Source organism: Aulonocara sp. 'chitande type north' Nkhata Bay, linkage group LG7 (genome assembly GCF_057382095.1).
Source record: "Aulonocara sp. 'chitande type north' Nkhata Bay isolate Kocher_YH1m ecotype deep benthic linkage group LG7, A_spYH_male_GT1.1, whole genome shotgun sequence".
Classification (NCBI taxonomy): Eukaryota; Metazoa; Chordata; class Actinopteri; order Cichliformes; family Cichlidae; genus Aulonocara; species Aulonocara sp. 'chitande type north' Nkhata Bay.
The window spans coordinates 58,513,161-58,585,249 of record NC_141350.1 but is presented as its reverse complement, the minus strand read 5'-3'; the positions used below and the strand labels follow the sequence as shown (position 1 = coordinate 58,585,249).

The 72,089-nt window shown below is 39.4% G+C and overlaps 2 protein-coding genes across 4 annotated transcripts in view; both read left to right on the top strand.

Moving 5' to 3' along the window:
* fbxw2 (F-box and WD repeat domain containing 2) overlaps window positions 1-6,347 on the top strand; it is a 15,402-nt gene extending 9,055 nt beyond the window's left edge. The window contains exons 5-8 of one of the 2 annotated variants that reach the window (XM_086301638.1): window positions 1,271-1,404; window positions 1,551-1,637; window positions 1,754-1,923; window positions 4,235-6,347. In XM_086301638.1, coding sequence (XP_086157764.1) covers window positions 1,271-1,404; window positions 1,551-1,637; window positions 1,754-1,923; window positions 4,235-4,523 — 680 coding nt within the window. In that variant the 3' untranslated portion in view covers window positions 4,524-6,347. The remainder of the gene's footprint in view (window positions 1-1,270; window positions 1,405-1,550; window positions 1,638-1,753; window positions 1,924-4,234) is intronic. The other variant, XM_086301639.1, reaches the window with a different exon arrangement.
* Window positions 6,348-20,121: 13,774 nt separating this feature from the next.
* Window positions 20,122-69,070, top strand: crb2a (crumbs cell polarity complex component 2a). Of its 2 annotated transcripts, XM_086301636.1 has the most exons (13): window positions 20,122-20,366; window positions 40,006-40,698; window positions 42,695-42,890; window positions 45,562-45,701; window positions 46,001-46,171; window positions 46,305-46,418; window positions 47,061-48,014; window positions 54,025-54,587; window positions 59,377-59,542; window positions 61,656-62,526; window positions 63,276-63,392; window positions 63,590-63,716; window positions 63,970-69,070. In XM_086301636.1, exons 1-13 carry the CDS (start codon window positions 20,300-20,302, stop codon window positions 64,189-64,191), a joined length of 4,401 nt encoding a protein of 1,466 aa, XP_086157762.1. In that variant the 5' UTR covers window positions 20,122-20,299; the 3' UTR covers window positions 64,192-69,070. The 2 variants fall into 2 exon arrangements, with proteins under 2 accessions (XP_086157762.1, XP_086157763.1); XM_086301637.1 differs by lacking the exon at window positions 20,122-20,366 and having other exon boundaries at window positions 40,617-40,674.
* Window positions 69,071-72,089: the final 3,019 nt, after the last annotated feature.

Here is a 72,089-nt window from a genome sequence, read left to right as displayed (position 1 = left end):
ACATTTCTGCACGGTTAGGAATCTAGCGCCACCTGCTGCTTTGGCATGTTCATAGCAGCGTTTTCCTTCATTTCTGCCTTTATGTGTGGACGGGATTATTTTTTAAAACGAAAACGGAAAATCTCCGTTTTCAAAAATACCCGTGTACGTGTGGACGTAGCCTCAGTCTCTGACTGGAAGCGCTAATTCGTCATTCGGCTTTTGTCAGACTAAAGTAACTGTTAAAACTGTTTGAAAAGCTAAGCTATACAACAAGGAGAGATTGAGAATTTCCTTTTAGTTCTCAGTTTATTTGATATTGACAAAAGTTAGTCAGTTTTGTCTGTTCTTCTGTAAAACAAACTAAGATTTATTTTTAGAATTAATATTTTGTTTCTAAGTGGAATTGACAATTTAGTCTGTTTCGTTTGTTCTATTTTGAAACTTAAACGCTTTAGCGGCTGCCTTTTGTGTAGTTTGCAATATTTGCCTTTATTTATCTGAAAAAGTCTCATGTTCCTTAAGTACATCTACCCTGTTGAACTTATTATGAGAAATAAATATTTAAATCAAAACAAGCTGCTGATTATTTCACATTTTACTTGTGAGCAACGGCACATTTAAATCTTACAAATATAGTTATTTGGCTTATATCGTGATAGATATCGTTATCGACTGAAATGAAAAAAACATATCGTGATATGAAAAAATCTCATATCGCCCAGCTCTATTAGAGACCTTAGTTTTCACTGGAGCTACAGTATCCAGAGTCGTACGTAGTGAGGAGGTGAAATTATTAACAAGATAATCGACCTCTGATGGGGTAGCGTTCAGATAGCTGCTCTGCTCTGTGTTGGTACAGGGCATTGAAGATGATAACAGTGGGTGGATTATATTCTTAAACTTAGTTACAGCGCTTTCAGAAAAACATCTACTTTGATAAAGTCTACTCTCCACTGCTGTGTAATCAATTATTGTAAATGTAAATGTTATCAGGAAATGATCAGACAGGAGAGGGTTTTCAGGAAACACTGTTAAATGTTCAGTTTCTATGCCATATGCCAGAGTAGAGAGATGGAGTACACTGAAACAGTCACTGGTGGATTCAAGAGCTTTTGTAAAGATGAGGGTTATCAAGAATGGGACAGTTCCATTTTTGTTATACTAGTGGAACTTCTCCTAGGCAAAGCTTGGTATTATCTGCCAACAAGAATAGCTACATGTTTAATGTGTGCGACAGCTCCTAACTGTGTGTGTGTGTGCGCGCGCATGTGTATGTGCACGTGTGCAGTTTTCAGTGTCGACTACAATGATGAGCTGGATGTACTTGTCAGCGGCTCTGCAGACTTCTCAGTGAAGGTCTGGGCTTTATCTGCTGGTGCCTGTCTCAACACGCTGACTGGACACACTGAGTGGGTAACAAAGGTCAGAATTTTATGGGTTTTTTTGTCTGAGTTTGTGTGAAACTTATTTCCATTACTTCAATTACTGGCAGGAAATAACCAATCTTAATGTTTTTTGTTTGTTGTTGTTTTAAAGATGTGAAACTTTTGTTGATTTTCTGTTATCAGGTGATACTACAGAAGAGTGAAGTGGAATCAATGGTGCACAGTCCTGGTGATTACATTCTCCTCAGTGCTGACAAGTATGAGATTAAGGTAATGTTCCCTTTCATAGTTAATGTGTTTTAAAGGAAAACGACTTGTTCATCATACATGACCTGCTATATCTAAAGAGTCCATAAGATGGAGCCAGTCCTGTGTTTTGTGTACAGGTATGGCCTTTAGGCCGAGAGATCAACTGCAAGTGTTTAAAGACACTGTCGGTGTCAGAGGACCGCAGCATCAGCCTCCAACCTCGCCTGCAGTTTGATGGACGCTACATCATATGCAGCTCTGACCTCGGAGTCTATCAGTGGGATTTTGCCAGTTTTGAGATTCTCAGGTAAAATAGGTTGCATAATTTTAGAAAACATGCAGGTGCCTAGTATGAAGTAGGAACAGAAAATGCAGTGGTTCGTACTGTTGAGTTTCACTCCCCCATCAGACCGGGCCCTTTTTGTGTGGAGTTTGCATGTTCTCCCTGTGTTTGCGTTTTGTTTTCTCCAGGTAATCCGGTTTCCTCCTGCAGTTCCTCCGTGAGTGGTTGTCTATCTCTCTGTGTTAGCCCTGTGACAAACTGGCAATCTGTCCAGGGTGTACCTTGCATCTCGCCCTGTGATAGCTGGGATAGGCTCCAGCTCTTCTGCAACCCTCATAAGGATAAGCACAAGAGGATGGATGGATAGAGAAAATCAAATAAAACTACAGCATACAAAAAGCTAGTTAAAAACTGAAGTAACCAAGGAAAGTGTCCGTCGATCACCTTGTTCACATTTCCTTCCCAAGATGTCCATATGACATTCTTTTGGGATTTTAAAGTTGTAAGATCATGAGGGTTGTACTAAAGTGGAGGAAATAATTATTTGATCACCTGTTCAATTTGTATTGATGACAAGGCTGTAACCCTGAAATTCAGATTATAATTCCATTCATCCATTCTCTTCAGTTTAACATTTTCAGGGTCGCGGGGGGACTGGAGTCCATCCCTGCTGTCTTATGGCGAGAGGCAGGGTACACTCTGGAAAGGTCGCTAGTTTGTCACAGGGCTAACACATAGAGACTGGTTAGGAAAAGCTTTGTGTCATAAGCACAACATCAGAAAAAATGCAACATGTAAAACCGACCCAAATTGACCACTGACATATTTTAGTGTGGTTTATCCATCAGTTTGCTTTTGTTCTAGATTTAACTGCCAGTTCTCTATCAGCAATTATGGCGTGTAAGGGGAAATTTGATAACATACCGAATTCTAGTTCCAAATTTGTTATTGATATTTGTTTTGTTGGCACCCCTCTGAAATTCCTGAACCTCTAAAAAATCCTGTTTGATTGAAAAGTAGCCTGATTAGAGTAGGATGAATCAGCATCCCCAAGTCATACTGTTAGAATCCTCGAAGCATAAGCCGAAGAGTGGCAGCAGTCTTTGACTCCAGTTAAATAATCAACCAAAGACCCAAGCAGAGTTGTAATTAACTTGAAAGGCTAAATCTTAGCCTTGTACATTGTAACTGGAAAACTCACAACGTTATTTGTTGTATATCATTCTCCTGGCCTTTACTCAGTTTCCATCTGAATTCTCAGACTTTTATCTTATTTAGTACTCAGGTCAGGTAAAGTGATTAATATGGGTGATTTTAATATTCATGTATATCAGGGGTGTCCAACTCCAGGCCTCAAGGGCCAGTGTCCTGCAGGTTTTGGATGTGTCCTTGATCCAACACTGCTGATTTAAATGGCTAAATGACCTCCTCAACATGTCTTGAAGTTCTCCAGAGGCCTGGTAATGAACTAATCATTTGATTCAGTTGTGTTGACCCAGGGTGATGTCTAAAACCTGCAGGACACCAGCCCTTGAAGCCTGGAGTTGGGCACCCCTGTTGTAGATGCTGAGCACACTACACAACACTATATTTAATCTGTTATTAGACTCAGGTGACTTCCATCAAAATGCATATGAGACCACCCACCACTTAAATCATACTCAAGAAATCCCTTTTTAATAAAATTTCGATTTACTATAATTGATTGCACAACAGTGGGGAATATGTTTCATTACAGTAGATGTGTTTCTGAAAGTGGTGTAACTAAGTTCAAATGTAATTCCTCCACTGTTAACATTTTCAATGCTGTGTGCCAACACAATGCAGAACAGCTACCTAAACTGTACTCGCACAGAGGTTGATTATCTTGCCAATAGTGTTACATCCTCACTGTGTACGACGATGGATACTGTGGCTCTTCTGAAAAAGCCTTAAATCAGAAGTGCTCGACTCCCTGGTGTGACTCACAAATGTACAGTAATAAGGTCCCATCTTAAACACCTCATATCACCACCCCTTTAATCTTAGATTCCTGACTTAGTTGTAGTTCCAAGAGTATTTAAAAGTAGCATGGGAGGTAGAGCCTTTAGCTTTCAGGCCCCTTTTCTGTGGATTCAGTTCCAATTTGGATTTGGGTAACATAATTTTATGATTATACTTAAAACAAATGTGTAGACCATTATGCTATAGAGCATCTATAGAGCATCTATAGAGCATCTAGCATCTAGTTGTTGTTGTTGTTTTTTAAACTCTTTGCATGTACAATCAGAGCAAACTCATGAGTAACCGATTATATTTTGGCAACTTTAAATGCAGCTTATCTTTATTTTCCCAGGGTGATAAAAATGCAAGATCCAGCCAACCTGTCCCTGCTCAGCTTTGGTGAAGTGTTTGCGCTTCTTTTTGACAACCACTTCTTGTATGTGATGGACCTGAGGACAGAGGCTATCTCAGGCCGTTGGCCTCTACCAGCGTATAGAAAATCCAAGCGAGGATCCAGCTTTCTGGCCGGCGTGACCTCTTGGCTTAACGGTTTGGATGGGGGCAATGACTCTGGACTGGTGTTTGCCACCAGCATGCCAGACCATAGCATTCACTTAGTACTGTGGAAGGAGAACGGATAAACACAGACAGGGTCAGTGTACCTGAGACTGCTAGAATATGAGCTGCGTCATGCATGCTCTGGAATATATCAACCCTAACTGCCAAGATAGATCATACATGGACCAAAGCATTTTCTTTTTAGCCATTTTTTCTTCAGCATACAGTCATCCTCTAGAAACCCACATGAGCACTCACAGTTGGAAATGGAAGATGAAGAAATCATTTTTCTGACCTTGTACAATCGTTCCTGATTTCTAAAGAAGCCTGAAAACCTTTCACTGGTTTTCTTATCTTGGACAAAGAAGAAAAACAGACTTAGTGTGAAGACCAGTAATTGCTAATAGTTGGCCCCCAGAATAAATACCATCATAGAAATTCTCCTGTGATGGCCTCAGCTGTGAAAGAGGAAATGTGTTAGGCAGTTTTGCAGTGTGTGATTGGGTGTTATTTCTGGGTGAACTTTTATAAACACTATTAGGTCATGTTGCATGCACCAAGAGCACATCCATTGTCAAGCCAGTCTCCACACTGACCTGCTTAAATATTGGTCTCCATCAGGAAAAGCAGGGTTGCCTTAAACCAGTGGTTTTTGAACTTCCTCTGGTATTCCTCCTTTCAGAATTTGCAGAAAGTTGACACTCAAGTCTGTCTCACCCTGCAAGAAAATAAACTAAAGTCTGACACATATATATATATATGTATATATGTGTATATATATGTATATATGTGTATATATGTGTCAGACTTTAGTTTATTTTCTTTGCATAAATTTTGTCATTTAACTTGGTTTGACACCATATTTTCCGCTGGTTGTCCACACCTCGAATTACGAGAGCCACTGCAGTAAACACAGCAACTGTTTTGAAATAAGATGGGAATATAAAGATTAACACCACTTAACTGCGTGTTTAAGTGACATTTTTGCTGAATTGGTGTATATGTATACAATGTACAATATTGGGCGTTTTCACTAAATTCCACTGAAGATTATATGATAAGAGGTTTCAGTGTCAGCTTGAGTGAGTTGGGGTGCCTTTTCAGTTCATTTGATGTTAAAAACTAGAAGTCCTGGTAACTTTGGCACATTGCAGTGTTGTTACATTGTTCTTTTCTTTTGATATTTTTGTACTTGATATACTCTCAGTCTCAGATGTCTGGATTTTTATTGCTACTGCCTGGCATAAATTTCTTGGGGAACAAATGAGAAATTGACTATTCAACATCAATTTTATTTTTGTGAAAGGTCTCAATATTTCACACAGCTGAGATAGTGACTTCTGCCAAACTGACTATTTTAAATTTCAAAAGGAGTTTTGACCAGTTTTTCCATAATGTAAATTCTGTTAAACGTGCCTCATTCTATGTCACCTTTTTATTATCCCCCACTTTTCATTGTCTTTTTTTGGCACTGGCAGGCCTTATATGACCATGGATCAGAGTGCATTCACCAGACTTGATTTATGAGATTTAATTCATTATTAATGATCTTTTTCTTGTATCCTCACATGGATGAATGTACACAGCACACTTACAGACTGCTTTTAGATTAACACTTCCAGTCCAATTAAAACAATACCGCTATACTGTATTCTGACTGTTGTCTTGACCGTTACAACACATTTAAAACCCAGTAACATGACTTGTAAATAAAGTGAAAAATGTGAAATAAGAAAATTTCTATGTTCATGTACCTTTCAGAGTTGGTTTCATTGCATTTAAGCACTTAGATCACAAATTATTTTGCTCATCTGTAATCATTCTTTGGTTACTTGCACCTATCTATAATCTGCTTCAGTTCTGCAGTCCTTCAAATAAATAATGTAGCAGATGCATCTGTTTGTGTTTTATCATGCCAAAAATGGTGTATCCAGGCTTTTTTCCTGAAAGCTGAGTTTGTTAACCCAGAAAGAGCGCTAACCTAACCTGTATTTGACTCACTAATTCTGCACATCTAACCTGCTTGCAGGCAAGTTTTCTTCAGCAAGCTCTGACTCCTCCCCTTCTTCTGCACCTGAACTAATTGACTCTGGGTTTAACTTTTGCGTTCATACAGATATCAAAGGAAATGGCGGTTTACAATTAATTTGCCAAAGTTTACAACTTTGTAAACTTGTAGTCCTATTTAGATATTAGAGTTGCGTTATGTGTTTACCATGAGGTAATTTATAATTAGTTATTGAATTGAAAGGCTGACATCACTCAGTGGACATGGATTTTTTTTTAAAGGCACAGGAGATCTATAAAATCTATAGGTTACATCTTCCTAACACTGGGCGAAAGGGTTCCCTGGAAATATTAAAATAAAACTGATTGCAAACTGCAACATTTAGATTCAGTTCCAACTTTTAGATAAATTAGTTTTTTCACTGTTTGCCAGTTTAAATGTTAAATTAGCTTTACTGACATCAACATAACATTGTGAAGTTTGTTTGTTTTTTCAGGTTTTCTGTCCCAAAAAGGCAGATGCAAGTTGGTTCAATCAACATCATCATCATGGTTGCTAAACCTGCTTTCTAGAACTAGAAAGAAAAAACATATTTCTCATATACTGGCTTTTCTTCGTTGGCTCCTTGTTAAATCCAGAACTGAATTTTAAAGCCTTCTCATTAAATATGAGGTCCTGAATATCCAGGCCCTTATCTTACCTCAAAGACCTCATAGTACGGTATTACCCCAATAGAGCACTAAGCTCTCAGATTGCAGGTTTGTGGTTCCTAGGGTATTTAAACATAGAATGGGAGGCAGAGCCTTCAGATTTCTTCTGTGGAACCAGCTCCCAGTTTTAATTTGGGTGACAGAAACCCTCTCTACTTTTAATATTAGTTTTAAAACTAAAAAATAAAGAAAAAAACATATCGTTGGGGCTGGATAAGTTGACCCTGAATCCTCGCTTAGGCTGTTGGAGACTTCCTTTGAGTCTTCACTCGCCTTTTTTACTCATTGTATTTATATACCACTGTATTTAATCATTAGTTATTATTAATATCTGGCTCTCAGCTCTGGTATCTCCAGCTCCACCTCCTGTCATTTTGCTGATGTCCCCACCTCCAAATTATGCATCATAGCAGGTCTTAATGTCTTCCTTTCACTCTTGCTGCTATCCACCTGTCACAAATCACTCCTGAAACTCATCTCTGCCTGCTTGACCCTGTCCGTACTCTCTTCTTCACCTCTCTTGTGCACTGTCCATTGCTTTGTATTATTGACCCCATCTGTTTAAACTTGTCTACCTTCTCTACTGCTGTTCCTTGCAACTTCACTGTTTTACCTGCCTCTTTCTCATTCACAAATGTGTATTCCATCTTGCTTCTACAGACTCTCGATTCTGTCTTTGCACTTGCTCCTTACACTCATAACAGATCACAATGTCTGTTAACATGGACACCTTCCTGATCTCATCTGTCAAACTATCTATCACCATGTCAAACATGATCGGGCTTGGCACCAATCAATGATGTAATCCTAGCCCCACTTTGTACCCATCTGTCTCTTCAACTGCACACCTCACTACTGTTTAGCTCTCCTCATAGACATGATGCATCATCCTCACTTACACTACCAGTGGGAACAAAACGAATATGACTGCACATTTACGCCGACATCACCCTAGTGCAAAGACAAGTGGAAGCAGACAAAAACAACAAGCATGCATGCTACAAACTTTACCCGAGTCATTTAGACAGCCGTTAGCACGTGATTCTCCTTATGGGGACCTGATATGTTTAATATGCTGCTGAGAGTATACCCCAGAAGAAGCGTATAGTATAGCTTTTATTTTGGAAAGAGCCATTTCTCTGTAATAAACTCTCTTCTCCAAAGATGAGTGATTTCTCAATCAGATTTTTTTTTCCATTATTTTGTTGTTTCAGCAACATTAAATTTAAAAACTGTACTTCTGAGTTAAAATATATATTTATAATTTTAATAAATGACAAATTAAAAAGGCATGAACATTTTTTTGTATCGAAAAAATATCGAACCGTGACACCAAAGTATTGAACCGAACCATGAATTTTGTGTATCATTGCACCCCTACTAAATACACAAAAGGATAACGAGGGAATGAGGAATGAGGAAACAGCTGGGACTAATCACGCACATGAGACAGGGAGGAAGCAAAACAGAATACTCTAACACAGGACACGGGACTGTCAAAGTAAAACAGGAACTACAGGAACATAGAGTAAGGAATGACGAAGGAACACAGGGGAGGTAGTAACAAAACCTAAAGACTAGAAATCACAAAATACGAAAGAATAACTAAGGGAGCTAGAAATACAAAAGAATAAACCACTAGAAAAACCACTAAATCACAGAATATCATTAATCAAAACATAAGCACTGGGTTACCAGACCCAGGACCATGACAGCAACACAAAATAGGTTAACAATTTAAAGCTATTCTGCAGCAATGGAGGTTGGTCGAGTCCTGAAAGCTGGTGCTACTAATCCCTACAGGTGTTCTAACTTTTCTGGATTACTTACAACCCCCTCTGTGTGCATAAAAGCAGTACTGGAACACACTGCTAGTACCATACCCTCATGAGCATCAGTTGAACAGTATTGTACTGCAGAAAGTAGTTTGTTGCTACAAAAATGGCAAGAAAAAGGCAATTAAAAATGGAAGAGACAGATCATCATAACACTTGAAAGTGTAGGTCTTTCCTACAGAAAAATTGGAAAGAAAGTCAAGGTGTCAGCGAGTACAGTTTCCTTCACCATCAAAAGGCACTCAGAAACTGGAGCAAACTCAGGAAGAGGTCTGGAAGACCCAAAGCCACAACTGAATCAGAAGACAAGTTTCTGAAAGTTATCAGCTTGTGTGATAGGCAGCTCACAGAACAACAGCTTCAAGCACAGCTTAATAGTGGTTGTAGTAAGCAAGTCTGAGTTTCAACTATGAAGAGAAGACTTCGAGCTGCAGGTTTGACAGGACGAGTTGCAGCAAGAAAGTCAGATGTCTGAATTAGAGATGGACCGATCCGATATTACGTATCGGTATCGGTCCGATACTGACCTAAATTACTGGATCGGATATCGGAGAAAAATAAAAAATGTAATCCGATCCATTAAATATCACGAAAGCACCTCACAAAACTTGCAACACGCCGTAACTCACCTCAGAACGTTAGCAGTCGGAGCAGTATGCGTCACGTGATAGAGCGGCTGTGGCATGCGGGACCTGTCGGTGGTCTGGATAGCATTTGGAGCTTCGCTAGCAACCTGGCATTTCATCTCCGACAAAGTTATCCCCGAGAGAAGTAAAGCACGTGTGTAAGTCCATCTCTGAATGTTTGTAAAGCATTCCCACGTTAAGCTTAATGAGCGACTGCCTCTCGCTCTCCGGCTGCTACTTCAATCATGAAACTGCTTAAATGATCAGCTGATCGGCTTTTCTGTCGCGAGTCTGTCTCTTGTTTGTTTTTGGTCCACTTTGCACCAGAAAGAGGAAACCAGCGGCTGAACAACAGCAGCACGTTTAAGCTTGATAAGCTGTTGTTACAATTTATTTAATATTACTTTCTACTCCAGGATCTTTTTCTACGTAGCTGACGGCTGGTAACTGTGCAGGGGCGGATCTAGCAAAGTTTAGCCAGGGGGGCCGATAGGGCATTAACTGGGAAAAGGGGGCACAAAGACATACTTTTCTTTCTTATTCTCATTTAAAATGTCGAGCTTTTAATAAATAATTATCTGACACCCAAAGTTTTAATTTGATGTAAAATGAATAGAAGTCAATTACTGTATATAGTAACTATTAAGTCTAATATATATACCCTAGTAAGCTATAGTACTTTTTACTTTGGGAAGGTACCATCTGTGCAGTCTGCAATTTTGTTGAAGAAAGATGTTGAATCTATTTAATATTTCTTGAAAAAGAATTGATTTCTGTGCATTTTTTTTTCACACTGCATCAAATTAAGGTTGATTACGTCGATTAAGCATCATGAGGTGGAGCGTGAGGGGTGGTTCCCTATTTTTTATTTATTTATTTTTGTTGTTGCTGGGAGTTGGAACCCTATTAGTTAGGTTGCTTAATATTTACGCTAAGTACTCTTTAAAATACCAGAATAGGGAGGATGGTGTAGGTCTAAGTTTATTAGATTGATCAGTATTGCTGAACTATGAAATATTTTTTTTGTATACAGGTATAACAGAATAGCTTTAGTGTAGTTGTTGTTTTAAACTTGAGTATGAACTTGCAGACTTGCAAAATGCAGCAAGATATTTTAAAAAACAGTTTTGTTGATTAAAAAACACTATATCGGATTCATATCGGTATCGGCAGATATCCAAATTTATGATATCGGTATCGGTATCGGACATAAAAAAGTGGTATCGTGCCATCTCTAGTCTGAATAAGACAAAGAGGCTTGCCTGGGCCATGTAAAACCACAATTGGACTACTGAAGACTTGAAGAAGGTATTATGGACTGATGAATCAAAATTTCAGATCTTCGGCTCATCACATAGGATCTTTGTATGCCGTCAAGTAGACGAAAGGATGGTTCCACACTGTGTGGCATCAACTGCCAAACATGGAGGAGGAATTGTGATGGTCTTTTTTTTTTTTTTTTTTTTTTTTTTTTGGCCTGTCCCGTTTGGCTCTTTTGCCCTCAGAATTGTTGTCTAAAGGCAAAGAAAGATGCCCAACGGATTTACTTTACCAAACTGACCATCCCAGCCTTGCCGTAATGGTCCATTTGATTCACTTTTTATTGTTTATTTTATTTTCACTTACTGAATACGGGACAGACTTGACTGGGGGAAAGAAGGGGAGAAAGAAAGAGGGAAAGAGAAACAGCTGAGAAGAGGGACGGGGGAGAAGGGCAAAAGACAAAAACCAACAGAACGGGCAGAGAAAAAAAATGCATATATCAATCACCTGGATCACCTGCTGAGAAAGAAAAAAGAAAGCAAGCAGAAGAGAACAAGAGTAATAGAATAAACAACATCACAATGATATATGGGAATATGACAGTAAATACTAAATGTTAAACATTATTGTGCAGCACATAAGATCAACAGAACACAGTGTACTTTGAGGTAGGAGCCAAAAAGGGTGTAGTTTGTGGGTGTGATCACCCGTGTGTACACCTGTGAGCATGGACGCGCTTGTTTTTTGTTTTTTAAAAGGTTCCTTCATGTAATAATCTGCTAGAGGGTGTGGGGGGGCCACAGCCCCGTCCTCCAGGGCATGAAGCAGGTGTGGAGGAGATCAAAACTCCAGACATCCAGAGGCCCCCAGAACACAAGAGACCAAGGAAGACCAACAGAGGGGCAGCTGCGCCACTGTCCCGGAAAGAGCTGAGGAGAGTCCCAGATGAGGGCTCACTCAGCAGCCGCGGAGCAGAAGCCAGGGGGAGTTGCAGTGACGCGCCCGTGAGCTCCGCCGGCAGCCAGCTGCACCTGAGTGACCGAGCCCCAGGCCGAGAGGCCGGGGGCACCCCACCTCCGAAGTGGCCCGAGCGAGCCCCAGGCTCCAGGCCCCGATAAGCGGCCGCCAAGGAGTGAGCCGGTGTGTACCTGGACGCCCACCCCCGGACACAAAGAACCACCAACGCACCGATGTCTGAGGGAGTCCGCCACTGGCAGGGGAAGTGGTGGTAGGGGGAGATAGGCCTCCAAACCTTGGAGGGCCTGAGATGTCCCCAGAGAGGTGGCGCCTGACACCCAACCTCACATATAGACACAGACATACAGGCACACACAGATGCAAACATCCATTCCCACCTTCATGCTCTCATATGCACTTACTACACACTCAACCAACGTGGAGACAGACATAAAAAGACGTTGTACACACGATCACACTCCCCAAGCGTACTCTACAAACCGGGTCTAGGTGCCCCCGCCCCTGGAGGGGGGAACTGCACCCAGACCCAGGTGGTGTTTCCCTTTTCCCTGCGGTGGGGGGAGGCAGACCGCCCCGACTCCACAGCAGCAGGAAGGCTCCACACTCCAGACCGCAGTCGGACGGCCAACTCCTCCTCCTAGCCCCCCTGCTCCAGCAGGTCGCAGAGAATGGGGGTGAGAGAAGACTCCAAACCTCCCTCCACCCGCTCATTGTAGTGTTGATGCATGTGTGTTTTAAGGTGCATTTAAAACCCAGGAGGGCTTGGAGCTACCTGCCAGAGAGCAGCAGGTAAGCGCATGGTCCCTCCTGCTAGCCCTCAATGTCTATGTGTATTTAAAATTGAGAGGTGGGCAACGATGCCAGGGGTGGGGTGTACACCCTGATGGTACTTTGGACTCCGTGTATCGTGCCCACCCCCAAGATCCTATATGTATGTGTAATGAGAGTGTGAGTAATGTGAATGTCTAAGTTGTGGGATAAAATTGAGGCAGAGGCAGCCAGAAGGGGACAGAGGGGGGGGGGGTAGCCTCCTCTGCACCCTGGTGACATACCCCTACTCCAAGGCCCTGCATGTGTGGGTGGTTGTGGTGGAGCGGGAAGAGGGAGGCAGCTGGAGATGGGGAGGGAAGGAAGGGAGGGGCAAGTGACCCCTCCCTGGGGCCAGCTCCCCCGCTGACCCCAGTAGGCACCCCCACACTCCGCGACCCGCCAGGGAAAGGGGGCCCAGGCCCATCCAGACCGGGGCCCAGTGCAGCAGCGCCGCCCGGCCCCACAGAGCCCGGGACAGTCCACCCAACCCCACCACAGAGAAAACTGCACCCACCCCACCATCCACTCATCTTCCAGACTACATAAGACAATAAACACCCAGGCTGAGATCTTCCTCCACCTCTCCTGTATCTCCCCCTCCTGCAGAGGGAGCTCCTGAGGAGAGGAAAGCTCCTGCAAGATGTGACAATCTCCCCCACCAGTTGAAGAGCCCCCCAGGTGGCTCGATGCACCGGCGGCACCCTGCTCCAGGGCCGGGCCCCCATGCACCCACCCGCCCACAACCCCGGCAACACACCAACCAGGACCCAAGCCCCCGAGGCCCGGTCCGGGTCCCAGCCCAGAGACGGAGCGCCCCCAGAACCTCACGCCCATCCCGGACCCACCCAGGGGCAGCCAGGCTACCAGGTCAGTAACCCACGTCCGTCAGCACAGACCCTCCCCTAGCCCCGCTGCACGCAGCCGCGAGGAAACAGTCACCTGAGAGCCAACAGAGCCCCTAACCGGACATGACCGCTACCCCGGGTTGAGCCCCCCAAGGAAGATGCCTCCGGAGAACCCCCCGACGCCCTAAGCCTGTCCCTACCCCCACACCAATCACAACAGTGAAGGCGGGACCAAACTATGACCCCCCACCCCCACTAGGTGATGGAGCTGATCAAAGGAGCCCAGAGCAATTGATCTGATGTGGTGGCAGAGGCTGTATCAAGACTAATGTAGTCTAATAGATAATTTCTATATTGGTTAGAATTAAGATTATTTTTATTTTTCCAGTTCATGAGGACTGTTTTCTTGGCTATGCATAGGGCAGTGAAAACCATATGGGCGATATTCTTTTCTGAAGTGACATTATCTAAGCTGCCCAACAAACACACTAAGGGGGAAGTTGGAATGTTACATTTCAGACACTTCGATAAGTCTTCACATATCTCGCGCCAAAACTTCTGAACTGGTGGACAGAACCAAAGAGCGTGGATATAATTGTCCGGTGAATTGGTTTGGCAGTGTGAGCAGTTGTTGGTAGACGTAAAGCCCATCTTGAACATCCGATGACCTGTATAGTGCACTCTATGTAATATTTTGTATTGAATTAATTGAAGACTGGGATTTCTAATTAGATGAAAGGTTTTTAAGCAAATCTGAGACCAGAAGTTTAGGTCTAAGTTAACTGATAAATCCGCTTCCCATTTTGCAATAGGAAGTGATATTGATTCATCTGTTTTAGAAAGCATTCTGTATATTTTGGATAGTAATTTGGGGGGTTTAAGACTAAGAAATTGAACCACACTTGGTGGTGTTTGTAGTTCAACTTGACCCGGTTTAAATTTCTTTTTTACTATGGATTTAATTTGTTGATATTCTAAAAATCTTTTCTTGTTGATCCCATATTGTGTAACTAGTCCGTCAAATGAAATAAATTCTGTTCCTTCTAGTATATGTTCTAAATATTTGATTCCTTTATCACTCCAATCTGAAAAGTTTATCATATTATTGTTTTGTAATATGTCAGGGTTGTTCCAGATAGGTGTACGTTTGCATGGGATTAATGAAGACACCGTCAATTTTAGCAACTCCCACCATGCTGTCAGAGAAGAGCTGATGTTGATGCTTTTAAAGCATTCATGTCGTTGGATGTTTGAGCTGATAAATGGTAGGTCTGAGATCTCTAGATTATTGCAGAGTGCTTGTTCTACATCTAGCCAAGGTTCATCTAAGAGGGTGTGTTTTAGCCATCCTGAGATAAACTGAAGCCTGTTGGCTAAGAAGTAGTGCTGAAAGTTAGGTAGTTCTAATCCTCCTTTATCCTTGGTCTTTTGTAGTGTTTTTAAGCTTATACGTGGGGGTTTATTTTTCCAAAGGAATTTGGACATACATGAATCTAGAGATCTGAACCAATCTTGTGGCGGTTTAGTTGGGATCATTGAGAATAAATAATTTATTTTTGGTAAGACCATCATTTTTATAGCGGCAACCCTTCCCATGAGTGATATGGGTAGACATTTCCATCTAGCCAGATCATCTTCTACCTTCTTTAAAAGTGGGATATGGTTTAATTTAGTTAGATCTGCAAGCTTGGGAGAAACATTAATACCTAAATATTTTATATTTCCCGATTGCAGTGGTGTAGAAGAGGAATTATGGAAGGAGCAATTAATCGGTAGGACTGTAGATTTTGACCAGTTAATTGAGTAATCTGATATTCTTGCAAAAGAGTTTATCAATTCAATCACCCCAGAGATATTGGTTTGTGAATTTTGGAGAAAGAGTAACACATCATCCGCATAAAGGCTGATTTTATGTTCCACGTTCTTGCATTTTATGCCCTTAATTACTGAATTCTGTCTAATTGCTGCTGCTAGTGGTTCAATAAAAATTGCAAATAGTGAAGGGGAGAGTGGGCATCCCTGCCTGGTGCCCCTCAAGAGACAGAAGCTGGAGGATGTCTGGTCATTTGTTCTAACACAAGCTGTTGGGGAATTATATAATATTTTTAACCAGTTTATGAAAGAGGATCCAAAACCAAATTTGTGTAAAGTTGCAAATAGAAATTTCCAGTTAACTCTGTCAAATGCTTTTTCTGCGTCTAAAGAGAATATTGTAGTTTCTAGGTTTTTACTGTATGAGTAGTCTATCAAATTAAGTAATCTACGTGTATTTGTTGATGAGTGCCTGCCTTTTATGAAACCAGTTTGGTCAGGATGAATTAAGAGGGGGGTTATTTTCTCCAGTCTCTTTGAGAGAGCTTTGCAGATTATTTTAAGGTCTACATTTATAAGGGATATTGGACGATAGCTTGAGGGATATACAGGGTCTTTGCCTGGTTTTAGCAGGAGATTAATGTTTGCAGAATTCATATTTGATGGAAGTCTGCCCTTTTCTTTAATTTCCAACAACGTTCTGTAGAAAACTGGTGCTAGAATCGACCAGAATTCTTTGTAGAATTCTGCAGGAAAGCCATCTGGACCTGGAGCCTTATTATTGTGCATACTTATCAGGGCTTCCTGGAGTTCACCTGGTGTCAGTGGTGAATCCAGTGCCATTGCTTGAGTGTCCAATAATTTTGGAAGAGTTATATTGTCCAAAAACTGATCAATTTCTTTTTTAGATGGGTTTATTTGTGGTGAATACAACGTTTTATAGAAATCCCTGAAAATGTTGTTTATTTGTATCGGTTCATATAATGTGTTCCCAGATGAATCTTGAACAGCACATATAGTTGTTTTTTCTTTATTTATTTTTAGCTGGTTTGCTAGAAATTGACCAGATTTATTACCATGTTCGTAATTTTGTAGGCGTAGTCTTTGTACTAAGAATTTTGTTTTTTTTATCAATTATCTCATTTAATTCTAGTTTTGTTTTGCGTATTTTGTTCAATGTTTCCTGATCTTGGTGGGACGCGTAGGCTTCTTCTAGTGATTTGATGTTTTTTTCTAATTCCTGAATATTTTTGTTTTCTTTTTTCTTTTTATGTGATGAGAAAGAAATTATTTTACCTCTCATCACAGCTTTCCCTGCTTCCCATAGAACAGAAGCTGATGTTTCGGGAGTGTCATTATAGTCCAAATATGAAGTCCACTCTTTTTTAAAATATTTAATAAAGTCTTCATCTTTAAGTAGTGATATATTAAATCTCCAGTTTTTTCTTGGCGTAGTATTATTCTTGTGCATTAGTGTTAAAGATACAGGACCATGATCGCTGACAGCTATAGGGTGAATCTCAGTGTCTGAAATGTCGTTCAGCAGTGAGCTGCTGACCAAAAAATAATCCAGACGAGAGTAGGAGTGATGGACATGTGAGAAAAAAGTATATTCCTTACTGGTGGGGGAATTGTGATGGTCTAGGGCTGTTTTGCTGGATCCAGGGTCGGTGACTTGTACAGAGTTGAGAGGTCCCCTGAACGGCTACCGCAGCATTCTGCAGCACCATGCAATACCCTCTGACATGTCCCTAGTTGGTCAATGGTTCATCCTACAGCAAGATTATGACCCAAAACACAAGTCAAAGCTATACCAGAACTACCTCAGGAAAAAAGCTTGAAAACAGTGGCCAGCACAGTCTCTAAACCCCATTGAGCTGGTTTGGGATGAACTAGACAGAAGAGTGAAAGCAAAGCAACCTGCAAGTACCACACATTTATAGGAACTTCTGCAACAGATATGGGAAGAACTTTCTGGAGAATATTTGATTTCTATTGTAGAAAGATTACCATTCAGCTTTTATACAGTGGCTTGCAAAAGTATTTGGCCCCCTTTAACTTTTCCACATTTCCACATTACAGCCACAAACATGAATCAATTTTAATTGGAATTCCACGTGAAAGACCAACACAAAGTGGTGTACACGTGAGAAGTGGAACGAAAATCATACATGATTCCAAACATTTTTTACAAATAAATAACTGAAAAGTGGGGTGTCCGTAATTATTCAGACCCCTCAGTCAATACTTTGTAGAACCACCTTTTGCTGCAATTACAGCTGCCAGTCTTTTAGGGTCTGTCTCTACCAGCTTTGCACATCTAGAGACTGAAATCTTTGCCCATTCTTCTTTGCAAAACAGCTCCAGCTCAGTCAGATTAGATGGACAGCGTTTGTGAACAGCAGTTTTCAGATCTTGCCACAGATTCTCGATTGGATTTAGTTCTGGACTTTGACTGGGCCATTCTAACACATGGATATGTTTTGTTTTAAACCATTCCATTGTTGCCCTGGCTTTATGTTTAGGGTCGTTGTCCTGCTGGAAGGTGAACCTCCAACCCAGTCTCAAGTCTTTTGCAGACTCCAAGAGGTTTTCTTCCAAGATTGCCCTGTATTTGGCTCCATCCATCTTCCCATCAACTCTGACCAGCTTCCCTGTCCCTGCTGAAGAGAAGCACCCCCAGAGCATGATGCTGCCACACCATATTTGATTTTGAAAAGTCTCAACAGGATCTTGAGCTTTATTGTGAAAGGTTTATGTGGAACATAAACAAGCGGACACGCGATGCTGTTACCGTCGTTGTTGCTAACCACAATGCATAAAAACAGGCGCTTGTCCGTCTGTAGTGTGGTTATATAAAATATAAGAGAAAGAGAGAACTTTAAGAAATTGATATAGCCACTAAAGTGACCATCAAAACGATGAAAAAATATTGCCGTAAACAGTTTATTTTGCGACAGCACGAAACAAACGATAGCGTAAAATGAAACGATAGACGTTTTTATATCGTCATCCGATATATATCGTTATATCGAACAGCCCTAATAGGTATTACAACAAAAACATGAAGTCTGCTGAGTATCCTTGAAACCAAGGAGTCTTCATTTACAGTATTACAAATATTGCTTTAAAAATCTGTACGAATCTTCTCAGCAGTGCATGTAAACAACGCATACGCTTGAATTTTTAATTATTTTTTTTTAAACAAAGTTTTGTTTTCAGGCAAGTCTGTTGTTTAAATCCTGATCTTATTCATTCCTCCAGTGCACTCATTGTTACAGTACACAATATCTAGATCACGTGCTAGTGACATAAAGTTCACTGATCCAAATCTGTCCATTAGAGGGTAAGGTATTGGGGGCAGCCAATGTTTAAGGTGGAGTGTGGCATTAAGGCTGTAACAAGTGAAGTGACAAGTTTCTAACTGGCTAATTGGTGGATGTCTGACTGCTAAGCTCCACACTACAAAGGAGCCACTAAAGCTGATAACGACATTAATCGACCAGGGACTAAACCCTGGCCTGGATTCACTGGACTGTACAAGTTAACACAATGCAGCAGGCTGAATGGTTTACATCATTCAGGCTACACATACAGACCAACATGACCTCGCCTGAAAGTCATTGAGTGCTAATTTGTCAATGTGTTTTTGCAACCAAGGCTCAGGCAGTGGTTTATTTGTTTTGTTTTGTTTTTTTGAAAAAAAAAAACCCCCACATTTATTTATTTATTTTTACAAGTTTTACATAATACACAGTTAGTTTATTTCTTTAAGGTGTAAATGTAACTGGTAGATGTTGGAACTGATGTAAATTAGAAAATCCATCCATATAATGCACCCACTGTCAAAACCAAACAAGTATATATATATCTCTTTTTTATTTATTGTGGGTGCATTTTTGCCTTTAGTTTAGAGTTGAGTGTAGATACAAATGTATTGAAAAAACCCCGGGTATTGTGGTGTCTCATGCAGAAAAAGGGCTACATTCAAAGAGATGTACCTTTGAGAGATGTACTATTACAAAACAATACCGAAACTCTGTTTTTGAAGCTTCTACATTCAGTTTTTGCTGATTTCAGAGTAATAATTTTACCTTATTTGTTATGTTATTGAACTTGTCATAGACCTTGCACAAGAATGCTTTTCCACTTGGCAGCCATCTTGAAATAACTGTAGACTCCTATTTGTGCTGTTATTTTTGAAGAGTTTGACTTTTATTTCAATAGTCACCAAGGATAAAAGCTGCATAAACTAGAATCATTAGTCAAATGGGACTACAAAATTTAAGAAAAATAGATAAATGTTTAAGAACTTTCCGAATTATCTTTGCTGTGGTGGATTTCTCTCATATATTTCTTCTGTCTGTCAGTTGGGTGGACTGTCACCTCACCTCAAATGGTTGAAGCTGATGGCCAGCCTTCCTTATTTTTCTTCAAACTGTTTCCAAGTTCTGCTGAATGGGAATGGTTGGCTTTTCCACTTTAGTATTTGAAGTTCTTTATCTTTATCTGAAGTGAATTGAACAGGTTTTACACATTTTTCACAAAAAGTTGCAGAATTCAAAGATTTGCCCTAAAGCGCTTCTAAGAACCATTCCATTTACCATTTGCTTTTGTTGAAGGAAAAATTATTTACAGATGATAATATTTTCTTACTTTTTTCTGTTTCTAGGTGGGACAGTTAAACGGTTTGAGGGCCTCTGAATGAAAAACAGTATTAGCAGGTGCTAATCCAGTTCATGTTTTCCTGTTTTCTTTCACGTGGCTGATTATGCTCCAGTCTAAAGCAGGGAGGGCTTTCAGTCTGTATCCAAGCATGAGTATTGGGGCAACCGCAACACAGCGAGGAGCCTTTACATTGCACAGCAACATGCCATTACTGTAGGACTTCTTCACTTGTTTTTTTTTTTTCTACTGAAAAACAAATTGATATTTCCTTGTGGTTTTACATACCCCGGTCTGTGATTGTGCTATGGAGTTGGGGAAAGTTCATGTGAATTTAAAGACGGTGCTGCTGACAATGATGATGTTCAAATGGGGTGAGTACAAACACACTTAACACTTTTGTTTTAGAGAAGGTAACAGATTACATTGCAAGAGTAATCACAGGGATATAAAAAAAATGGAGAACTATTTTAAAAATACATATATTTAAAATATTCTTTAAGATATTTCTTTTTCTCAACATTTATTTGTTTATTTATTTGATGGTCCTGAGGAGTCCTGAGGATTCTCACTTTTACAAACCAATAAGAGGAGCAGGTCCTAGAAATGCCATGAGTGAAAAGAAGTTTCAGGGAGGTGCTATATTGTGTTCTCAACAGTGACAGGACTGAAAACAATAAGTGAGAATATTGAGAAAACATAGACATGTCCATAACCATTACTTTAATTACTAGGCTGTTGTCAGACAAATATATTTAGCAGATTTTTAAATATTAGTAGTTAATATGTGGCTAGATCATTCAATAGAGAAGTTGATTTGTTAGAGACAGAATTCCTCATTTGCTTCTAGTTTTTGTAAGCTCTATCTGTCAGATTTTACACATGATTGGATCTGAATGAGAGATTGTGCTCCTTAGTCATGCATTCCTAATCAGTGCAACCAGTTGACTGGAGAGAAGCTCATTCACACCTATATGTGCATGAAAGGAGGGCAAAAACAAGGTCACATCTTGGTCACAAAGATTTAAAGCACAAACCATGTTTTCAGCTTTTTAAAATCTCCCTTTTAACAAAAACAAAGGCCCAGCAAATGCAGGCACTTCCTGAACACCGAAGAGAGCCAGAGTCCCACTACCGATCGTCACCAATTTCACAGAAAATAGGAAAACTCTAGAGAGTATCCTGAACAGATATATTACTATGGGATTCAGGAATGGCAAACCACAGAAGTGCAATGCTATAAAATCTTAAACAGGGCATTCTTCCACCCATCCATGACATCTTCCAGCCATTGTTTCCACATATAGCCTTTGCTGTTGTAAAGTATCCCATCCACTTCACACTGCTCATGCTCATTGTATCAGGTGTTTAGCTCCTCCTTGGCCTTCTTTAGTAATGATACTTGTAATAAACGTAGCCTGTTTGCAGCTCTGGAGGTCCAGATCTCTAAATTAGAGTCCCAGCTTTGCACCCTCGAAAAACCCCTGTAGCCAGTTAGCAGATTGTCCAGAGTGTAGTCCTAAACAGAAGCCCCCCAGTACACTGCATCAACTCATTCATGTGTCTAATTGTTTTTCCCCACTCGGCAAAACACCTGCTGGGAAACAAACTCTGATAATTAAAGATTCTGTTTTGAGATGTGAAGCTGGAAACACCAGCAACCTTCCAAGGACCAGAAGGAAATTTGAGGGAAATATGAAATCAGAGGTCACTAAATTAGTATCTAACGTTGCCAAAACAATGTCGGACTCTCTAGTTTTCTCTGGTCTCCTCTCCAATCGCACCAGGAGTGACGTCTTCAGCCGCATGTTCTCCCTATATTGCAATAATCGCAAAGAAAACAGTATTAGTAGTATCCACAACTGCACAAAAGAGAAAATGTGGATTTTTAGACATTAGGTGTCTGTCATTTCTAAGCCCTTATATTACATGAATTAATAATTGATCACCAATCAATTTACTCTGCCTCACAGAAACCCGATTATTTTGTTAGTTTAAATGAATCAACACACCTGAGTTGTACAAATTGTCACAATCCTCGAAGCACAACCTGAGGAGCAGGTGTGGTAACAAGCTTTGATTCCAACTTGTTAATCAACCACAGACACAGGTATAATTTTTATTACTTTGAAAGCCTGACACTTAGCCTTGTCCTCCCCAGCTGGAAAACTCAAAAAAGAGTTTTATTTGTTGTCATTTACCATCCACCTGGGTCTTGGTCAGTTTATCTGTTTAAATGCTCAGCTCAGACAAAAATAAGTATAGTGGGTGATTTTAACATCCATGTATATGCTAAAAATTACAGCCTCGACATGGCATTTAATCTGTTACTAGACTCAGTTGGCTTCTTTCAAAATGTGAATGAAACTACTTTAATCACACTCTAGATATGTTCTGACATAGAAACTGAACATTTAACAGTATTTGCTAAAAGAAAACAAACAAACGAACAACCCCCCCCCCCCCCCCCCCCCCCCCAAAAAAAAAGAAAGAACAAAAACCTAACATTTAAATTTACAATAATGGATTACATTTCATCACAGTATGTCTTTCTGAAAGTGCTGCAACTGAATTGAACGATATAATTCATCCACTGTCATCTTCATTGTCTTGTGCCAACACAGTGCAGAGCAGATACCTGATTGGTACTCCCATAGAGGTTGATTATTTTGTTAATAATTTTACATTTTTACTCTGTACGACTCTGGATACTGTACGGAAAAAGAAAGCTTCCAATAAGAAGTACCTGACTCCCTGGTATAACTCTCAAATATGCACCTTAAAGCAGATAACTTGTAAGTTGGAGAGGAAATGGTATCTCACTAATTTAGAAGCTCATCATTTAGCCTGGAAAAGCAGTTTTATTACTCTGTAAAAATTCCTCCATAAAGCTAGAACATCTGACTATCACTGATTGAAGGAATTAAAAGCAACCCTAGGTTTCTCTTCAGCACTGCAGCCAGGCTGACAAAAAGTCAGAGCAAAGCAAATATTTAACGTTAACTAGTAATGGCTTCATGAACATCTTCGCAAATAAAAATTTAACCATTAGAGAAAAATTACTCAGAACCACCTCACAGATATATCATTATGCACATGCAAATCACTATTTTTTCTCAAATTGATCTTCAATAATTACTTCCTCCAAACCATCAATGTTTTTTTTGGACTCCATTCCTACAAGACTGCTCAAAGAAGTCCTACCATTAATCATATTTGTTTCGGTCTCAAATATGATCAACCTATGTCTATTAATTGGCTATGTACCACAGGCCTTCAAGATGGCAGTAGCTCTGGTAGTGGACTCCTTTCTTTGCTTGTCCTGCTAGACTTCAGTGCTCAGTTTGATACTATTGCCCATTATAATTTATTACAGCGATTAAAGCATGCTGTATGTACACTGAAAAAAAGGGATTGGTCATCTCTTGGATTTATGTAAGCATCTTGCGTGTATTCAACACAATTGCCTCATGCTTTAAAGTTAAGTGTAATTATATAGTGCAGAAACTACATGATATGCAGAGAGGGTATATTAAATTGTTCATATCATGTTTGAGTGAAGTAAGTCAGTAATATAGCAATGTTAAATCTTGCTACACTGCACATGATTTCATTGCGCACTTTGGATCGTGGTTTGAGGAAGGCTTCAATCTCAGTCAAGTCGAGAAGCCACCTTTACTTTTTTCAGTATACTGAGAAAAGGACATTAGGTGGTTGTTACATTTACAAAATTCTAACTTGTAATTTGAAAAAAAAATAATTTCATGTTTCTATGGTGAATGTAATTAAATCATGTAGGATCTGTAAGAAATTCAACAACTTAATTTGTTCTTGTTGATTTGACATGATACAATCTAGTAAGAGTGGTTAGTTGCGGGATTCATGAAATTCACAAGATCACATGAGATTTCAAACTGCAGGAAAATCACTGGAGTCATAAGAGGCAGACAACTACACACACACTACATGTACGCTATCGCTATTTAGATTGGTGGCATGGTGGATAGTGCTGTTGCTTTCTGGCAAGGTGGTCCTAGGTCCTAGTTTTCAAATCCACAACTTGGCTAGTTTGCAGTGGGTTCTTTCTGGTTATTCTGGTTTCCTCCCACAGTTAAAAGTCATGCAATTACAGTTAAGTTAATTGGTGATTCTAAATTACCCATGAATGCAAATGGTTGTTTGTCTCTATGTGATAGACTGGTGAGCTGTCCAGGGTATACCCTGCCTCTTAACCTATCATTTTGGGGTTATGCCCCAGCCCCTCTGCAACCCGGATAAAGATAGGAGGATGGTGGTCATTGTAAATCCATTCAATTTTTATGTTAACCAGACTCTAGACTTTGTTGAACATTATGTAATATGAAGACAACAAGTAGTATTTAAGTGACCAAGTAGTACTGAGGTAAAAGTTATAGAATAGTATTGGAATAAAATGAAAAAAAATGTGAAGGATTAAAATATTCCAAGAGCTCAACATACTTCATCTAAACATGTTTCAATCACATTTTATCAAAACAAAAAAGGTTTATTGCATATGAATAAGTTGTGTTGATTACAGATTTAAGTTTCTGCCAAAGCAAAACAATTGTGTGCAACCAATGTCCACTGTTGAATTAAATAAATCCAACATGCTCTTTTTTTAGTGTATTAAAGGTACTGCTTCCAGTGGTTTGAATTATATCTATCTAATATACTCCAATTAAATGGAGAATCCTTTTCACACACTAAGATTAAATGGTAAATGGACTGGTTGTTATGTAGAGCTTTTCTACTCTCACTGAGCACTCAAAGTCCTTATACAACTCGTGCATTCATCTGCATTATCTAAGGTTTTTAGTGCTTCTATCTAACATTCACTCGCATTCACACTCCGATGGATGCATCGGAGGGCAACATGGGGTTAGTATCTTGCCCAAGGATATTTGGCGTGTAGACTGGAGGAGCCTGGGATCAAACCACCAACCTTCCAGTGAGTAGGTGACCCGCTGTACCACCTGAGCTACTGCCAGATTAATTATTGAGTTCCTCATACTTCCACACATGCTTCCCTTAAGCAGTAGCATTTGAAGGCATTGCATACATTTTCACTGCTATGCAGATGACACGCAACTTTGCCTATCCATGAAACCAGGACAGGCAAGTGACTCATATAAAACTGAGGTTACTGTACTCCTTAAAATCTAAGAAATATGGTATCTAACCAGATGCTGACTCTGAATGGCATTACTTTGGCATGCAGTAACACTGTGACAAACTGAAACACACTTTGTCAGCATGATGCTGAAAAACTGGTTCATGTGTGTATTACCTCTATCCTGGACTTCTGTAATTCGTTATTTTCCGTTATTGTCCTAAAAACTCCATGAAAAGCATTCAGTTGACCTAAAATACTGCAGCAAGAGTATTGATAGGAACTAAAAAAGAGAGAACATATTTCTCCTATATTGCCTTGCCTTCATTGGTTCCCTGTCAAATCCAGTATCACTTAAAATCACTTAAAATCCTGCTTCTCACATAAAAGGTCTTCAATAATGAGACCCATGAGACCCATATCACTCCATAAGAACACATTACTCTCAGACAAAATAAGAGTGGGAGGCAGAGCCTTTAGCCTTCAGACCCCTCTTCTGTGGAACCAGCTTCCAGACAAACACCCTCTCTACTTTTAAAAAATTAGGCTTAAAACTTTCTGTTATAATCAAGCTTAAAGTTAGGGCTGGATCAGGTGACCTTAAATCCTACCATAGTAACGATGCATTCAGTTATTAATTATTATTCATCTCTGGCCCTCTAGCACAGCAAATCTTGTCCTGTGTTACTCCCCTAACCCCAGTCAGTTGGTGCAGGTGGTTGCCCCTCCCTAAACCTGGTTATGCTGGAGGTTTCTTCTTGTGAACAGAGGATTTTTCCTATCCCACTGTTGCTCATATGGGATCATATGATTGTTGGGTTTTTCTCTGTTTCTTTGTATTATTGTAGGGTCTTTACCTTACAATTTAAAGTACCTCAAGGCAACTGTTGTTGTGATTTGGACCTATATATTAACCTGTTTGCTCTCGCGTCATCAGGCAGAAATGTAGTCAAATGCCTTTAGTCAAGATTGGATAAAACTGACATATTGATGTTTTTAACTAAACAAATATAGAAGCTAGCTCAGAGAACTCAATAGGAGAGAGGAAGTCTAAATAAATATGAGCAGTTACTAAAGTTGCTGTAGGTTAAGTTGTCATTTTTATTTTGTCATTAGTAGTTAATTAATAATCAGAGTTGTCTCACAGAAAATGGAGACAAAATAGTGTGTGTGTCCAGGAAGAGAAAATTGTTTGTGATTGCTTATATTTGTGCCATAGGGAGTTTGACAGCTAAAGAGCTCTGTATGCAAAGGAGGAGCGACCCAGCAACTTTTCTTTAATGTACACTGGGCATTTTCAGCTTTGTTGAATTTTTGACCTTTTCCTCTGCATCACGTCCAACAGGTCCAGCTATCTGCACAATAAGCATCAACCTTATGTGTGTGTGTGTGTGTGTGTGTGTGTGTGTGTGTGTGTGTGTGTGTGTGTTCTGTGGGTTATCATAAAAAGTGGACATGTTAAAGAGTCAGTATTCACTTGTCTGTCTGAATGCATTTGCAGCTATTATTGCGTCAACTCTTTTGGAAAGGCTTTCCATAAATTTAGGAGTTTATTAATTGGAATTTTCAACCATTATTCCAAAAACACAATTAAGAGGTCAGACACCAATACTGGATAAAAGCCTCCGCTCGAATTCATCCCAAGCATGTTCTATCGGTTGAGATCAAGACTCTGTCCAGGCCAGCCAAGTGCTTTCACACCAAACTCGCTCATCCATGTCCTTATGGACCTTACTTTGCACGCTGGTGCACAGTCCTGTTTGAATAGGATGTGTCAAGCTATTCCCAAAAAACTGGAAATATGAAATTTTCCAAAATGTCTTGTATGCACCCAAAGGGTCACCTTTAAGTCTGACAAGTAGGGATGGAAATTTAGTAGAAAACTGGTTCAATTCCTTGGAATTATTAGCCTGCTTGGCTGCCAATTCTGCTTATTAATTCCGCTTTGTGCCACAGTCAGTTGATTATAGTGCATGTCCGTAAAGAGAAAAATAGTAGCATCCACAGCATGGACATTACTTTTATTTTTATTGTACGAAAGGACAAGAGAACAATGGTAAAGACCAAGGAGCTTGGAAAGAAAAGCGTCTGGACTTCTTTAAGTAAGAAGTCCAGACGCTTTTCTTTCCAAGCTCCTTAGACTACGATGACCTGGATGACTGAGAACCTTCACAGGACAATGGTAAAGATTAAACTGTGTCCAGGACAGACTTTGGTTTTTGCTATCAGCTTTGTGTTGATACATAAATCCAAGAGAAAGATCATAGGTGTGATCATATTAGAATAGGGATTGTGCTGGTGTGTGGGACTGTGGCCTATAGGTTTATGTAGTTAAATGGTAATTATGAGACAGTCCATTTTACAGAGAAACGTTTGTAGTAAGCACCTTCGCCTGGGAATAATTAAGTAACGCACTGCATTACTTTTTCTTTTTTTAAAATGTGTCCAGCAGTTGTAACAAGCAGAATTAGGATCTGAATGCTTTCTAGTGACAGACATATTTGCTTTGCCAAGAGAAGGACCTCTCTCTAAGTTCCTTTTGCTAATGTTTTTGTTTTATTTATTTACATTATTTTATTATTCATATGTCTAGTGGATAACATGCTAGAGCACTTAAAGGCCAGATTCGTGAAAGATAAGAAGAAAGCAGAGAAATGGGCACTGGACACAGCTCCAAAAGCTGGGATCAGAGGCAGCATGCAGTTGAGGCCAGCTCCCCAAGCAAAAGTCGAGGACATGGCCACAGACCCCAGAACCTCGAGAACTGCACGAACCCTCGTGGAGTCCCCACCAAACAACGAAGAATCCCAAGGCACTTCAAAATACAAACCCTAAGGGTGCAGGCCAGCAACCATGCCAAAATGCCCTGTCAAATCCCAAGGGGAGGAGAGGGGCAGTGGCGACCAGTGGTGACAGCAAGGAGTGCAATCCCCTGCATTACTTTTAGAAAACGTTTTCTGTGTAATATGTGTAATACAATGCTTTGTTTGAGTAACAACCTCAACATTGATGACAATATACATAAACATTTGACCACACACTATACAATTAATTTGCTTTAATGCAATTAATGTGATATCCTTGATATGCTGCTTGCCCATGGTGGTGACTTTCAAAGCGGAGCCAATGGGAATTCAATAAGAACCAATGGGAGAATTGATAAGGAATCAAATATCAGTAATGGAATCCAAATTGCAATTCCTATCTCTACTGACAAGCCAGATGGGGAGGAGGCAAGACTTCCTGCACCCATTTCCTGTACTATATCTGGGGCCTCAGTTGGCTAGTGGTTTGGTGCTAGGCTCACTGCGTATCAAGGTCATTGCTAGTTTTGGTGTGTTCTTCTCCCTGCTGCTCGCCACTGGTCATTGTGGACAGCCTGGGTCCATCCATCCATCCATTCGCTTATCCTTTTCAGGGTCGCTGGAGCCTATCCCAGCTGTCATAGGGCGAAAGGCAGGGTACACCCTGGACAGGTTGCCAGTCTGTCGCAGAGCCAACACATAGGGACAGACAACCATTCACACCTAGTGACAATTTGGATTATCCAATTAACCTATCCCCACAAGTTGCATGTCTTTGGACGGTGGGAGGAAGCCAGAGTACCTGGAGAGAACCCACGCAAACACGGGGAGAACATGCAAACTCCACACAGAAAGACCCCAGCGTGATGTTGGAATTGAACTCAGGACCTTCTTGCTGTGTGGCAACAGTGCTAACCACCGTGCCACCGTGCTGCGACAGCCTGGGTCTCCTTGGTATTTCTCTGTCCACCTCTGGCTCCCGGGGGGCATTGTTGGAGTCTCTCACTCTCATTATCAAGTACTTTTTATGACAAGCGCTCATACAGAGACACTCATATTCTTTTTCTCTCACTCACACACACACTCACACACACATACACATATGTATGTCTGTTTGTGTAACCACCTCTGTTTTGTTAAAGATGCAGCAACTTTTCACTTCTCCACGCCCTTTTTCTCTCTTTCTGTCTCATTTTCTTTTTCTGTTCCACGTCCTTTTATCTTTATGTTATTATCTCTTCTCTTTCATCAAAATGGCCCTCACCTCTTTTCAGCAGCGGCTCCACTCAGATAATAAAATAAAATAAAAAGAGTGACAAGAGGAGCCTCTACAGAGCTCATCTTGGCAAAAGAAAATCTGTTTGGGGCAAAAAAGCATTCAGACCATGATTCTGCTGACTAAAACTGCCGAACAGAACCGGTTAGAAAAAATAAAAAAAAAACTTCTCTTGGCACAATGCAGTCAGACATGTGTCGTTCTCCTAGCAACCACTAAGCCCGCACTCATGCATCTGTGACACGTCAGACCAAAAGGGTGACTAGCTCAGCAGGTAGAGCAGGTCACCTACTGATCAAAAGGTTGGTGTTCGATCCCTGGCTCCTCCAGTCAGTATGCCAAGTATCCTTGGGCAAGATACTGACCCCAAGTTGCTCTCCAATACATCCATTTCAGCGTGAATGTAGCTAGGAAGCACTCAGTTTAGTTTAGAGGAAAGTGAATGTTGTATAGAGTGCTTTGAGTACTCTGGGAGAGTAGAAAGGTCCGCTCCAACTATTACCATATTACTAATGAGCTGTATTGTAAAGTGCTACTGGTTTTCTAAATTAGTATGAAACATTATGGATCGTTTCTTTGTTTTACTGCAATTGTAACACAACCTATGGTGGCAAATCTCAACTTTGGTAGGTTACTTGAGTGGAAACAAGCTAGAGGTTGAAGCTGTAAGCTATAAGCTCTTCGCCACCTGGAGATTACAAGAGCAAGGGGATTGACCCAAAGAGGCCAGACGGATTACAACATGGAAAGGCTCTGGAGGCCTTCTGGTGAAAGAGAGGGACAGTAACGCTGTCTAATTAATCTCAGGTATACATCAAATGAGTGAGAAAATGTGTAAAATATGAAAAGGTTAGTAATCCAATCCAACTTTATTTATAAAGCACTTTAAAATAGCCAGCACAGGATCAGAGTGCTGTACAGTAAATTAGTTAAGAACAATAGAATAAAACAAAACAGCAAAAAATAAAACACATAATACATAAAATGACAATTAAAACAGCCCCATATTAAAAAACAACATAAAACAACACAGAGTCAACTAATAAAAACGAATAAAAAATAAACTGAAAAGGCCAGGGAAAGGTAAATGGGTGCTTTCTTATACAGTAATTTTTCTACTGTACTTAAGCACTCAAAGTACTTTGTACAACATGTCCCATTCACACATAAATTCATACAAGCTTCGCGTATCTAAGTGCTTTCTATCTAATGGTCACACACACACATTCAGACTTTGATTACTCTGTTTTCAGTCTTCCCCAAGGTTATTTTAGTTATGGAATAGCCAAAGATTCAAATGACCAACCTTCCAATTGTTCAACCTTTTCAGGCGCAACATGTAATAACACTATAATACGTGTTAAATTAAAAAGCCCTTTTAAGTCTTTATAAGGTGCTTAATAAAAATTAATATGTTAATAAGAACTGAAAAAATAAACATATGTTAAATGTTTTGTGTGTTTATATGTTATCCTATAAAGCAACACACAATGGATAAGTAAATGTTTAATAATGAAATACTAAGTAAATTAGTTGAACTTATTAATATTGTTAAATTAGAAGTTTCCCTTCAAGAATATCCTACAAATGAATTCTAAATCTGTTTCTAATTCTAAAATTCAACACTCTCTGTTCACTTATTTAAAAATAAACCATATTGTAAATATTTATAAATTTTATTACCCGTTAACTAAGGACTTAGCAAAGTCCTTATATTAAGCGTCAAATAGCTATGCTGCTTAATATAGCCATGAGCCTGGGAAGAGATGCAAATCCTTTGGACTTTCTTTCAGAATGGATATCCAGGCGTAATAAATCTCCCAAATCAAATAAGTAGAGCTACCAGCTGTGACAATCTGTGATAGGAGCAGCTAAAAGTAGCTTTTAATGTAGCTACTTATTTATTTCTATATTTATCCAACTGCTTCTTTATTTGTTAGTAGGGACTACATCACAGCAATTTTTCTGCATAAGAAACAAAAGGATATAGAAGCGTTGCTATATTATATTCAAATATACCAAAATACATATGCACTGTATGAGATACAAATTTTAAAAAAAGACAGACATTTAGTATTATTGGCTATTTCACCTCTCCTTGATGTAGTGGTACAGAGAAAAGATAATGCAATACATTTTTTAAAATACTTACTGTTCATGTCAAAGTCAAAGTCAGCTTTATTATTAAAAACCATATTTACAGATCATACACAGGAATTTGAAAGTGCAATGGTCCCACGACCCGCAGGGTACACTAAACAACATAAAGATAAAAAGATAAAAATAAAATAAAAGTCTTATATACAACACAATACAATCTTATATAAACAGCAATGTCCAACACAATCCGAGTGTTTGTGGGCAAGAGTTTGTGTGCAAGTGGGTTGGGGGAGTCAGTGAAAGGGCGATGTCCCCCTACGATGTGTAATTTGATAAGATTTATTGCAACATGTCTATGTCACTTAATTACTATGTTTATCCTATACTCCATCTTACATCAAGAAGACTTGAAGCTAATCTTGAATCCTTACAGCATCCTGGAGCACATCCAGCCTACAGGTGGCTAACACTCCTCTGGAGTCACTGTAATCTGGAAAGATCAAACGCAGTTAGTGTCTAATGTTTGGATTGAGGGCAGAAGGCACCTTAACCAGAACTGGAAATGGTAACACCCTTCTACTTTAACAGAGTGACTGTGGATAATGCCAGCCTTGAGGCCACACTTGAGGAGTTACTTTTTTTGCATGGTTATTCTGTAAATAAGACAAATTACAACATACTAATTAATTGTAGAAGAAGGGTAATAATGCATTAAATAATAGGAATAATTAGTCAGAGTTCAAAATCATTTTAATTATTAAAATTATAATTTAATTCTAAAAAATCAATTTAAAAATATGAATTTTTTAGCTCTGTCTGGGTTTGGGAGTTACGATCTCTCTTCTTAGATCATCATCCCCATGATATGGCTGAATGGATGGATGGATGTGTCTAAAGTCCATTCTCAAGACACAAATAAAAGACCTCAATAGTATTGGGGAGCTCGTATTGCAGTTTTTTTCCACAGTATCAGATTGATATTAGATTTTTGGGGGGGCATGACGAAAATATGTGCGAGTGATTGGTGTCCAAACTTCCACACTACCTCCAACATGGCTCCATCTTGTTTCCTCAAATTCTGATAAATATTATTTTTATAATCTTCTTCTTGTAAGTCAAAATGTCAGTTAATACATTAACCTGCCTGGATATCGGTAGTTTGATCTTTTTAGCATAGTATTTACTCATTTGTAAGTATCTGAAGAAAACCTTGTACTCCAGTCCACATTCCTGTAGCTCTGCAAACCTTTAAAAGTATCCTCTATGACTTAACGTGCAGACTGCTGTAATGCCCTTGTCCCACTACTATCTGAATCCACTATCATTAGATCTTGGTTTGAATTATGATCAAGGGCTATGTCAATATTTTAATATTGCATAAATATACCACGTTGAATTAGGAAAGCCTAATCCTCCCTTCTGCCTGGATATAATGGACCCTCTGTCTTTTGCACATAAAAATCTCAAAATACCTTTATTGCAGAATTTAAATTGTGTGTCAGAGATTGTATGGTGAATAGACTGAAAAAGATAGAGCAGTTGTGGTAGTATGTTCACTTTAATGTCGATTTGAGTGCCAAAGCATCTGATTTTTGTCTTAACGGTGTCACGAATTGTGTTATACTTAATTAAGATATTATTAATATATTTAGTTACTTTAATCTTCCATTTGATCTACTATTTCTAGAAATTTCTTGGGACCACCAACCCATTCATGTCTATAATTGTTTTCCCCCACTCAGCGACACACCTGCCAAGGAACATGCTGCAGTTATTGGATAAACTTTTTTGAGACATGTAAAACAACAGCAACCATAGTGTCCATTATTTGTCTAGTGAACTGTCCAACATTGAGTGAAACCGAAACTGCTGGCTAAGGATTAATGTAAATACCTTAAAACTGTAATTCATGTAAACAGTACTGACAACAGGTAACATGAATTGGAGGACACTAAAATTACTGCTGTATAACTTTTCCAAAACAATGTCAGACTCTATACATTGCTGGCTGGCTGAGTGTAAGAGTTTTAATCTTACACACCCCTTTGCAGCTCCTTTCCTCCCCTTATCTCCCCAAAACTCCATCCTGTAAGAGACTGTCTGCCCCCAGACCACCAAAAAAACATTCGAAATTCAGCAAAACCAATTTTAAAAAAGAACAATGTAGTATCTAAAACTGCACCAAAGAGTCAAACAGTGAAATGTGGATTTTTAAACATTAGGTGTCTCTCTTCTAAATCTCTGTTAGGCCATCAATTAACTGAACTTACAAAATATAAACAACATAATTCTGAAATCAACAATAGCATACAGATTAAAGCTAAAGAGTATCATCAACATAGCCTGGAGAACATTTGCTAATAAGATGAAGTTAGCTAAATAAGCAATCTCATAGAGTATTTAAAACGTAGAATGGGAGGCAGAGCCTTCAGCTAATGATGGAAGTTATTATATCTTAATCATTAGTTATTATTAATATCTGGCCCATCTATACAGTGGGGCAAAAAAGTATTTAGTCAGCCACCGATTGCGCAAGTTCCCCCACCTAAAATGATGACAGAGGTCAGTAATTTGCACCAGAGGTACACTTCAACTGTGAGAGACAGAATGTGAAAAAAAAATCCATGAATCCACATGGTAGGATTTGTAAAGAATTTATTCGTAAATCAGGGTGGAAAATAAGTATTTGGTCAATAACAAAAATACAACTCAATACTTTGTAACATAACCTTTGTTGGCAATAACAGAGGTCAAACGTTTACCATAGGTCTTTACCAGGTTTGCACACACAGTAGCTGGTATTTTGGCCCATTCCTCCATGCAGATCTTCTCGAGAGCAGTGATGTTTTGGGGCTGTCGCCGAGCAACACGGACTTTCAACTCCCGCCACAGATTTTCTATGGGGTTGAGGTCTGGAGACTGGCTAGGCCACTCCAGTACTTTCAAATGCTTCTTACGGAGCCACTCCTTTGTTGCCCGGGCGGTGTGTTTTGGATCATTGTCATGTTGGAAGACCCAGCCTCGTTTCATCTTCAAAGTTCTCACTGATGGAAGGAGGTTTTGGCTCAAAATCTCACGATACATGGCCCCATTCATTCTGTCCTTAACACGGATCAGTCGTCCTGTCCCCTTGGCAGAAAAACAGCCCCATAGCATGATGTTTCCACCCCCATGCTTCACAGTAGGTATGGTGTTCTTGGGATGCAACTCAGTATTCGTCTTCCTCCAAACACGACGAGTTGAGTTTATACCAAAAAGTTCTACTTTGGTTTCATCTGACCACATGACATTCTCCCAATCCTCTGCTGTATCATCCATGTGCTCTCTGGCAAACTTCAGACGGGCCTGGACATGCACTGGCTTCAGCAGCGGAACACGTCTGGCACTGCGGGATTTGATTCCCTGCCGTTGTAGTGTGTTACTGATGGTGACCTTTGTTACTTTGGTCCCAGCTCTCTGCAGGTCATTCACCAGGTCCCCCCGTGTGGTTCTGGGATCTTTGCTCACCGTTCTCATGATCATTTTGACCCCACGGGATGAGATCTTGCGTGGAGCCCCAGATCGAGGGAGATTATCAGTGGTCTTGTATGTCTTCCATTTTCTGATGATTGCTCCCACAGTTGATTTTTTCACACCAAGCTGCTTGCCTATTGTAGATTCACTCTTCCCAGTCTGGTGCAGGTCTACAATACTTTTCCTGGTGTCCTTCGAAAGCTCTTTGGTCTTGGCCATGGCGGAGTTTGGAGTCTGACTGTTTGAGGCTGTGGACAGGTGTCTTTTATACAGATGATGAGTTCAAACAGGTGCCATTCATACAGGTAACGAGTGGGGGACAGAAAAGCTTCTTACAGAAGACGTTACAGGTCTGTGAGAGCCAGAGATTTTCCTTGCTTGAGGTGACCAAATACTTATTTTCCACCCTAATTTACGAATAAATTCTTTACAAATCCTACCATGTGAATTCATGGATTTTTTTTCACATTCTGTCTCTCACAGTTGAAGTGTACCTCTGGTGCAAATTACTGACCTCTGTCATCATTTTAAGTGGGGGAACTTGCACAATCGGTGGCTGACTAAATACTTTTTTACCCCACTGTATATACATACATAAACAATAAGATCAGATATAAGGATATTGCATGTTAAAACTGTCTTTAGATTGGTACACATTGTTACACCCCAGCCTAGGCAACCGGCGTGCTACGCAGGAAAATAAAAATAAGGAAAAAACACACGACAAAAAAACCCCCCACTAAGGCTCTCCACCAAATTCCCAAAACGGAAGTGTCTCAAAACGAAAGTATTGACAAAACCCATTTACAGCTATTTACAACAAACTATTTATTTACAACACGGGGGGAGATCACGACCATGACATACTGAAACACAAGGCTTAAATACATAGAAGGAGCAATCAGGGAATGGACCACAGGAGGGAAACACAGCTGGGGCAAATTAGACCTGACGAGACAAGGAAACGTAAACTGAACACACTAAGATGACACAGACTTTCAAAGTAAAGCAGGAAATACATGACAGTCACGCAAAAAACAAAACACTGACAACACCGAAACGTAACAACATACACAGATGGTTATACAGTCATGTGCATACAGACAATACAGGAAGGGGCTCAGCACACAGCTTTGGGGAACTTCAGTGCTCAAAGTGAAGATGGTGTGCTTGTCCCTATCTTAACATTTTGAGGGTGGTTGATGAGAAAATATAATATACAGTTACATATTGAGGGGGCACTAGTTTGAGAAGTTTGTCTTAAGTTTGACTTAAATGTTGTGTTTGTCTCTATGAGTAAGGGCTGTGTGTAAGAGCCACACAGACTCTTTAGTTGATCTTTTTGCTCAGTAGACAATCTGGTTTTGATCTAGATCAGCTGGGATGGATTCCTTGATGAGAGTGGGTATCAGTCATTTAAAGCATTTTGAAAAGGTTGGGGTAAGAACTTTTTTTTTGGGGGGGGGGGTTGTTTTTTTTACATACACGAGACGAGGAATGGTGGGCAGTTTTGTCTTCATCTCTCAAGATTTCCAGATAAAGATGTGTGAGTACCTCTGCCAGTTGGTCAGCACAGGACTGTAGTGGGTATCCATGTACACCATTAGGAGAAGCTACTCCTTCTGTTGATTCAATGGAGAAACCATCATTCCTGATGAGTCAATAGAAAAGAGGACCCGAAATATTGGGCTATTGCAGCTATCAAATTGTACAATTAAGGTAAGTTAAGGTAATCTAGGATGCTGACAAAGTTGTTGGTTTGTACATGTTACATTTTATTGGTATGATCTGTGATGGACTGAGTGCCCTGCCACATCTGCTGTCTGCTGCCAGTACTACAAAAGTCCTCTCCAATCCTAGCATGTAGTTATTTTTATTTTTATTTAATTTCTTTTAGCTTTTCTCAAGTCTGCTCTGGTAGTCCCATAAGCTGAGATGTCTTCTTATTTAAAGGTAGTGTCTCTGGCTGTGAGCAATCATTTGATATCACTGTTCTACTATGATTTCAGTTAGTCCACAGTGATGTAAAACTTGCTTCACTGGGCACAGTGTCAGTGATACTGGTGTTCTGGCGGTTTCCAATTCACGGTAGGCTTGAGCTTGGTGGTTCCTAGGTTATTCTTGAATTTCCAAACCATTTTCTCCTCATCCTTCCCCAGACCTATCTCAAAGTCATACATCCAGAAAAACTATTTGAACTGATTTATGTGATGTTTGAACTTGGAATTTGTGGTTGTTCAGGAATGCCTCCAAGAGACCTCTCCAACTTGTATAAATCTACAATTCTCCTTTGTACATGTTTAATCTGTTCCTTGGACTTTAAAAATTTACCTGATCTGACTGCATCACTTTCTAACTTTGCTACACCTGCTGTCACTGAAGATAACAGCATTTGAGATTCTAAATCTCAAGCTTTGCACAGAGCAGTTATGGAAGACAAGAAGTCAGACACAGATATAGAATAGAGAACTCAGTAGGCTTTTAAAAAATAAAGATGTGCAGACTAAATGCTCTAGTTCTAAAAAGTTCACAGTATGATTTGACTTGGTGTAAAGAAGAAAACAAAACAGCACTGTAGGTGATGTAATCCCAGGTTGAGGTTTTGTGGTCTATGATTTTATAATGATGGAAGTTAAGATTTGTGGCATAGTATATTTACAGTCATTGATCCTTATTTCTTATATTTTTGCACATTTGTCACACTTCCATGTTTTAGACATAAAACAAATTTTAAATGTTTGATAAATCACAAATTAATGTTGAATAACCAAAAATGATTTCGTTAATTACCAGTATTGTTAGCTTAGGGTACCTGTGGCATAAACATTACATTGGGTGGTGGTCTAATAAATTTATACGCAATTGCAACTTGTGTATGCCACTTTTCACTATGATGAAAACTGGGAACATAAACTGCATATAAGAGCAAAAAGAAAGAATAACACGTATAATCTTTTGGCTTGATTGCTTTCTATTTTGTAACAGAATTTTGTAACAGAAAAAATGCAGACAATTTGTAATCATAACCATGTTTCTTTACTTTTATTATTTATCTCTCTTTTCTTTTACACTGTCACTCTGCTCCCACATTCCTCTCCTCTGCAACTCAGTCACTTTTAATATCTTCCACTCCAGTGAGAATTTGGAGCCATAACACTGATCAAAGAACTGGGGACCGGGAGGTAGACTGGGGTATTTTGGATAGTGTGTTGAGAGTGGCCTATTTAAAAGGAATGTGAACTGATTCTACTGAGACCTAGTAGCACTGGCTGATGAGGGCACACATTAATATGTATTGAAAGAATTCACTGTACTTGCCCAGCCATTTTCCCTAGATACCCACAAATGTGAAATATGGACTGATATTTAGATACTGCATATCTGCCTTAAATTGGCAGTTACAGTGTTTTTCCAGTGTAGGTTTTAGTTCCCATTAGTTATGGTCAATGGCCAAATGAAACTTACTGAAGATTGTATTGAAGAAGGATCTACTAGTAGAGGTGCTACTTGAAGCTTTTCAACACAGCCCTCTTTGGTGGCATCTGGTGGCCAGAAATATTAAGACCAGCCTGAATCAAAACGAACTGCTTCATCATGATTGCCTGCTCAAGAGAACTGATTTGACAGCTTCTGTTTGATATCATGTGACGATTCTTTGTGATATTGGGCTACCGTTCTGCTCCTGTGAACATGTTTTTTTTTACAAAAAAAACAAAAAAAGTTATTTAATTTAATAATTTTGATGAATAAACCATCCTTGTTTAGACATGGGCCATTTTTTGATCTTCCTTTGCTTGTGACTTTGTAAAAATTGTCAAGTCTGTCTAGATTACAATTAAAATTGCCATTTTGAGACTAAACATGCAGAGAAACACAAGGTCTTGACTGATGTGGAGTGGTAGGGGGTATTTGAACTTAAAAGCAAAAAGGAATTTTAATCAAGATTTACACATTTAAAGACCAGCTCAAGAACAACTTTGTCATCATAAAATTTAAACAAAAAAACAAAAAAACAAAAACAAAAACAAAAAAAACAGTAAATTATGAGGAGTTTATCAAAAAAACCAAGACTTAACAAAACGTAACACTGTACATTGCAGGAAATCTGTACAGTGGACAAACATATAGTTTTTCTCCTACGCTCTGATCGAGAGCTGTCATGTCTGCCACACACTCCAGTTACTCATCTTTGTATAGGTCATCTTTGTAACAAGACTTTGAGAATACAGAGGAGGTGGCAGTAATATGCTGAATGAAAGGGACTAGGTAAGGGAGTGATTTGACCACGGAGCTATATGTATGCTCGGAAAGGTTTAAACTGAAAAGAGACAATCTGACAGATTTTATAAAGGCTGTCCAAGTTTCTATCTATTATGATGGATGAAAAAACACAAATAAGTACTAAAATACTAAACACTAATGCATCAGTATTCTAATAGGATAATAAAATCGGATATATTAGCCTGGAATGAAGTAAAAGATATTGAGAGTCTTTTTAGCAATTAGATACAGCATATTCTTCCTCTTCTTTTTCACTCACTTCTTCTTTACTAATATTCATGCTCCAATGAACACATCCGGAGCAACTTGGGGTTCAGTATTTTGTTCAAGAGTCCTTTCACATGTAGACTGGAGCAGCGAGGGATCGACCCACCAACCTTTAACACAGAAACCTAGAAAATGATCTGCTCTACACAGCCAGCCTGGAAATAAACCCAATCCCAATGAAGTTGGGAAGCTATGTAAAATGTAAAAGAGAATACAATGACTTTCAAATCTCATAAATCCAATAGAACAGCGGTCCCCAACCCCCGGGCCTCGGACCGGTACCAGTCCGTGAGTCGTTTGGTACCGGGCTGCGAGAGTTGAGGCTCAGGTGTGAAATGTATAGTTTTCAGGGTTTTTATCGGTTTTCAGCGTTATTTTGTTATCGTTTTTATCGTTTACTCGGTTTTCCTTGGTCTTTTCACGTGTGTTATGAATAAATTTTCTTTTTTTCGGTACCGGTACTAGTTTTATTTTGTTGTATTTATCCGCGACACCTTAAAGGCCGGTCCATGAAAATATTGTCGGGCATAAACTGGTCCGTGGCGCAAAAAAGGTTGGGGACCGCTGCAATAGAACATAGAAGACATATTAAATGTTTAAACAGAGACATTAACTCAATGTATTTCCTTTTTTTCTCACAGGAACATTCTGCACAGCCACAGCAGACAGATGCTTGTCTGCACCCTGCCAAAATGGTGCTACCTGTGTGGACACAATGGATGATTATGCCTGTATTTGTGCCAGAGATGGGGTGAGGTACATGGGCAAAAACTGTGATGAACTCTATGACGCCTGCTCTTTTGCTCCGTGCGAGGACTGCAGTAGTGTTCCTGGCACCACAGAGTACCACTGCATCTGTCCAGATGGACTGACAGGAGATAACTGCACAGAGGAGGTGGATGAGTGTCAGAGCAATCCTTGTTTCGAGCCTCGTTCTCTGTGTGTAGACCAACTGAATGGCTACTTCTGCAGGTGTCCATCTGGGTATGGAGGACGAGACTGCAGGACACCTGTAACCGACTGCATTGATGAACCCTGCAAGAACAATGGAACGTGTTTATTACAACCTGAAGGGTTCGAATGCCATTGTGCACCTGGGTTTGAGGGAAAGACCTGTGAGGAAGATATAAATGAGTGTTCATCAGAGCCCTGTCAGAATGGTGCCATCTGTATAGATGGAGTGGGAGAATTTCACTGCTTCTGTGTCCCAGGTTTTCAGGGCTATAACTGTGAAATTGATATCAATGAGTGTGCTTCAAGACCCTGTGAGAACAACGCCACTTGCATTAATGAGAAGGACCACTATAAGTGTGAGTGCCTGATGGGCTTTAAAGGTACATTCAAAAGTTGCATACACACACATCAAAGAGGAAAACTGTGTCCATATTACGTTATAGGCATATATTTCTAAAAAGGCCTAAAACTATACTAATACTAAAGTGGCTAAGGCCAATTACAATTTATTTAAATGGCAATTTATTTTCATTTCATGATATGAAAACTCAATGTGGTTAACAGAGAAAATAAAGACATAAGAACCTGCAAAGGTTTACAGTGCCTTGATGCAATGAAAACAGCAAAACAACAAAGCACCACAAAACAAAACAGTAGCAATTAAGTGTATGCATGAAAGGTTTTGAGCATGTTTTTGAACGTACACAGAGTTGTAATGGCTCTCAAATGAGCAGGCAATTTGTAACAAAGAATATGACCAGAATATCTGAAAACGCACTCAGCAAACTGAGATATGGAATTGTTAAAATATAATCACCAAACAGACTTAAATTCATGAGCCCACCTTAACCAAAGTTAATCCAAGTATAGGCAGAGGCAACATCTACGGTAGGAGTTCCCAAGGAGTGCTCTCTCACATAAAACAGATGTTCATTTTTAGAAATTATTCATCAAACTGAAATGTATTATGTGCTTCCAGCTACAGGTAGGGATGTCATTTACTTTGTATTCCTACCACTTTTAGGCAATGTGAACCAAAGTCTCACATAGGCAAGACTTCCATAGTAGTAATAATACAGAGAAAGCAACAACAGTAAAAAATAAATAAATAAAAACAAACAAACAAAAAACAGATGAACAAGCAGTTGGTGACAGGTGGAAGTAAAAAGCCAACAGCCAGCAGTCTGAGATGATGGGGCCTGATTATTTAAGACCTTGTATGTGATGAGGAGGATTTTGAATTTGATTCTGGATTTAACTGGGATCCAATGAAGCAAAGCCAGTTTGGGAGGAATATGCTCTCCATCGAGTCTAATCAACTCAAGGCAACTCAAGGCTTCATTCCAGACATGAAGTGATAAATGCATGAACTACTTTTTCAGTATCACTCTGAGACACAACATTTCTAATTTTAGAGATATTGTGCAAGCTGAAGAAAGCAGTCCTACATATTTGTTTAATATGTGCATTAAAAGACATATCCTGGTCCAATACAACTCCAAGAGTGTTACTGGAGGCCAAGGTAATGCCATCCAGAGTAAGTATCTGGTTAAATACTACCGGTATGTTTAACCAAGATTTTTAGGACTGAGTACAAAAATCTCAGGGTTATTTGAATTTAGAAGTAGGAAGTTAACCTGCTTTCCAAATTTCTTCTGAGATTTTTGCACTGGTTCATTGTATATTTGCTCCCAATTTCACAGAAAGTTTTCAGGGTCTTTATAAATATATTAACTCTTCAGTTGTGCAGAAGCTAAAGAGTCTTTATGTTTTGTACATAACTGCAGCAAGGTGCTACCTTAAATCAATGGACCACGGGGATTGCCTTTTTAATTACAAAATGTATTGTGAAAAAGTGGAAAAATGAAAGAACCTCCACATTGTTAATGCGCTGACAAATAAACTTCCAAAATATGTATTTCAACAGTATATGTTACCACTAATTTTGGTCTGAACAGAAACTGGTTGATTTGATTATTTGCTTAGTCCACACATAAATTTTTGTTTCATATCACACACTCATTTTCACTAAGAATGCATCAGTAGGAAGACCGGTGCTCGCTCACATCATAGAAGCATTTCTGCTTCTGCTAATTCTATTGTTTTGTTTGTCGTTGATAAACTGGGCACAGCCGCACAGAGAGTATTTTAAGCATTTAGGTTAGATTCATCTCTCATTCAATTAGTTTGTTTAAGGATTTTACCAGAAGCTTTTAATCATCAAGGGTATCTGAAGACGAGAATAGGCACACTAATGTTGATGGTCGCTGATCTCAATGGGTAGTTGATTGTGCTTTGTTTTCTTGACATGACAACTTATTATTCTTTCATCGCTTTGATTTATCTCCTTTGCTTGACTCCCCCCTTCTCTTCCAGGAGTCAACTGTGAGACTGAAATAGATGAATGTGAGTCAAATCCCTGTCGCAACGGAGCCGATTGTCATGACCTCATAGGAATGTACTCTTGTGAGTGTCTACCTGGATTTGGTGGCATCCACTGTGAAGTTGATGTTGATGAGTGTGCCAGTATGCCCTGTCAGAACAGTGCAGTCTGTCATGATATGATTAACAGGTAGGCCAGTCCATCTGTAGCTGTCACAATAGCATAGACCATGAAATACTAAAGACAGATACTAGAAAGCTACCAGGTTACTGTTTTAAGGAGCTGATCACACCCACTAAAGGCAGTAGTCGAGTAGTCACACTAATTCTCTCAGTCAACACTAATGATTTGTGCAAGAGTTTGATTTGTGCAGGAGGCTGTTAATACACAACATACAGTTTAAACATGTGGAAAGCAGTAATATACTATAATGTGTGCTTTTTTGAACATGAAAAATAGACATAATAATCATAATAACTTAACATATTTAAAAAAAATCCTTGTACCTTATTTTAGATAGGCTCTTTATTGCCATTGTGCAATTTTGTTCAGCAAAACTCTTTGATGGCAGTCTTTTTCAAAGCAGCATATAGAATAAATGATATAAAAAGAAAACAAGAAATAGGAGGTACTAAATTGACTATTACTAAGTAGTTTGAGTTCAATAGTGCAATTATGAAAAGAAAAATAATAATAAATATCAGACAAATTATGGCTCATGTGAATGTCCAATGAATTTGACGTGTTGGGTGTAAGGTGCAATTTGCCAGTCCAGCTCAATCTTCAATCAGAGCTTTCACAGCCCTTGGAAAGAAGCTCTTTTTCAGTCTTTCTGTGTGTGCTTTATTGACCCCGAGCCTGCTAGAGGGGAGGGAATCAAAAAAAAAACCTAGTCCATGACTCTCTGAGATGGGGGCTGGGTAGACTTCAGTGTAGACCTGGTCCAGTGTTTTTCCATTCCATGTTCCCATGTGGATGTTTTTGTGTTGTTTTTTGTTTTGGTAAAACAGACTTCAGGTTTGTGTGGTGAAAGCCACACAAACTAATGAGGAGTAAACTGGGAATGGGTGGTCTGTGGATAGCCTGATGCAGCCTGGCTTTGTATGATCTCTATCCAGTGTTATGGATTATCCAAAATGGATAATGAACATAGTGAACACATCTAAGAAGAGCTGAAGAGTTTCATTCAGGTTTCAGAGCTCATCACAGTACAGAAACAGTACTAGTTGCCTCTGACAGTGGACTCATCTGTGTGGCTCTCTTCCACAGCATGTCTTTTATCCTGTCTTCCTTCTCTCACCCTAACCGGTCGCAGCAGATGGCCGCCCCTCCCTGAGCCTGGTTCTGCCAGAGGTTTCTTCCTGTTAAAAGGGAGTTTTTCCTTCCCACTGTCACCAAAGTGCTTGCTCATAGGGGGTCATATGATTGTTGGGGTTTTCCCTGTATGTATTATTGTAGGGTCTACCTTACAATATAAAGCGCCTTGAGACAGCTGTTGTTGTAATTTGGTGCTATATGAATAAAATAAAATAAAATAAAATTGAATTGAATTGAATCTCAGGCTTCTCCTGCTAAGCGTCAGTGCTCAGTTCGATACTGTTGGCTGTAATATTTTATGGCAGCTATTTGAGTATACAGTAGGTCTTGTAAGCTGCTGTGCTGCAGTGGTTTGAATCATATCTCTCTAATAGACTCCAATTTGTTCATGTAAATGGAGAGTCCTCTTTACACACTAAGGTTAATTATGGAATTCCACAGGGTTCTGTGGACCATTTATACATGCTTCCCTTAGGCAGTATCATTTAAAATGCATAACATACATTTTCACTGCTATGCAGATAATACCCAACTTTATCGATCCATGAAGCCAGATAATACACACCAATCAGTTAAACTACAGGCTCTAATTTCCTGCCTCTTAATTCAAATAAAATTGAGGTTATTGTATTCAGCGCTAAAATCTTAGAATATGGTATCTAACCAGATGCTTACTGTGGATGGTATTTGCTTGGCCTCCAGTAACACTGTGAGGAATCTTGGAGTTGTTTTTGACCAGGATATGTCCTTCAGTGTGTATATCAGGGACTAGAAAGAGAGAGTATATTCCTCCTATATTGGCTACTCTTCATTGGCTCCCTGTCAAATCCAGAATCAAACTTACAATCCTGATCCTCAAATATAAGGTCTTCAATAATCAGACCCCTCTTATCTTTATGAGTTTATACTACCGTATCACCCCATGAGAGCATTTTGCCTCAGATTGCGGGCTTACATTATAAAATGATGTAAAACTCTGGGCTTCCAATGTGCAGTATTTATCATTTTAGTCCTTGTAAGGCTCATTTAATTTTGTCATGTTAGTAATGTCATTATCATTGTTTCTATTATCATAGCTACTGCACTAATGTATAGAATACCCTTTTAACCACATTCACCATGCTCATATGCTTATTTTATATATTTATTTTAAATGCTGGGCTACCTCACGATAGAAATTGTTACATTATAGCTGTCAAAGATATTCAGCATTCATCTATTGCAAGTTAGCTATAAACATTACAATACTTATGTGATGTAACTAAATGTAATGCATCTTAAATGTAACACAATTAAAACTTTAATAATTTCTGCTTAAGTTGCTTCAGATCAGATAATGAATTTCCATGACCTCAAATTACTTTTTTATGTCATTAACTTCCACTTAGCTCTATAAGCTCAATAATATTGTTATTCTCTTAAGACAAAAATGCCGTCAATCTGCCTATATAATTCACTATCAAATATGTGTTTATACATAACTTTTTTTTTTGTTTCTTTGTTCCACGCTCTCTAAATGTTGATATCCTTGTGTCTTTTACAGCTATGCATGTGACTGCTCTGATACAGGATATGAGGGCAATCACTGTGAGATAGATATTCCTGAATGTATGTCTGATCCCTGCCAGCATGGTGGTACTTGTCAAGAAGGAGTCAAAGAATACACCTGTCTTTGCTGGCAAGGTACTGATCTACAAGCTCCAATCCAAACATTTCTGTCCCAGACACAAGAGTACAAACTGTGAATGCCTCTGATGTTCACGATTCTCTCTAATAACACCCCCATCTGTTGTTGTTGTTGTTGTTGTTGTTGTTGTTGTTGTTGTTTTTGTGTGTTTTTTAACCAAACCACAATGAGATACTGGAATTGCCTACAGAAGAAATCAGAGTTGCACTTCACTAAATCATAGTCATGTTTTTTTTGTGTGTGTTTGTTTTTTAAATATTTTCAGTGTGTGACGCACACCTTTTTTTCTCTCTAGGTTATGAAGGACCAAACTGTGAAGCTGATATAGATGAGTGTGCTGATCAGCCCTGTGAGAACAATGGGGAGTGTTTTGAACGCTCTGATGCATCTCACTGGGAGCTAGACTGGGAGCTGAGCTTTGCAGATGCAGCTGGATATATTTGCCAGTGTCAGTCGGGATTTGCAGGTCAATAAAAGTAAAGGAATCAGTGAACAAAGAATTATCTATCTATCGTATAGATAGATAGATAGATAGATAGATAGATAGATAGATAGATATTAAAACTACTGATAATGTTATATTTTGTTTGGTATAACAGGAGAGAACTGCTCTGTCAACATTGATGAGTGTGAATCTGAACCCTGTCAAAATGGAGGCATTTGTAAAGACAAGATCAATGGATATACCTGCACATGTCCTGCTGGATTTTTAGGTGGGTCTTATAATCTTGTAATACAGAGACAGAATTCCCTGTCACACTCAAAATTTAAATTCTGTATTAGTGTGTCTGTGTTTCCTAGTTTATAGTGAATTAAACAAAAGGTGACCATTCTCTCTTATAAAAATAAATTAGTAATACATGCACACAATTAAGCAACATTGGATTTCAATTCTGTTAAAAACAAACAAATGAAAAAAAGTCTTTGTCTCCTGGGATTTTCACCTTGAAGATGAGGAATATACTCCTGTGTGTGACCTTTACACAACTTTCTATTTTTACAATTAATCTTTATTATTCATTTTTTTAAACCTGTTTATATAAGTCTGGACAGCAAAACTACTCATCTAGGTCACTTTGTGGGTTACCAGAAGTACCCTTGGTCAAGATACTGAACCCATGCTGCTCTCCAATGCATGTATGAATGTGTGTGAATGTTAGATAGGAAGCACTTAGAAAGAAAGTGCTGGTGTGAATGGGTGAATGTACAAGTTGTGTAATGCGTTTTGGGTCTTCAGATAAAACAGAAAAGCGCTATATACCAGTCCATTTACCATCTCTGTTTTTTCTAATACAGCACAGTATCAGGTGGTCATCTACCTCCACCATATCTAACCACCAATTTTCTCCTTCCAGGTGAGTTGTGTGAAGTGAACATTGATGAATGTGAGAGCCAGCCCTGCCAGAACGGTGGCTGGTGTGAAGATGGCAGGGCCACCTACACCTGTCACTGTCCTGAGGCAGCTGCAGGTGACCTTCCTTGGGGAGGTCGTCACTGTAATTTGAAACTCCTTGGTTGCGTTGACCATAAATGTCAGAATGGAGCCACCTGCCATCCATGGCTAGAGGATGGAGAACATGGTCACACATGCTTGTGCCCTCATGGATTCCTAGATGAGAAATGCTCCACCAGAACAACTTTCTCCTTCTCCACTCCTGGATTTATTCACATTCAAGTTGTTGTAGAAGAAAGAATTCGCCGGGAAGTTGACCACCATGTTCACAAAGGTCTCGGGATACAGCTTCGCTTCCGGACAACTATATCTAATATGTTGGTCTTCTTCAGAGGGGATGTGGACAACCACCTCTTTCTAGAGATTGTGAATGGTAGTCTTCATGCAAAAGCCTCTTCTGAGGAATCGGAGTTGGATGTAATATTTCCTGGCTTGGTTAGTGATGGAAAATGGAGGGACGCTCACGTGTTTATGGCTCAGGAAGGTCTAGTCTTAAATCTGAAAGGTCCTGACTGTGACAATGATGGATGCACAGTTATAGATAGTGGTGCAGGTGAACCACCTTTCGAGCTCTCTGAAGCCTTTACTCATATTTATATAGGCGGAGCACCAGAGGACCTTTTAGAGTACTCTAAAAGTGGTGCAGGATTCATTGGGTGTATGGAAGACCTGATGATTGACTCTAAGCCTATTCTACCACAAACACTTCCAGAGGACCAAGGCCATGAACTGGGATGTACTAAGACTGAATGGTGTAATACTGAACCCTGCAATGGCCATGGACGGTGTGTGGACCTGTGGACCAGTTACCAGTGTGACTGCTACCGTCCCTTCCACGGTGAAAACTGTTCTGAAGGTAAAAATGTTTACCACAGGCAAATCTTTCCTTGTCAAGCTTGTTATATGTTGTAATCCCAATTTCCCAGAAACTAAAGCCTGTAATAATATATATGGGGAACCACTGGGGGGGTAATTGAAGGGATTTATACATCTTACCTATTACTTTGCTTTACCTTCTAAAAAAAAAAAGAAATCAAATTCATTGATTTTATAAAGAATAATAATGATTATGTAAAGAATAATGATTAAATTTCCTTAGACTACGATGATCTGGATGACTGAGAACCTTCACAGACAATAATGATTAAAACTAAAACTAAAACCTGAGATAGTCCAGCTAAAATAATAAGCAAATAAAAGTCAGTTTAAAGGAACTCAAATTCATATTACTGAAGAAGGAATGTGAATTCAAAGGAAATTAGACCAGCTGACAAGTAGACCAGCTCTTTGTAAACCACACACAGACAGACATCACTTTATATTGATTATATGGTTTTCCTTTGAAAAGTATCAGTCTCCATTTTATTTTTTAAATGCTAATTTTGCTGGCCTGAGATTCACATTTGATTTCAGTTTCAAAGAGATATGAATGTAAAAGGTATATATACATAGTGTATGTGAGAGAAACAACACAGGGAAAAATATTAAACATGCTAACTGAAATTTTTAAAATTACTGAAACACTTGGTACAAAAGCTTTTGTTGGTGAGAGGTTCTACTTACTGATAGTAATTAGATTAGTAATAGATTTAATAGCAATAGATTTCAGCTGATGTCATGACTTTCCATGCCTTTTTGTACCCAACTTTCTTTGTGTGTTCAATACTTTTTCCCTGTGTCATTTCTCCTTAAAATACTTAATTTAAGCATATCTATGTACGCCATACTCAAAAATACGAAGCTAAAGTACACTCTAGCTCTCCCAGCTGCATGGGCTCCAGCAGGAGATGTTGAAACCAATTTAAAACAGCTGGGGAAGAATTACTGGAGTGATATTCAAGTGATATCCAGTCGAATCAATGACAGATCTATAAATGTAATGCTGAAATGTAACCAGTGGCGACATGTATAGACACTTATCATCTTTTGACCAAAATAGACAAAATAATTATTGTTGGGCACTTTATTTCTATATTACATTTAAATAATAATAACATTCCAATTGGCGTCCATCAAAATGTTAATGAATAATAATTATTTGATTCCCTACTGAATTTTTAAGTTTCCTCACTTATAAAGAACAGTCTCAAATTTTTATGGGCCTTTTATTTTCACGGAGAGAGTCAAAATATCAACCAATATCAAGAAAGAAAATATCAAGAAAAAACACATTCAGCAGACATTATTGAGTGAAATACGTATTTGAATCACAAGCAAAGCATGACCAAGTACTTGGTGGAGAAAACCTTTTTGGTCTACTCCCCTTTACAGAAACTCTACTTGAAGGCAACTTGAAGCTTTTGCTCCCATCACAGATTTTCTATAGGTTTAAGGTTTAAAGAATTTCTAGGTCACTCCATTCCTTAACCTCTTAAGCCCCAAGCCTAACTGATCTCCTGCCTTTTGCCCCCGTATCAGGGGGCGTTGGGGCTTAAGAGGTTAATATGCTTCTTATTTAGCCACTGCATTATTGCCTTAATGGTAAGTGATCATTATCATGCTGGAAGACCAATTCACAATCCATTCCGTGTTCTGGCTGAGGAAAGGAGTTTCTTATGCAAGATTTCATGATACATGGCCCCAACTATTGTCCTCTCACTGTGGTAAAATCATCCTCATCAGATCCTTACCCTTACCAGAAAAATAGCCCTGAAGCATAATGTAACTCTGTGCTTGACTGTGGATGTTGTTCTGTGGGTCATAGACAGCATTTCTCTTTCTCTGGAGCTGCAGCCCTAAACAGAACTCGTGCACACCCACCAAGGAAAAAATTTTGGTTATTGGCAATTCAGTTTTAAGAAAGTACTAGAGACTAGAGACACCAGCAACCATTGCTAATTGTTGTCCAGGGGCCAGAGCAGGGGGCACTGAAAAAACGCTGAAACTGTTAGCTAAGGATAAATGGAAATTTCATGAAACAGTAATTCCCATAATAATGAAATCCTGTTAAATCAATCAGAGACATTTAAAATGAATCTTTATTTGTTGTGTAACTTTGCCAAAACATTTAGAATCAGACTTTATTCATCCCTGAGGAAATTACGTGGTTACAGTTGCTCCAAGACAGTAAGAACAGTAATTAACTGAACTAAATTAAATAATACAATATATTGTCAGACTCTTCTTTTCTGGTCCCCTCCCCAATCGGACCAGTAGTGACATTCTCATCGAATTCCTGGCTCTCGGAGTGGTGTCCAAAATATGATGTGGGCTTTACTGATAATTGGGAAACCTTCTGGGGAAACTCTGGTCTTGTTAGAAAAGATGGCATATATCCCACCTTCTTGTTTCAAGAAATCTGGCCAAATTTATTAAACCCCCAAAACATGAACCACCCAAAAGAAAAAAGGGCACTAGAATCCCAAAAAATTGTGGAGGCTGCCTGGCAATGAATCAAGACTAGCAGGGATGGATAGTAGGACCAAGCTGGGGAGCTGCTCAGGAGGGGGTAATCCCAACAACAGCGAGATGAATTCATCAGAAATTATAAGGTCTTTGGTTTGTATCATATCTTTCTAATAGGCTCTAATTTGTTCATGTAAATTGAGTCCTCTTCACACACTAAGGTTAATTATGGAATTCCACAGGGTTCTGTGCTAGGGCCATTTATTACGCATAACATACATTTTCACCGCTATGCAGATAATACCCAACATCGATCCATGGAGCCAGATAATACACACCAATCAGTTAAACTACAGGCTTTAATTTCCTGCCTCTTAATTCAAATAAAACTGAGGTTATTGTATTCGGCGCTAAAAATCTCAGAAATATGGTATCTAACCAGATGCTTACTCTGGATGGCATTAGCTTGGCCTCCAGTAACACTTTGGGGAACCTTGGAGTCATTTTATTGACCAAGATATGTCCTTCAATTAAACAAATATGTAGGACTGCTTTTTTCCATTTGCACAATATCTCTAAAATTAGAAACATCCTGTCTCTGAGTGACACTAAAAAAACTAGTTAATGCATTTATTACTTCTAGGCTGGACTACTGTAATTCATTTCATTCAGGATGTCCTAAAAACTCCATGAAAAGCTTTCAAGTAATCCAAAATGCTGCAGCAAGAGTACTGATAGGGACTAGAAAGAGCAAGCAAGCAAGCAAGCAATTTATTTATATAGCGCTTTCAGATCAGCCACCAGCTGAACACAAAGTGCTGTACACTTGACATGCCAAACATGATACATTGAGCATGTTAAAAAAATGAGAAAAATAGTAATAATAATATAAGATAAGTAAAACATATATATAAAAAAACAAAAAAACAACACATTTAAAACAATAAAATCAGCACATTAGATTAAAACAATAAAATCAGGGTCAGACTGTGTCATAAGCCAAAGAGTAAAAATGGGTTTTAAGACGTGTTTTAAAAGTGGACAGTGAAGGGGCCTCTCTAATGTGCTGGGAAAGATTGTTCCACAGATTAGGAGCAGCAATAGAGAAGGCCCTGTCCCCTCTGAGCTTTCTCTTGGACCTGGGTACCTCCAGGAGCAGCTTGTCAGCTGACCTGAGAGACCTGGGGGGTGAGTAAGGATGCAGAAGCTCAGAGAGGTAAGTTGGGGCAAGACCATTTAAACATTTAAACACAAACATGAGAATTTTTAAATGAACTCTAAGAAAGAGAGAGCATATTTCTCCTGTTTTGGCTTCCCTTCATTGGCTTCCTGTTAAATCCAGAATTGAAGTCAAAATCCTGCTCCTCACATATCTTAATGACCTTGTAGTACTATATCACCCCATTAGAGCACTTCACTCTCAAACTGCGGGCTTACTTGTTGATCCTAGAATATTTAAAAGTAGAACGGGAGGGAGAGACTTCAGTTTTCAGGCCCCTCTTCTGTGGAACCAGCTTCCACTTTGGATTCGGGAGACAGACACTATCTCTACTTTTACGATTAGGCTTAAAACTTTTCTTTTTGCTAAAGCATATACTTAGGTCTGGATCAGATGACCCTGAATCGTCCCTTAGTTATGTGCATAGGCTGCCGGGGATTCCCACGATGCATTGAGTATTTCTTCTTCAGTCACCTTTTTCGCTCACTATGTGTTAATAGACCTCTCTGCATTGAACTATACTTGTTATTAATCTCTGGCACTCTTCCACAGCATGTATTTTGTCTTTTCTTCCTTCTCTCACCCCAACCGGTCGCAGCAGATGGCCGCCCCTCCCTGAGTCTGGTTCTGCTAGAGGTTTCTTCCTGTTAAAAGGGAGTTTTTCCTTCCCACTGTCGCCAAAGTGGTTGCTAATAGGGGGTCATATGATTGTTAGGTTTCTCTCTGTATGTTTTATTCTAGAATATAAAGTGGCTTGAGGCGACTGTTGTTGTGATTTGGTGCCCTATAAATAAAATTGGATTGAATTGAATTAGATGTATCATTACGTACATTTACTTTCAATACTACTGATGTTTATTTAGACTTTTTCTTTCCGTTTAAACTTTCTGAGCTAACTTCAGTAATATCTTCTTCAAAGTCATCAATGTGTCTATTAAATGTTTGCCATGATTAATCTGTTTATAAATGGGCAACATACTATAGCCTTCGAGTGGAGGTAATTAAACCATTACTTAAAAAGCCATTGCTTAACCCAGTTGTCTCAGCTAATTATAGGCCAATCTCCAATCTTCCTTTTATCTCAACATTTTTTGAAAGAGTAAATGTTATCTGATCATCTGCAGAACTCGCCTCCAACTCTGGAGACCCACAAACTCACCACACTTGATTCCTACTTCCGCTTGATAGGTCCCTCCCACCTCTGGTGTCCATCATTTGTTCAGGGGATTACTGCCACGACAGGCCACAGCTTTGTACTGCTGTCTCGGCATTTAACACAAGCCATTCAGGCTCAATCTCTCTATTCTCCATCATAAAGTTGTGTTGGTGGTGTGATTCAAAAATCTCATGGGGCTTCTGTCAGACACTCTCAATGTACCCTCACTCTATGTTTGGTTACACCAGACCTATCCACCATGCTCCCCATGGTGTTTGTTATGGACAAACTGTGATTAGTACAGAAGTCCAACAAACAACTTGGAGGTTTAGGTTTAGCTCAACTCTCCCTGAAATGTCACCATAAGAATACAAGGACTAGAAAGATGTCCTATTTCTCCTATACTGGCTGCTATTCATTGGCTTCCTCTTAAATAAACAATTGAATTTAAATTCCTTCTCTTCACATACAAAGTAAACAATCAGACCCTATCCTAAAGACCTCTTAGTAGCATATTATGCCAATAGAGGACTTTGCTTTCAGAGTGCAGGGTTACTTGCCATTTCAAAAAGCAGAATAGAAGGCTGAACATTCAGCTATCAGATCCCTCACCTGTGGAACCAGTTACCAGATTCCCTGCCTAATTTTAAGATTAGGCTTAAGACTCCTTTTTGGTAAAGCTTACAGTTTCACTCACTGAGCCTTTTTCTGCTGAAGGGCTTTTCATGTTGCAAGGGATTTCTTCCTTCCAGTTGTTGCTAAGTGCTTGCTCATAGGGGATTGTCTGTTCGTGTTTTGGGGTCCAGGTTTTTTTTTTACCAATAATACTACAGTGAAATTGAAAGCTATGTATAAACTATCTGTATGAATGAGTGAATATGGTTTTTAGTGTAAAAGTGCTTTGAGTGGTCAGAAAAACAGAAATTACAACACAAATACATGTCCAGTTACCTTGCTATCACCTAATGTAGACTTTACTACTTTTACTACAGACATCCAGGTGTACATGTTTTTTACAGAACATTTTAACTTAGAAGTGTGCTAAACATAAAATATAACTGGACGTTATTAATGGAACACCCTGGGGCATTGTTGCAGAGGTGTACATGATGTTTTTAATGTAGTTCAATTATTGTTCCCTGACAGAATTTTCTTGGTGGACCTACAACCATGAAGACACAGTGAGTTCCAGTGGATATGATATTGTTAAAAGCCACGGGAGCAGCTTCAGTGTGTCTTTCATCCTGCGCTCTTTAAAGCCAGATGGGTTGCTTTTCCAGCTGAGGAGGCCCACAGAGGAGGCCTACTTCTCAGTTTACCTGGGCATGGGGAGGGTTTTTGTTAGCTCTCTGCCAAGTAGTGCTCCACTTACAGCTCCAATATTTGTGACTAATGGTGAGAAGCAGCTTCTGCAGGTGGAAGTGCAACACAGACAGGTCATCTTTGAGCATGCGGGAATTCGCTACAGAATGGGAGAGATCCCTGAAGTTAGTGTTAACAGTGGAGATCAGGCCTATGTGGGAGGACTTCCAAAGGAATGGCCCTCTGATACCTGGGGGGGACGTTTCAAAGGTTGCCTTCAGGATCTTCGTTTAGACTCCGTGCATTTGGATGTGGATGGTTGGAACACCTTGAATAAAGTGGACATTTATTCATTAACCTATTCTGAGAATGTAAAGAAGGGATGTGTCAGTGACAATACCTGCAAGGTAGGACAAACCTCCTAAATCTTTTTATATTCTTTTGTGTCTTTGTGTTCTTGTGAAAAATACCTTTAGGTATGTTGTTCACCTTCATGTTGTTTGGATGTGTAGTTCTCAGTGAGTGTGTAACTATTGTCTTTTTGAAAAAGTAACTTAACTGTCTGCTTATGATGTATTTAATGGACATCAGTAAACTGCTATTATAAAAAGACAGGTTACACTTTTCCTTAAACCATTCTCTAAACTAATGAGGTGATATTTAGGCCAAAATGGTACCCACTTTGTTAAAATATGACCCAAAGGGGAAAGTGTTATAAATGAAACACAGACCATTTTGATACTAGTCCGAAGCCAACAGTTCTGGGCGGCTCTCACTTCATGTTGGTAGATGATTGGGAAACGTCTGGGGAAAACCTGGTCTTGTTAGAAGAGACAGCATCCATCCCACTATTCCACTTTGGATGGAGCAGCTTTCATTTCTAGAAATCTGGCCAAATTTATTAAACCCTCAAAAACGTGTCTATGCAGAATCAGGACGAGAAAGCAGAGTTGCAGTCTTGCAATTCTCTCTGTAGCTCATCACTTCCTGTTATCCCCCCGAAACCCCATTATTATTAAAGATTAGGTCTCTCTTAGTACATCAATTATTAATCGACCAACAAACCTTTCTTTGATTTATTCTGCCTTACAGAAAACTGGTTACAGTAAGATGATTACGTTAGTTTATATGAATCAACACCCCTGATTTAGTGCTCATGTGATATGAAATAATTATTGTTATTATGTTATGTAATTATTGATTTTAAGATCTGTGTAGATACTGAAAATGACAGACTCAACACAGCATTAAGTCAATTATCAATTATTAGACTCAACTGGCTTCTCTCAAAATGTAAAAGAAACCACACATTATTTTAATCACACTGGATTTTGTTCTGACATATGGCATGAAAACAGCTTCCTGCAGCCTTGACCAATTGCAGTGTAACTAAGGGAAAATTCAGGGTCATCTAATCCAGCCCTAAATATTTGCTTTATTAAAAAGGAAAGTTTTAAGCCTAATCTTAAAAGTAGAGAGGGTGTCTGTCTCCCCAATCCAAGCTGGAAGCTGGTTCCCAGAAGAAGGACCTGCAAGCTGAACAAGGCTCTCTCTGCCAGGCCTTCAGGCTGGGATGCATGAGGTTCGCCCTGAGTTCCCAAAGGCACTGGATGTTGTAGGGCTGCCTTGGTTGATGTTTCTCATTTTCAAGATATTGCACAAATAAAAGGAAAGCAGTCCTGCATATTTGTTTAATATACGCATTGGACATATCCTGGCCAAAAATGACTTCAGGATTCTTCACAGGGTTACTGGATGTCAAGGTAATGCCATACAGAGTAGACAACTAGTTAGACATCATATTCCTAAGATTTCTAGGGGTGAATACAATAACCTGAGTTTAGAACCAGAAAATTTGAGGTTATTTTTATCTGAATTTAGGTCTTTAAACCTTTAAGACATTCCTGCAGTTTAACTACTTGTTAAACTGTATGGTATGTTATCTGGCTTCATGGATAGATAATCTTCGGTATCATTCGCATAGTATTGAAAATACATGCTATGCCTTCTAATGACACTGCTAACGGAAGCATGTATAATGTCATAGCGCCTAATTCTGTGGAACTCCATAAATAAGCTTAGCATTCAATTTAATTAAATTCTGTTTATATTTCGCCAAATTACAAGTTTCAAGGTACTTTACACTTTAGTTTAAAAAAAAAAAACTACAATAATATAGAGAAAACAGAAAATTACAACAATGATATGAGCCCCTTGGAGCAAGCACTTTGCATTGGGAAGGAAAAACTCCTTTTTAACAGGAAGAAACCTCGAGCAGAACCATGCTCAGAGGGGGGCAGCAATTTGCAACGTCTAGCTGGGTTAGGGGAGGAAGACAGGACACTGACACTGTGGAAGAGAGGGAGAAATGAATAATAACTAATAATTAAATGCAGAGAGGTGTATAAACACAGAGATTGAAAAAAAAGTGACTGAAGAAAGTAGCTGTGTGAAGAGGACTATCCATTTACATGTATAAACTGGATATCTGCAAGCCAATCTAACTTCTTTTTATCTCTAAAATTCTTGAAAGAATAATTACAAAACAGCTACAGAGAAATGTTTTATTTAAAGAGTTTTAGTCATGTTTTAGAGCTCATCACTGTCCTGAAATAGTGCTAGTGAAGGTTAAAAATGATCCTAGAAGGATCATTTTTAACCTTCTCCGTGCTTGTCCTGCAAGACCTCAGCGTTCCATACCAAAATATTTTATTACAGCAATAAGAGCATGCTGTAGGTATTAAAGCACTGCACTGCAGTGATTTGAATCATGTCTATGTAATAGATTCCAATTTGTTCATTTGTAAATCCTTTTAGAGGCTTAGAGAGTCTTCTTCACACACTAAGGTCAATTATGGAGTTCCACAGGGTTCTGTGCTAGGACCAGTTGTTCTTACATTATACATGCTTCCCTTCGGCAGTATCATTAGAAGGGATAGCATACGTTTCCATTGCTATGTCGATGACACCCAACTTTATCTAACCATGAAGACAGATAACACACACCAATTAGTTTAAACTGCAGGAAAGTCTTAAAATTGACCTAAAATTTCTCCGAGTGATGTTGAAAAGCTTTTCCATGCATTTATTACTACTAGTAATATTACTTTATTACTTCTGGACTACTGTAATTCATTATTTTCAGGATTTCCCCAAAACTCCATGAAAAGCCTCCATTTGAACCAAAATTGCTGCAGCAAAAGTACTGACAGGGACTAGAAAGAAAGAGCATATTTCACACATACTGGCTTCACATCATTGGCTCCCTGTTAAATCCAGAATCAAATTTTAAATCCCTCTGTGTCAAAGGGGGCCAAAGGCCTGTACTGAATGTTAACCATTCCTCGCCGTCAGTCCCCTGACCGTGGTCGGGAGACACGAGGGGAGATGCTTCCTCCAGGGCCGAAGTTTGTCCTCCTTCGGGGTTAACTCCCTTCACTTTTGTGGAGTAGTGAGGCAGACAGAAATCAGCCGAGGGCCCGGAGAGTACTGAAGAGATGAGGCTTTAATAACAGTACTGCACACTTCGAAAACACACTGCATAGCCTGTAGCCCGTTAGAACGCTGCTCCCGGTCGCCCTCTCTACCCATGACACACTCTCTCCATTTTTCTCTCTTTCGCTCCCCCGCGTTTCCTTCATGCGCATGCTCACACACACATCACATACACTCCTTACTGCACCCAGTCACACACGGCAATTCCCGCAACATGAAGCTGGACCGAAGTGCAGAACCAAGTGCGGAGTCAGCTGAAGTAGTTTTAATAGACTTTATTATCTTTGCAACAAACAGAATAATAACTTGGCATAGAAAAGTAGCAAACTTAAAGTGAACACAACATTTAACTTTGATGGATGAGGGGTTTGGGCCTGGGAGGACTAGTGAGGAGGACTGAGTCGTGGCAGGTAATACAAGTTATTGCACTGAACGGAAAGGGAAAAGGAGGTTAGAGTGAATGAATGAGTGAATGAGAACTTCTCCAGGTGAATGTGGATCTTAAAAGAGGGAATAGCTTGTGCTGCAGGTGGAGTCAGAGGTACTTTAAGAGGAGGAGGTGAAATTCCAGGTGAGCTGAACAGAGAGAAATGACTACCCTGGGTTCCAAGAAATCCTGTGAGCAATGGTGGCAGGAGGGCAGGCGGGTGTTGAGCAGGAAGTTTTCCCAGTAACAATGAGTATGACTGGGAATCCGAGGAGTGAGCGAAGCTGAAGAACGGAGCTGAGATGTGACCAGAAAACTGCAGCACAAGATAACAAGGGAAGTGCAAGGACTAGAAACAATAGCAGTGAGAGAGTGTGAGAGCCTGTTACCAACATGGATTAGTTGACAAACTGATGGTGAAGAGACGTCAACGCAGTTCTTAAGTAATGTGGACACAGGTGAATCAGGAACCCAGTGGAATTTTTCCGCAGCTCACCCAGCCTGTGACACTCTGCTCACTTACAAGGTCTTGAATAATCAGATAATAATAATAATAAAATATCCTATCTTAAAGACATCCAAGTAACATATCACCCAAAAAGACCACTTCACTCTTAGACTGCTGGTTTTCTTGTGGTTCCTGAGGTATGTAAAAGTAGAGGGAGGCAGATCTCCAGCTTTCAGGCCACTCTTCTGTGGAGGCAGCTTCCAGTTTGGATTCAGGAGACAGATACCCTCTCTGCTTTTAAAATTCGGCTTTTTTTTTTTTTTTGATAAAACATATAGTTAGGGCTGGATCAGGTAACCCCAAATCCTCCCTTAGTTACATTGCAATAGGCCTAGCTGGGGCTGAAGTGTTTCTCCTTCTCTCACCCCTTGTGTTTTTACACAACTCTGCATTTAATTATTAGTTATTATTAATCTCTGTCTCTCTTCCACTGCCTTTGTCCTGTTTTCTTCCCTTTACTCCCAACCAGTCACAGCAGATCACTGCCCCTCCCTAAGCCTGGTTCTGCCAGAGGTTTTTCCTGCTAAAAGGGAGTTTTTCTTTCCCACTGTCACCAAGGCCCTTGTTTATAGGAGGTCATCTTATTGTTTAAATTTTCTGTCTTTTCTCTGTATTATTGTAGGGCCGTAATTAATCAAACCAAATGTTGGTGTGATTTTGCACTATATAAATAAAATTATTTTAATCAAATAATAAAATGTAATTGATTATTTCCATATCCGTTCATTGTTCTACAAAAATGTAATCTGCATGCTTCCTTTTATAGATGAAGCCTTGCCAAAATGGAGGATGGTGTACCATCACATTCAACGATTTTACATGTTCTTGTTCTGAGGAATACACTGGAAAGACCTGCAAAGAACGTGTGTGGTGTGTCAGCCACCCATGTGTCAATGGTGGCCATTGTGTGGATCTACCTGATGGATATGAATGTAAGTTTATAAAACTTCAACTCCTATTATGCCATGGAGCAAAAAATATATATTTCTGTTCGCCTACCACCAGAGATGGGCAGTAACGCGTTACAAGTAACGTAGGTATGCTACACCTGTAAAAGACAATGCCTCGGCCCTACAGGTCACCTGTCTCAGGTGTAGTAAGGTGAGGTTGTTGTTTACAAGTAACGCGTTACTGCGAGTGGATACTTTTGGCAATACATTGTATTTCATTATTTTTTGACATTTCACACTTAACACTGAATCGGTTAAGGAACAGCCCAAAGTGCTTCAAAGTGGATTTAATAAAATGATCTTGCCTGTAGGTCTTCTTTGTGTAATAACTCGTTAAACTGAAGTCATTTGATAAAATACAACAGTAAAACAAAAACAGTTCTTCACAATTACTTTTTCCCCAGTTATAAAAATCAAGGTTTTCTGATTATGAAACACTTTCAGTGAGAAGACAATAAAAATTGTCTATTACTTTCAGTACTTATATGAAAAAGCCATATAAGTCACAAATACTGCAATATGTTTTCCTATATGACTATAGTTCTCAAAGTGCGAATAAAAAGCTAACTAATACTTGCCTATGAAAATATAATCATCTAAGAAAAAATCTTTTTTGGATATCATGTCTTCTGAGATTACCTCTTGCTTCACACATTGTGACATCCTATCACTGTTGTTGCCAATTTATTGCCACACCTTATCATCCTTTTTCCTTCTCTCTTTCTTACTTCAAAATGATTTAAAACACAATTGAAATCCCTTCATTACATTTTTTTTTTATTTTCTGTGTTGTATTTTAACAAGATTTATCATTAATTCCATCACATGTCAATATACTTTCCCTCATGTTTCATTTAGTTTATGCTATTTAACTTCAACTAGATTTTTCATTAGCTCAATCACACTTTTTATCTTGAAAACACTTGTGTTTGTGATTTACAATATGCTCAGCATAATTTATTTTTTAAATCATATATGTTAAAGTCTCCCAATCCTTCTTGTGCACACATACACATGCAGCCTCGAAGGCTATGACGGAATAAAAAGGCCACTCTACACAAAACCTAAGTGAGAGGCCTGTTATTAATTTCATAGATTATATTTTTGTATTCATTTTACTGCTTAATCTTATACCTGATTATATTCTGATCAGTATTAAGTAGTTAAGTACGATTAACTATCAGCAATATCACATTTAATTATGACTCTATGTTCAGAATTATGTATAATGATGTGTCAGACACACATTTCCTATCTTTCACATTCCTGCAGCCAGTCTCAGACACACAAAGGCATTAATCTGCCACGATGAAAGCTGGATCATGTCTACACACACAAAATTCAGACATTAGAATCATTGTCATTACTCAAACTACATTTGTAATTCAACATATCGATTAGACTTATACTTTGATTATATTTTTTGATTAAGAATTAAAGATGATTTACTATTAGCAAATGCACATATGGATCAATGGTACTGGTTAAAAAAAATAAAGCTAAGAGGAATGGTTTAGGAGGAGCTTACCCTCTGAATCAAGTGTTGCAGAGGTCAGTATATCACCAGACTCAGGGGTAACTGATTCAGCCACAGGGAGAAGATCTTCAGCAGTAAGCCTGGGCAAAAGAAGATCAGTGTCCAGGGTAACTAGCTCAGATACAGGAAGAACACTCTCTGGGTAGTTTGCACAGTGTTCACACAACCTGTAATGTTACTGGAGGTGAGTTAGGGAGGTAAACATATAAGGTCCATCTCAGTCCATGTGTCTATGTGCAAGCACGTTTCTCCCACACTCAACAGAGAGCAGTGGCACATCCAAAAAATCACTCCTAAACGGTTTTTTTTTTTTTCAATATATTGGGGTGGGGGTGGGGGGGCTGTAGCCTATCCCAGCTGTCTTAGGGCGAGAGGGAGGGTTCACCCTGGACAGGTCACCAGTCTGTCGCAGGGCAAACACATAGACACAGACAACCATTCACTCTCACTTTCAAATCTACAGGCAATTTGGAGTTTCCCATTAAATATCTTCTACATGACATCCATATTTTGAAATAATAAGGAAAAATTGTTCATTTTGTTCATTTTGACTCCTAGGTGTTTATAATGCCACATTTGAGAACAACGCTGTGCAGTACAGTTCTGGAGGCTCCCTGGTTGAGCCTGTCACTAACATATACATGGAGTTGAGGACCCGGTCAGAAAATGCTGTGCTCCTGAGGGCCTCCTGGGGCTCTGATCTCCTAATGGTGGGTCTGTTGGACTCATCAGTCCGGGTGGAGATCCAGCTAAGCAACAGCTTTGAGCCTCTGACCTTTACAGGCGTCCGTCAGGTTGCAGACGGGAGCTGGCACCGCGTGAACATTTCCATGACTGAAAAGGACCGCAAAGCCTCCCCCTGGATCATCACTGTGGATGGAATCACAGATGCTAACAGTGTGCCAGACCGCACAGGTAGTATTCGCTTTCTCAATCAGAAGGGGGCGTTACTAGCCCTTGCAGAGAGCTTCAATGGTTGCATGGGTGCAGTGAGGCTCGGAGGAGTTTACCTTCCTTTTGTGGATGATTATAAGGCCCCACAACCTTCTCAGTTTCATTTAATTGGAAAACCAAAGATTTATTTGGGCTGCACTGGTACCCCTGTTTGTGATTCAGATCCATGTCTAAACGGAGGCACGTGTGAAGACCTCTTTAATAAATTTGGATGTATCTGCAACTCTGGTTGGGAGGGAGACCAGTGTGAGATGGACACTGATGACTGTGCATCTCAGCCCTGTGTTCATGGAAGCTGTAAGGACTACTTGGCTGGTTTTCAGTGCAATTGCCACCTGGGATATGCTGGCACTCTCTGTGATGAAGATATTGATGAGTGTGAGCATCATAATTGTGAACATGGAGGAACCTGTCAGGATGGACCCAACATGTACACCTGCATATGCCCTAAGGAGTACAGGGGCCCACACTGCCAGTGAGTTCTCACTAATTGATCATTTGTTTATTCCCTGTAGTTAAAGGTGAACTGCTGTAGTGAAGCCAAACTACACAAAAGTATTGGGCCACCTGTGCATTACCCCTAGAGGAATTGCTCGGCCATAGAAATTCATTCCATAAAACTCCCTGCAGACTGATGTTTTTTGCTGATGTTAATGCCAATCCTACTCTGTTTTATATGGTCATCCACTTTATGGCTGAATTAAAACCACTTTGCAATATTAGTAGTTATGAGTGATTATGGATCACTGATCTTGAAGAAATTTCCTGAAATGAGTTGTTGCAGCACTGGCATCCTATTACAATACTATGCTCAAATTCAGTGAGCTCTTTAGAATGACCCATTCTTTCACGAATATTTGTAAAGGCAGATTGTATGACTAGGTGCTTGATATTATACATGTGGCCATGATACTGAAAACATTCAAATTGAAAGATTCAAATGTTTTGCCCAATACTTTTGTTCCTATGGTGTATGTAAGATATGCATGCTGCCAGCAGCTTGTGCTGAGTGAGTTAAGAGCACAACTAATCTGCCCTATTTTAAACCATATTTGTCTTCACAATTGAAAAAAAATGCAAGGAAGCGTTATTGTTTTTCTGTCTTTGTTTACAATTTTTTGTTTATTAGTTTGAAAAGACAATAACATTGTAGATTTAGCACACACTACACATGCACTTAAGAATTCCTGCACATCTTGCCAAGATAAACACTATTTCTTCCAGGTGGGTCTATCCTCCTATACAGTGTGGTAAAGATGTTATGTGTGCAAACGATGGTGTCTGCAATGATGGACTGTGGGGGGCTAACTGTACATGCATGCCAGGTTTCACAGGCACCAGGTAAGCTCACATCTGAGTCATTTTACTCTAACTGTTACTAAATTTAAGTAATACCACATGTGTGTGTGTATATCATGGTAGAGGGGATATATATAAATATATAACCATAAATATGACTTAGCTTCAGAGTTGTTAATGTAACAGTTAATGTTGACTTCAGGTAATTTCTGGTAATTCAGGTAATTTTTGTCTTGCAGATGTGAAATGGAGATCAATGAGTGTGGGTCTAACCCCTGTAGAAATGGAGGTTCCTGTTTGGATCGCTTTAACATGTTTGTATGTGAATGCCCGCCCGGTTACAGTGGTCCAGTCTGTGACAGTAACGTATGTTCGCTTCAATTTCTTCTTCAGAGCTAGATAGACGAGATCAATAACTTAGTTGCAACATTTAACGAATGATATATTATATGTGTTTCCCAAACTAAATTACTTTTCATATTTTACATGAAGTTTCACAACAGCAGTATAAACTTGATTTAGATTCACATCTTTCTAATTTTGAAATGACTGAAAATCAAACTATGTAATGGAAACATCCATCAGTACGACCAAACCTCTACACTTTTTGTCTCTGCAGAAAGAAGCCCGTATACAGGGAATCCCCTGGCTGCTAATTGTGATCCCGTTGCTCTGCCTGTGCATTCTCCTAATGATTATTGGCTTGACCTTTGTAGTGCTCACAGCAAGGAAGAAGCGCCAGTCAGAGGGCGCTTATAGCCCCAGTGCTCAGGAACTAGCTGGAGCCCGGCTAGAGATGGACAGCATGCTCAAAGTACCACCGGAGGAGAGGCTTATCTGATCTGACAGGAACACAAATCGATAAAGGGAGCTAGAGGTGATCCGATGCTGTGGGGAGGTGCACAGGGCTGTCACTGTCAAACTGTTAGATCCTCTGAATGTCCAGGCTCATCTGATGTTATAGCCCCCTCCTTATAGACCTGTGCTACAAAAATATATTGACAATGTAAATTGTGCATATTTCATCATCTGAGGAAATAAGCCCTATGAACTTCAGGAACTCATAGCCATCAATTTATCCTCTGATGACCCCCTCTTATCAGAAATCATGCCAGTTTTTTATGCTCAAAACTGCTAAACAGAGGACAAATAAGCTCTCCACTACATGGTCACCTTTGGAAAATGTCCAACAGGTTCATGGCACACCAGTGGTGCTGCTGCCGGAAACTTTGCTCCAGTGGAGACAGTATGGCTCTGAGAAAACTCTTTACTGTTCTTTCTTTTCTGATAGACATGTTTGGCAACATGACTTATTTTTCAGTTTTCCTGGTAATATGGGACTTTGTAGCAATTTTTAGAAATGCTTTTTCTTGTAAAAGATTACATTTATTTACATTTGTGTCCACTTGTATGCACATTAATTAAATCTATAAATGTAATAAAGGCCAATTAGAGGTTTTTACTGCTTGGCCAGGAAGAATGCTTGTTATAAAGAATTTAGACAGTAGAGATAAAGTTAAATTGTTTGCTGTTATTTTTAATTCTAGTCTAGATTTTCATTGTCTCTTGTGCTCAGATTTTCTTTCTGTCAAGGTTTTTTTCTTCTTTTTTTTTGTTTGTTTTTTTCAAAAAAGCAAACAAACAAACAAAAACAACATCCCATTTTTGATATTAGGGTCATTCGGTCTCAAATCAACCAAGGGTTCTGCTCAACTGTCTCTGATTTGCATACAAATTTGAGAAAATGTGATCATTTGGTATATCTTAAAAAGTATTTCATATATGAAGCTATGGTCTATTAACTCATAGTGAGTGAGGAAGGTGAGTGAAGAAGAAATACTCAATGCATCATGGGAATCCCCCAGCAGCCTACACCTATTGCATCATAACTAAGTCAGGATTCAGGATCAGCTGGTCCAGCCCTAACTGTATGCTTTAGCAAAAAGCGAAAGTTTTAAGCCTAATCTTAAAAGTAAAGATAGTGTCTGTCTTCCGAATCCAAGATAGAAGCTGGTTCCATAGAAGAAGCCCATATGGAAAAGATATATATAAATCTTATAAAGTTTGTATCTGTCTTATGTGAAACTTGTATGAAAAGCATACAAGAATAAAAACAGATATAAGATCCCATAAAAAATTATATAAATGAAACTTGTATGTTTTGGATACTTACTAAAACAATATATGAAAGTAATGAGAAAGTATATGATGTTATATGATTCACTATATGAAGCAGGCCACATCTTATGCAAGTCTTTTATAAGTTTTTTCTATTTCTTTTCCATATGGGAGGGCCTGAAAACTGAAGGCTCTCCCTCCCATTCTATTTTAAATACTCTAGGATCAACAAGTAGGCCTGCAGAGCGAGAGTGAAGTGCTCTAATAGGGTGATATGGTACTACAAGGTCATTAAGGTATGATGGGGCCTGATTATTTAAGACCTTGTATGTGAGGAGCAGGATTTTGAATTCAATTCTGGATTTAACAGGAAGCCAATGAAGGGAAGCCAAAACAGGAGAAATATGCTCTCTCTTTCTAGTCCCTGTCAGTACTCTTGCTGCAGCATTTTGGATTAACTGAAGGCTTTTCTGGGAATTTTTAGGACATCCTGATAAAAATGAATTACAGTAGTCCAGCCTGAAAGTAATAAATGCATGAACTAGTTTTCCAGCATCACTCTGAGACAGGATATTTCTAATTTTAAAGATATTGCACAAATAGAAGAAAGCAGTCCTACATATTTGTTTAATATGTGCATTGAAGGACATGTCCTGGTCAAAAATCACTCCAAGGTTCCTCACAGTGTTACTGGAGGCCAAGGTAATGCCATCCAGAGTAAGAATCTGGTTAGATAGGTCTGTGAAGGTTCTCAGTCATCCAGGTCATCGTAGTCAAAGGAGCTTGCAAAGAAAAGCGTCTGGACTTTTTTAAGTTACTTGAAGACGTTTGTGTTACTAGAAGACGATGTGGTGTATGCTGTACAGTGCAGCGAGGAATGCCCAGACCTCTACATTGGAGAGACCAAACAGCCACTTCACAAGCGCATGGCACAACACAGAAGAGCCACCTCCACAGGACAAGACTCAGCAGTCTATCTGCATCTTAAGGATAAAGGACACTCTTTCGAGGATGCCAATGTTCACATTTTGGACAGAGAGGACAGATGGTTTGAAAGAGGAGTGAAAGAAGCCATCTATGTCCACTGTGAGCGACCATCTTTGAACAGAGGCGGGGGTTTACGACACCAACTCTCTGCCATCTATAATCCAGTTTTGAGATCCCTTCCCAGACGCCTTAACGCCCACTCACATCCTGGGCCATCTGACCTCAGGAATTCGCATGATAAGGTGGGGCCAGGTTTCACAATGAACACACCCGAAACTCTGGCTGATTGGGACCCACACCCAGTTTCACACCTTGGCTCAGGCGATTAGAGGATCATCAGGGGGTCCTTTTGTCCCTCTGTGGGGGGATACTCCCACTAGGTTTATATCTGGGACTCTCCACCATTTGACCTTAGAACTGAAGAAGCTTCTCGGATGAGAGGTGAAACGTCTTCAAGCAACTTAAAGAAGTCCAGACGCTTTTCTTTGCAAGCTCCTTTGACAATCTGGTTAGATACCATATTTCTAAGATTTTCAGGGCCGAGTAAAATAACCTCAATTTTATCAGATTTAAGAAGCAGAAAATTAGAGGTGATCCAGGTCTTTATGACTTTAAGACAGTCCTGCAGTTTAACAAATTGTTGTGTGTTATCTGTCTTCATGGATAGATAACCTTCGGTATCATCCGCATAGCAATAAAAGTGTATGCTATGCCTTCTAATGATAATGCCTAAGGGAAGCATGCATAATGTAAACAGAATTGGTCCTAGCACTGAGCTGTTTGACAGCTACTCTTTCAAGGATTTTTGATATAAAAAAAGGTAGGAGATTGGCCTATAATTAGCTGGCTTTTTAAGTAACGTTTTAACTACAGCCAGCTTGAAGGCCTGTGGTACATAGCCGATTTTTAGAGATAGGTTGATCATGACTGAAGCATTAATTAATGGCAGGACTTCTTTGAACAGTCTTGTAGGAATGGTGTCTAAAAGACATAGTTTGGAGGAAGTAATTATTGAAGTTAACTCAGAAAGATCAATTGGAAAAAAAAGACTAAATAAATATCAATGGTACTGAAAGTAGCTGTGGATAATATTACATCTGTGAGACAATTATGAGTCATTTTTTCTCTAATGGTTAAAATTTTATTTGTGAAGAAGTTCATGAAGTCATTACTAGTTAACGTTAAAGGGATGGTTGGCTCAAGAGTGCACTGACTTTTTGTCAGCCTGGCTACAGTGCTGAAGAGAAACCTGGGGTTGTTCTTATTTTCTTCAATCAGTGATGAATAGTAAGATGTTCTGGTTTTGCGGAGGGCTTACTTATAAAGCAGCAAACTATTTCTCCAGGCTAAATGATGATCTTCTAAATTTATGACACACCATTTCCTCTCCAGATTACGAGTTATCTGCTTTAGGCTACGTGTTTGAGAATTATACCGCGGAGTCAGGTACTTCTTATTTGAGGCCTTAGTTTTCACTGGAGCTACAGTATCCAGAGTCGTACGTAGTGAGGAGGTAAAATTATTAACAAGATAATCGACTTCTGTTGGAGTAGCGTTCAGATAGCTGCTCTGCTCTGTGTTGGTACAGGGCATTGAAGATGATAACAGTGGGTGGATTATATTCTTAAACTTAGTTACAGCGCTTTCAGAAAGACATTTACTGTGATGAAATCTACTCCCCACTGCTGTGTAATCAATTAGTGTAAATTTAAGTGTTATCAGGAAATGATCAGACAAGAGAAGGTTTTCAGGAAACACTGTTAAATGTTCAGTTTCTATACCATATGTTAGATCAAGATCTAAAGTGTGATTAAAGTGGTGGGTGGGTTCTTTTAGATTTTGAGAGAAGCCAATTGAGTCTACTAACAGATTAAATGCCATGTTGAGGCTGTCATTTTTAGCATCTACATGAATGTTAAAATCACCCACAATAATTATTTTATCTAAACTGAGCACTAAATCATATAAGAAGTCTGAGAAATCAGACAGAAACTCAGTGTAAGGCCCGACGGACAATAGATCAAAGCAAATAACACTGGTTTTGAATTTTTCGAAAAAGTAAAAGTCTGTCTTGGTCTTTGGTTGATTAATAGGCTGGTGTGAAAAATTGCTGCCAAACCGCCCCCTCAGCCTGTGCTTTGAGGTTTCTGATAGTTAGAATGACTCGGGGGTGTTGATTCATTTAAACTAACATAATCATCCTGCTGCAACCAGCTTTCTGTAAGGCAGAATAAATCAATTTGTTGATCAATTATTAAGTCATGTACTAACAGAGACTTGGAGGAGAGAGACCTAATATTTAATAATCCACATTTCACTGTTTTACTCTTTGGTTCAGATGTGGATACTGTATTGTTCTTTCTTTGTGATTTTTTATGTTTAAGTTGTTTGTTGCTGGTTTTTAGTTTGTTTTTTGTCTTTTTGGAAGATTTTCATGCAAATTATCCTCATCATCACTACAAGCAAACTTATCACACAGAAGGTGTTCTTTATGAAGAACCAGAAGGTTCTTTCAATGGTTGCTTCAAACCAAGAGTGTTGCATCCATTCTTGCATGCTACAGAGTAAAGGTAAATAAAAAATTCTGGATGGACATGAATGGACAGGGCAGGATGGTTATTGGGGTAGTTAGTTGTAGCACAGGGGGTAGAGCTATAGCCAGCAACCACCTTGGTAGATGCTCAGGGGGTAGTCTTCCCTTGCCCTTTGTTGTGTTCTCCCTCAAGCTGTGTGTCCCTCTTCACATGGCTACAGAGGATCCTTTCCAGGATGATCTGTAACTGGCTTATGTTGTGTTTACTTTGTATGCTCTGCAGTAAAACTGTTTCGGAGTCCAGTTGGGTTAAATTCTGCCAGCCACACAGCAAGCCTTGACAAGACTGCTAAGAAATTGATGATGCCAGCTTTTACATGACAAAAAAGCATGACTTTTTTTAATTTTAATTCAGTTCAATTCCATTCTATTCTGCTTATCCAATTCAGGGTTATGGGGAAGTTGGCCACAGCTGCTATAGGGTGAGAAGCAGGGTATACCCTGAACAAGACAGCAGTCTGTTGTAGGGCTAACACAGAGAGACAGACAACCATTCACACTTACCTATGGCCAATTTACAATCACCAGTTAACCTAACCAATAACTGCATGTCTTTGTGAGGAAGTCGGAGTACCCGGAGAGAACCCACACAGGCACGGAGAAAATATGCACCTTCCACACAGAAAGGGCCCAGCCAAATGGTGGAGTCGAACACAGAACCTTCTGGCTCTTAAGGTCATTTCAGAAGGCCACTTTATATTGTACCACAGTGCTGCCCAATTTAATTTAGTTCAGTTTAAAATAAGATGTGGCCTGATTATTCAAGACCATGTACGAGAGGAGAGGATTTTAAATTCCATTCTGAATTTAACAGGTAGTGTATGAAGAAAAGCAAGTATGGGCAAAATATGCTCTCTCTTTCCTTGTCAGTACTCTCGCTTCAGCTGCATTTTACCACCCCACTTGCACATTATAGGTGAGATTTTCTAATCTGGATGATTTCGTAGTTAGCACAAGGCGAGTCTCCTGGCCTGCATCAGCTCCAGAACCCTGCATTATCTACTGGGTAAGACTAATAGGATCAGGGGTTAAGACTTAGGGGTTAAGAACAGCTCAACTTGATGAAAAGAAGGAAATACAGAGAGAAGATTTTGAGGAGACACCTGAATCCTCCATAGTACTAAAGGGAATGAGCAGGACCCAACAATCATCACTCGCACAGCGAGAGGAAAGCAGTAGCTGGTATTGTCTCACACAGGAGCATCTCCAGGTCAGGTATGGAATTATTGGAGAGATAAAGTGGCTGGTGCAATGTCATGGCACGCTGTGGCAGGCAGGATGTATGACCCAAATGCAGGACTTGGAGACTGAATGATTAACTAAGGGTGGCTTTATTGCTGGAGAAAAAAACATGCACAGGACAAGGACTAACAAATTAAAACAGGAAATACACGACAGGTACAGAGGCACGGACATGCCACTGAACAGAGGGAACACGGAGCACAGGGACAGGAATAACAAACTGCGACATGAGACTGAATGACTCATGTCTACTGAACAATGACAACTGAACAAGAAAATAAAGATAAAGACAGAACCTACACTAAAAATGAGGGGCACAGGAACAAAACACAAGAACTAGAAATCACAAAACAAAGAAGAACTAGAAAGCTAGAAATACAGAACCATAAAACAAAAGACTAATAATGATAAACCATGATGAAATCAAAGCTTAATAATAACACAAAACACTAGGTCACCAACCCAGGACTGTGACATGCATGCAAGCCAGAAAAGCCAGATCTGCTGCACTGAAGTCAGAAATTCAGCTTACCTCAACTCCTTTGCCAAGCCAGACACCTGACAGGGTATAGATTGAGCCTTTTGTCCAACAGTTGTCAAGCTCTCAGAGTCCTCTGGAAGGTACCACGTGACCTCCACACATCTGATGGACGGGAGGTATGTTTTAAATGGACTGAAATAACCAGCTGGAAAATAGGCCAATGAGACTGCTGCAGGAGTGGATTTGTATGTGTGGGCAGTCAGTGCCGCGGGAGAATTGATTAAGCTGATAGAAAGGGCCAGGGGACGAAAACAAGAGTTTTTCTCTATTTCCTAGTGATAAAGTATTTTTATATTTAATCAAAGAGAAATCAAAAATATAAATTTCATCAATATATAAATGGGAAATGTAGTTTGAGTAGTAGAATGTCTCTAATGTCTGAGTTTTCTGGTGGCGTGTGTGCACGTGAGCCAGCTACAATCTTGGCAGTTTTGTGTCCATCTGGAGGAATGTAGGAAGATATGTGTTATAACTGTTAAACACAGAACCATGATTTATATGTGGTAAACATGAGATCAAAATATAACCTAACATATTGAACATAAATATGTATCAGTTTCCATACTTAATATGTGGTTATACCAGCTAAATTATGCTCAATTGCTTAATACTGGTATGTTGAACATGGAGGCATGTTGCTATTGACCCTGCAGAAGGTTGGTGATCTTTGTGCATAAGATTAACCTTCATGCATCTCAGCATCTCATCCACTGTGTGATTTTCACATGGCCTAGTTAACACAACTACTTTGTTACACTTTAACTGAATTCACTGAACTAAATGTACATTTTATACCTAGATTTGCAGGCAGACTGGACATGTCTGTGAAAACAGATATTAATCAAGCATACCATTCTACCATTAATCCATTAATTAATAATTGTAATTTAGTATATTAATCCAAAAATAATAAGTTGCTTTACTATTATTTCAGCATTTTTTGAAAATTTATATACAATTGTTGCTAAGCATGAAAGTATCATTTTGACTAAAGTGATTTTGGTAATTACAAGTACTGTAGCTTTAGGACAGCTGTGGTTAATGCCACAGCTGTCCTCAATTTACACAGCCATGGCATAAACCAGACCACAGTGTAATGGTGTTATACATTTAGGGGGTTCAATTTGGCCCAGTCTCTTGGAGCATTACATTTTTTGATGGTCGTTAAACCTGTGTTTTTCAAATATTTTTCACTTATGTTGTATGTTTAGTAGCAGTTCAAAAAAAGAAATAAAGGTCACCACATCACACCAGTTCA

Coding starts and splice junctions, on each gene's coding strand:
- crb2a (XM_086301636.1), top strand. CDS start 20,300: ATGGAGTTGGGGAAAGTTCATGTGAATTTAAAGACGGTGCTGCTGACA. Junction 20,367..40,005: donor AATGATGATGTTCAAATGGG/GTGAGTACAAAC, acceptor TTTTTCTCACAG/GAACATTCTGCACAGCCACA. Junction 40,699..42,694: donor GTGCCTGATGGGCTTTAAAG/GTACATTCAAAA, acceptor CTTCTCTTCCAG/GAGTCAACTGTGAGACTGAA.